This window comes from Panthera tigris, chromosome C1 (genome assembly GCF_018350195.1).
Source record: "Panthera tigris isolate Pti1 chromosome C1, P.tigris_Pti1_mat1.1, whole genome shotgun sequence".
NCBI classification, from domain to species: domain Eukaryota; kingdom Metazoa; phylum Chordata; class Mammalia; order Carnivora; family Felidae; genus Panthera; species Panthera tigris.
Genome location: NC_056667.1, coordinates 157,187,221 through 157,259,309, shown reverse-complemented (window position 1 = coordinate 157,259,309; position 72,089 = coordinate 157,187,221). Strand labels below are relative to the sequence as shown.

Genomic DNA, 72,089 nt, shown 5'->3' with positions numbered 1-72,089 from the left:
TAAATTATACACACTAAAAAGAAAAGAAAACTCAAAGTCAGTCCACATTCTAAATAAGTCTAATGGTGAAAAAAAAAAGTTGTTTTAAAATGTTGATTTTGTAGAGGTAGAGAAGATTCCCTCCTTGAATTTCAAATTCCTTGCTAGCTAAACAGAACCTTAATAGACACTAGTACATTACAGGGTCATAGGAGACATTTCATTTCACAGAATGATTCTGACCTACACCAGTGTTGATGCTACCAGGAGAAAATTTCACTATAAAGGTATTTTACCTTCTACCAAGTGTCCAACATTCCATATTACCTTTGAAAAGCAGAGATTATAGGGTGTTAACCTTACTGATTCAACTGTAAATATACATAGGATTTTTCTTGACCATTAATCACTGTACTAAAGTGAAGAGTGGGGGTTAGGCATGGGAATTTACCCATTATGTGCCCGGACACAATAATAAGTAAGGGACTCCAAACCCTGAATTCTTTTTTTTTTCTCCCACTACACAGTGATTACTTGGTCATTTCTATGGATTCAGTCAGACATTATACACACAAACACACCCATGGGACCGCATAGCACTTGGAAGATTGCCCACTATTTCCCACTTATTAAGATCTGGATCATATTTCTCAATGCTCTGAAGATAAGTTCCTTTTGAGTAGGAATATCCCCCAGTGACATAAATACATCCATTCATGATGACAGCACCACACTCCATCCTCCTTTCCATCATGGGAGCGATTTCTCTCCATTCATTTTGTTCAGGGTCATAGCATTCCGTGATTGTAGTTTGTCCACCAACTAGATAGAGCTTATTTTCAAATGGAACTGAGCACAATCCATACTCTATTAAAAAGAAAAAAGCAAATTTTTATTAGGATAATGAACAAAAGAGATTCCTTAGGGTGATGATATAATGATCCCTTACAAGGCCGCAGACAAAAGTAGAGTAGTCTTGACATTTTGATTCCTCTACCACAACACTGAGCCATGAAATCCATCCCCGATCACCTGATTCAGATTACCTGTCCAGCCATTCTCTCTCAGGTAATCCTTAATCTGACTTTGCAGGATGCCAGGGAAGAGCTCATCCTCAGACCCTTCTGAGAGTTCCCCAGCACAGACACCTTTCATTCTACATCCACGTGTAACAGTTGTAGGGTCTCTCCGACGTTCTGACACAAAGACGCACGAGGTAACTAGTGCAGGTTCCTCTAGGTCTTAGTGGCCATCCCTACCACCATCCCTATCATCTGTAGCCTCTGCAGCCACGGGTACCGCATGGATGACTCTGCTTGCCTCTCTCACAGCGCTCGTCAAGTTAAGGACACCAGGAGTTAGAGAAGCACAACCAGATTAGTGGGGAACTACAGTCTATCATCTTAAGAACCCCGTGAAAGACGCTCAAAGGCAGAGGGCTGCTGTGTGAGGGCTGGATCCTGGGCTGAGAGTCTGCCTCTAGGTGGGCAAGCCTTCTGTGCTGTTTTAATTTTTCCCATTTTATGTGTCTCCCCCTCCACATGCAAACCTGCTGGCTCTTCAAGGCATCAGGCTCTTTTGCAACCTCACGTCCTCTCCCTTCCCAGGACTGTGACTCGGGTGAGGCCAGCGAGGGGCCTAGAGCGCAAAACACAAGGCCGCTCTGCTCTCACTCGCGGAGGGACTCCAGTTCTGTGCCTCAAGCGAGCGTCTCTCCTCCCTCACCCTAGTCACAGGCATGCTGAGTCCCAGGCTTCTTCCACATCCCTATTTCTAGCACCACTACTGGCCTGTGAGTTCATTCTCTGGGAATAGCAACCAGAGGATTACACTTCAATACTTCCAGCTCCTGACGTTAGTCAGGAGCACTAACGTCAGTTTGCTGTCACTGAGCTGTTCCGTACGTCTAGAAACTCTTCTTTTCCCAAGTCTTTGCACAGCTGCCTCCTTCTTGTCATCTAGGTCTCATCTTATGATCATCTCCTTGGAGGGCCCTCCTCTGACCGCCCAACCTGAAGTAGCCAGTCAGGCATTTCCACCACATCACCCTGTTTTAATGCTCTCCACAGCACTTCTCATTATCTGATGTCTCTTCTTTACTGTCCCTCGACCCTCGGTCAGCATAGGACCTGTGTCCTGCCCACTACTCCATCCCAGCTGGAGAATGGCAAGTGTTTGGAACCTTTTAAGGACTCAATAAAAGGTTGTTGGATCAATGAATGAATTGTACTTTGTACCCTCTGTACCCAAATATGCACTCCCATTATACGCTAAAAAAGCTTATGGGGTGCCTGGGGGCTCAGTCGATTAAGTGTCTGACTTCAGCTCAGGTCATGATCTCGAGGTTCATGAGTTCGAGACCCGTGTCGGGCTCTGTGCTGACAGGTCAGAACCTGAAGCCTGCTTCAGATTCTGTGTCTCCCTCTCTCTCTCTGCCCCTTCCCCGCGCACGCTCTCTCTTTCTCTCAAAAATAAATAAAAACATATAAAAAAAATTAAATAAAACAAAAAATAAAAAAGCTTATCAACCCTTCTTTAGAAAGAGAATGTACAATCAAAAATGTGATTTCCCCTTTAAGGATGCAAGTACATTCTTATCAGTAAAGTTTCTGCTATCTAGGTTGTGAAGGCCAAGAAAAATCTCAGAAGATGGACATTTGTGCTTTGTTGTTCTCAAGTATCTGACATCCAGGAAAATAAGAATTCTTCCACCTGTAAAAACCCCATTTGTTACTTTCTAGTTATATACATGCAGAATTTTTTATAGAATTTAGTTGTTTCAGTACTTGTGAAATTAGAGAAATCATTCCATTAAATGGTCATGAAAATTAATGATGACTCAGAAATCTTATCCATTGGTGTTAAGTGATTCAACAATGAGTTCACTAGGCCTTTCTTAAATTTCAAAAAAATCCTCAATTTGTCGTTCTTATGTGAAGAACAGTATCACAAGGGGCCCTTGGCTGGCTCAGTCATTTGGGCGACCGACTCCTGATTTTGGCTCTGGTCATTATCTCACGGTTCATGGGTTTGGGCCCCGCATCAGGCTCTTGAGCTGACAGTGTAAAACCTGCTTGGGATTCTCTCTTCCTCTCTCTTTCTCTCTGCCCCTCCCCTCCTCGTGCTCTCTCTCTCCCTCTCAAAATAAATGAACTTTAATTTTTAAAAAACGTTTATTTATATTTGAAGGAGAGAGAGACAGAGCACGAGCAGGGGAGGGGCAGAGAGAGAGGGAGACACAGAATCTGAAGCAGGCTCTAGGCTCTGAGCTGTCAGCACAGAGCCTGATGTGTGGGGCTCAAACTCACAAGCTGCGAGATCATGACCTGAGCTGAAATCGAACGCCCAACCAACAGAGCCACCTAGGTGCCCCATGAAAATAAATAAACTTAAAAAAATTTTTTTTTAAGTATCTCTATCTTCCTATAGCAGGAAAATGTTTAAGATAAGGTGATTCTTGGGTTTTTTCCCATTACCCAAATACAACATAATGCTCTGTTATTGCTGATGGAAACTTTTTCTTCCTCAGCTGTAACGGCCTTTTTCTCTGTTGGTCACTCTACGAAGCTACTGAGCCTGAGGAACTGTGCCTTGTTTATTGAGCTCCCAGCACTATCCATAACTATACCTAACACTATACACAACATGTGGGAAACACTCAGCAAACCTCTGTTGGACCAATGAACGAGTGAACAATTTCAAACTAAGTATAAGAATGGTACCATCTGTCATGGCTCAAAAAGTTTACACACAACTATTCACTATAAATCCATAGCAGTCTGTATTTAGTATTCCATGAATGATATGAATAAAGCCATGTAGGGGCTCTGAGACAACCACGATATTTTCAGGTATTCAGTATACACTGAAATATTTAGAACTTTTTCCTAAGATTGTTCTCACTGAAAAGACCTGTAAAGCTTATGTAATCTAACCTCTTTATTTTACTAGAAAGTAAAAGTCAAGAGCTTAAGCCACTGCCCAAGAGCAGTCATGTGAATAAATGGCGGAGCCAGAAAGAACTCTCTCCCCACTTGACAAGGCTGTCCATAGGTTTTTTTCTTTATCACATCCTGCTTCTTCCCTGTTCTTCCCACACTCTTCTTTCCCAGCTCATCCCTTAACTAGTGCTGTTTCCCAAGACTCTGTCCTTAGTTGTACTTAGTCCCACCCTTGCAGGGCACCTCAACCATCTCCACACCCACAGTCATCACCTCCAAGCAAATGACACCCAGATCTCTAAAGTCAGCCTCACTCTTCCTCCTGGGCCGCAGACCCACACTTCCCATTGCCTGCTGGACAGCTCTTCTGGGTGATCCAACCAGTCCTTCACAGTTAACTACAAAACTAAGTTCCAACTCAGCTCCTCTCTTCTGTTCCCACCACCTCCTCCTTCCCATGGTGAATCCATAATATTCCTCATATCTACCTGTTTTCACCTCCTAATGCTTCAGGCTTTCAGCATTTCTCACCTGGGTTATTATAACAGTTTCAGCAGACTTCTGGTCTTCTCCTAATCTATTCTGAAAGGCTCTAAAACCTTTGTTAGTTCACCATTTTTCAAATTCTCCTAACTGCCATTCAAAGCCCTCTATGGTACACTCCTCCACTGAACTCTCCCATCCACTCTCTCATTCTACCCTCTCACATCCCATCATATACATCCACTCCCAGGTACTGGAATATACCTGGAACTTGCCCCTCTGCCTCCCATCATTAACTTCCTCCCTCAAAAAATACCTTAATTGTATCCATTCTTTAAGGACTAAATCATAACAGTGAACTCCTGGAAGCCTTCTAAGATTTTCAGATTCCCCTTATTCTCAAGCTCTTTCTACCTTCAATTTTAATGGCACTTATTTCTACAACTGTCTTATATTCCTGTTATATATGTATATTTCCTTCTAAATTCTGAGCTCCTATAGCAGTAGAGACTCACTCTTAACCATCTTTGTGCCTTACATAATAACTTGAATGGTACCTTTCCTGAGGTAAGGTCTCAATAAATGTTATCTTTAATTTAATGGAATTGGAGTCCCCTGTTTTTTAACTAAACAAAACCACCACCCTTGGGGCACCTGGGTGGCACAGTGGGTTAAGCATCTGACTTTGGCTCAGTCATGATCTTGCAGTCCGTTGAGTTCGAGCCCCATGTCAGGCTCTGTGCTGACAGCTCAGAGATTGAAGCCTGCTTCAGATTCTGTCTCCCTCTCTCTCTGCCCCTCCTCCACTTGTTCTCTCTCTCTCTCTCTCTCTCTCTCTCAAAAATAAACATTAGAGAATTAAAAAAAAAATGTCTCCCTCTCTCTCTGCCCCTCCCCTGCTTGCACTCTGTCTCTAAAATAAACAAACGTTAAAAAAAAGGGGGGGGGGGCGCCTGGGTGGCTCAGTTGGTTAAGCATCTGACTTTGGCTCAGGTCATGATCTCACAGTTCGTGGGTTCCAGCCCCACACTGGGCTTTGTGCTGATGGCTCAGAGCCTGGGGCCTGCTTCAGATTCTGTGTCTCCCTCTGTCTCTGCCTCTCCCTGACTTGCGCTCTCTCTCTAAAATAAATAAACATGAGGGGTGCCTGGGTGGCTCAGTCAGTTGGGCATCCAACTTCAGCTCAGGTCATGATCTCACAGTTTGTGAGTTCAAGCCCCTCATCAGGCTCTGTGCTGACAGCTCAGAACCTGGAGCATGCTTTGGATTCTGTATCTCCCTCTCTCTCTCTGACCCTCCCCAGCTCACACTCTGTCTCTTTCTCTATGAAAAATAAATAAATGTTAAAAAAATTTTTAATAAAATAAACATTAAAAAAATAAAGCAAAAAACAACAACAACAAAAAAAAAAACGAAAACCACCGACCTCAAAGGCATTAAGAAAAAAAAAAAGATAACATTTATAGTACCTTTTAAAAATAAGAGTAGTCATGATTTGTTTTGTGGTCTAAGCTACAGATCTGTAAGGCAGACTTGAAACTGACATTTTATGTTCCTCAGGAGGCGCTCTGAAAGTGTGTAAGAGGCACACCTCGCCACAGTTCAGCAGAGGCAGGCCCTATGCCTTCAAGGGCGAAGGAGCTAACAGACCAGTTGAATGAAGCAGGCTGGGAGTAAGAAGAGCAACGGCACGGATGCCAGGTCCATGATGTGATAGGAATGGGAGAGACTGGTGACATGGAGCACAGAAGTGCCATCTATACAAATTTTAGGATTGCTTGTTATAGCTTCTAGAAGAATGCTGGTGCAATTTTGTTTGGGATTGTATTGAATGTGTAGATAAGTTTGGGTAGTATTGACATTTTAACTTTATTCTTCCAATCCATGAGCATGGAATGTTTTTCCATTTCTTTATATCTTCTTCAATTTCCTTCATAAGCTTTCTATAGTTTTCGGCATACAGATCTTTTACATCTTTGGTTAGGTTTATTCCTAGGTATTTTATGCTTCTTGGTGTGATTGTGAATGGGATCAGTTTATTTGTCTTTCTGTTGCTTCACTATTAGTGTATAAGAACGCAACTGATTTCTGTACATTGCTTTTGTATCCTGCAACTTTGCTGAATTCATGTATCAGTTCTAGTAGACTTTTGGTGGAGTCTATCTGGTTTTCCATGTATAATATCATGTCATCTGCAAAGAGTGAAAGCTTGACTTCATCTCTGCCAATTTTGATGCCTTTGATTTCCTTTTGTTGTCTGATTGCAGACGCTAGAACTTCCAACACTATGTTAAACAACAGCAGTGACAGTGGACATCTCTGTCGTGTTTCTGATCTCAGGGGGACAGCTCTCAGTTTTTCCCCATTGAGGATGATATTAGCTGTGGGCTTTTCATAAATGGCTTCTATGATGTTTAAGTATGTTCCTTCTATCCCGACTTTCTTGAGGGTTTTTATTAAGAAAGGATGCTGAATTTTGTCAAATGCTTTTTCTGCATCGATTGACAGGATCATATGGTTCTTATCTTTTCTTTTATTAATGTGATGTATCACATTGATTGATTTGCGAATGGTGAACCAGCCCTGCAGCCCAGGAATGAATCCCACTTGATCATGGTGAATAATTCTTTTTATATGCTGTTGAATTCAATTTGCTAGTATCTTATTGAGAATTTTTGCATCCATATTCATCAGGGATATTGGCCTGTAGTTCTCTTTTTTTGCTGGGTCTCTGTCTGGTTTAAGAATCAAAGTAATGCTGGCTTCATAGAATGAGTCTGGAAGTTTTCCTTCCCTTTCTATTTTTTGGAATGGCTTGAGAAGGATAGGCATTATCTCTGCTTTAAATGTCTGGTAGAATTCCCCAGGGAAGCCATCTGATCCTGGACTCTTACTTGTTGGGAGATTGAATAGCCAAAGTAATCTTGAAGAAGACCAAAACGGGAGGCATCATGATCCCAGACTTTAGCCTCTACTACAAAGCTGTAATCATCAAGACAGCATGGTATTGGCACAAAAACAGACACATAGACCAATGGAATAAAATAGGGACTCCAGAATTGGACCCACAAAAGTATGGCCAACTAATCTTTGACAAAGCAGGAAAGAATATCCAATGGAAAAAAGACAGTCTCTTTAACAAATAGTGCCGGGAGAACTGGACAGCAACATGCAGAAGAATGAAACTAGACCACTTTCTTACACCATTCACAAAAATAAACTCAAAATGGATAAAGGACCTGAATGTGAGACAGGAAACCATCAAAACCCTAGAGGAGAAAGTAGGAAAAAACCTCTCTGACCTCAGCCGCAGCAATTTCTTGATACATCTCCAAAGGCAAGGGAATTAAAAGCAAAAATGAACTATCGGGATTTCACAAAATAAAAATCTTCTGCACTGCAAAGAAAACAGTCAACCAAACTAAAAGGAAACCATGAATAGGAAAAGACATTTGCAAATGACATATCGGACAAAGGGCTAGTATCCAAAATCTATAAAGAGCTCACCAAACTCCACACCTGAAAAACAAATAACCCAGTGAAGAACTGGGCAGAAAACATGAATAGACATTTCTCTAAAGAAGACATCCGGATGGCCAATAGGCACATGAAAAGATGCTCAACGTTGCTCCTCATCAGGGAAATACAAATCAAAACCACACTCAGATATCACCTCACACCAGTCAGAGTGGCTAAAATGAACAAATCGGGAGACTACAGATGCTGGAGAGGATGTGGAGAAACGGGAACCCTCTTGCACTGTTGGTGGGAACGCAAACTGGTGCAGTCACTCTGGAAAACAGTGTGGAGGTTCCTCAAAAAATTAAAAATAGATCTACCTAGGACCCAGCAATAGCACTGCTAGGAATTTACCCAAGGGATACAGGAGTGCTGATGCATAGGGGCACTTGTACCCCAATGTTTATAGCAGCACTTTCAACAATAGCCAAATTATGGAAAGAGCCTAAATGTCCATCAACTGATGAATGGATAAAGAAGCTGTGGTTTATATATACAATGGAATACTACTTGACAATGAGAAAGAATGAAATATGGCTCTTTGTAGCAACGTGGATGGAATGGGAGAGTGTTATGCTAAGTGAAATAAGTCATACAGAGAAAGACAGATACCATATGTTTTCACTCTTATGTGGATCCTGAAAAACTTAACAGAAGACCATGGGGGAGGGGAAGGAAAAAAAAAGTCAGAGAGGGAGAGAGCTAAAGCATAAGAGACTCTTAAAAACTGAGAACGAACTGAGGGCTGATGGGGGTGGGAGGGAGGGAAGGGTGAGTGATGGGTATTGAGGAGGGCACCTGTTGGGATGAGCACTGGGTGTTGTAGGGAAACCAATTTGACAATAAATTTCATATTAAAAAAAAAAAGCATGCAGCACTGAGATAATGAATTAAAAAAAAAAAAAGTGCCATCTAAAAGGGAACAGCCACTACTTGGCTCCAGTGATTGCTGACAGAAAGGAATGTGGTCTGAGGTCATTATAATTTTTCTAAAGGCCAGGAATCATGATTTTTATTTAAGAACTACCGAATTTTAAATATTGGTGGCAAGTCAGTTAAAAATATTTTAAACACTGTACCCCAAAAAGAACATACCAGGCAGCATGTTAATTTGCTACCTTTGTTTCTTACATTGTCACAAAAAAGTCCAATATAAAGCAAAACTTTACAAACAGAATTATATGATCCCATTGATTTGTACTCTAATTTAATATTTATTTCTGACTGATTTTTCAGTTGGCCATGGATTTTCATGCTTTCGCTTACATCTTTTAGACTCCCTTTCAAGCAGTTAACAAGCCATATGCTACTTAAATATGTTATAGGACATTTATTTTTAAAGGAACCCTTTATGAAATCTATATTAAATTTGTAATGTAAACAACTGCCCTCTAATTTGTTAATCTGAGTTTTCATATATTGGATTTTCTTTGTAAAGATGTCAAAGTAATATCTAACTGATAAGGTTAACACGAAGATCAAATGAGATAACAGTGCAGTTGTTAAGAACATGGCCTCCCAGCCAGATTGCCTGGTTTTGAACCTCATCTCTAACAAGCACTAGCTAGCGGACCTTAGGCAATTCATTTACCATGTCTGTGCCTCAGTGGCCTGCAAAATGAGATAATAGTAGTACCTCGCTCACAGGATTGCTGTAAGGTTTAAATAGATTAAGACATAAAAAATTATTAGAATAGTTAGTGCCTGATGCATACTTACTAACTAAAAGTTAGCTATTACTCCATACAAGCCAGTATTACTACTTTCCATTATAACTTCGCTGACCATAACAGAAAGTGGTGGGGAGTCTGCGATAATTACATCTGGGCTGCTAGGAGATAGGCTACCTGTTCCATGTCTTCAGAGCCAGGCCAGCCTATGGCCGAAGTCTCTTCTTATGCAAAGCCCAGGACATATGGATATGCAGCACCAGATTCAGTGCGCTTCACCTCAACTGCCAGATGAAACTGGTCAAAAGCAGGAGAGCCTGGTCCCTTCAGAAGAGACAGACTGCTTCGTGGCTATAGCACAGATTATACAATCAGACTGCTTAAATGAATCCTGGTCTGCCACTTCCAAACTGTGTGACCTTATCCTTTCTAGCCTCCATTTCTAAATACGTAAAATGGGGGTGAACAATACCTACTCGTAAGGTTATAGATAGAATTTAAGGTAATACGACATGTAAGGTGCTTAATCAGTAGCTGACCTACAGAAAGTGTTCAAGAAGGTTAACAACTGCTATCACTCTCAGATGTCAAGCTTGGGAATTTCCAATTATGCTCACCAGTGACTCACATAGAAACCTTATGCTATATGGAAAATCATCCAAAGTAGTATAGTGATACGGTGATATGAATCTTACCTAAGGAAAAATCTTAAACATATATCAAAGAGACACGTCAAAGAACAAAGGCACAGAAGGCAGAAGGCTGGCCATTCCTTGTGGATGGACCACATGTCCCCTTCATGACTGTCAAAGTAAGGCCAGCATGGGGTTCTGTACATCATAGGAGTGAGTGCTTAATAATTACTGGCGCCCAAACAGAACATGCTAAAAAGAAGAAACCATCTCCTGTTGAACTGAATCAATGAGTAATCTTCCCGACCATTTGACAGACTAGTGCTTTTTAACTGTCTATAAAAACTGTGTTTTATATAATGCATATAAATGAAAGAAAGCACACAATAGAGGAATAGGAAACACAACAAAAGAATCTAGAAAATTTGGGGGCACCTGGGTGGCTCAGTCAGTTGAGTATCTGACTTCGGCTCAGGTCATGATCTCACGGTTCATGAGTTTGACCCCACGTCGGGATCTGTGTTGACAGCTCAGAGCCTGGATCCTGCTTTGGATTCTGTGTGTGTGTGTCTCTCTCTCTGCCCCTTCCCACTCACACCATGTCTGTGTTTCTCAAAAATGAATAAACATTAAAAAATTTTTTTAAATAAAAAGAATCTAGAAAATTTTAAAAAGAAACTACCACTTTTAACCACACAGGCTTAAAATGTATTCCGTAAAGACATCGGGGAAAGCATTTGTAGATGTGACCTAATTGGAACTACCTGTGATTATGGCTGGATGGGCATATGAATATTTTGAGCCTTTTAATTACACCCATGTGCAGTCTGCTATAAATCTAGCATTTTCTATTTCCAGGCCATTTTTAGCTGTACAACATGTACTATTTGAAACAGTATTTTATTACCTGGATGTGGGCTGGAGGTGATGAGGCTCCATTCATTGATATCTGAATTGTAGCTCTGGACCTTATCATAGGTGCAACTTCCTCTGTAGCCGCAGTGGCCGCCGATGACGTAGATAACTTCATGTAAGACGCAGGCAGTTGCATTTCCCACGCCTGTGTGTTAATTAAAATCACACTGAATACTGGGCTCAGTTTATTGTTTCTGTTATTACTGATAGTAGATGCAAGGTCCTGTGCTAGGTGCTATGAGGGATAGAAGAATGAACAAGAGAGGCTCCTTGCACTCTTTTAAAAGAGGGTGAGACACTTACACCAATAGTTAGAACACAGGGTACAGAAACACCGTGAACGTTCAGAGCAAGGAGACATTGCTTTGAGGAGGGAAGTCTGATAGCAGGTGGCCGACTCTGACCTGGACCCCGGTAGGTAGGACTGTGGCAGGTAGAGGTGAGAGGAAGCCATCCTAAGCAGAGGGCAAGGCAAGCGCAGAGGCTTAGTGGGCAATGTCTAGAGGCCCGGATTGATGCCAGCACACGGAAGGGCCCGTGGCAAACCTGGGGCTGTCGTGTGGGAATTAAAGCCGACATCATAAGTTGAAGCCACATCACAAAGGATCCTGGCACTCAACTAAGAAATGTAGACTTCATTCAGCAGGATTTTTAAGATTTTTAAGCAGAGGAAGGGAGAAGCAGAAGACAGAGTCAGAAAGATCTAGGTATTGGCCCAGGTACAAAGTACTGAGGGCCTGATTTAGGAGGGGCTTTGGGTATGGAGACAAGACGCACAGATAAGCCTTGATGACTGACTGTGCCAGAAACAAACAAAACTGATTCTGAGGTCCTAAGCTCAGAAAACCAGGACACCCTGATGCCCTAGGAAGATGAGGAGGAAGAAATGAGTTCGGCAGGGAAGGAAGACATCAGATTCGTTGAATACATCAGTTTAGTCTTTCAAACAACTTTTATTTACCACTGGTACATGCTGGGTGCAGTTCAATCTCCTTGTGTATTTCTACTCCAACACAAAAGTGAGTTTAAAAGCAGGGCAGTTACGATAAGAGAGGGAAAAAAAGTCAGGAGCTCCTAAACTTCAGCCAAGTATTTATTTCTTCTCTGTACATCCCTAAACCAAAAAAGGAAATGAATTTGAAATTTGACTCTACCCAATTTACATTCTGATCACCAGGGGAAGCTGCCAGTTCACTTCATGACTACAAAACAAAACAAACTGGGAAAAGTAACGTTACTCTTGCAACTTAGAAAAATGAGAAACTTAAAACTCAAAATCAGCACTGGCCAAAGCTGCTCATGACTGACACAGTGTTACCCTTCCCAGGGACAATTAGTTACAATCAGGAATCAAAACTTCAATGTCAAAGTATAAATAAAACTTTGAAATTTCAAGCCCAGCTGGTTGGGATGGGGGGCTTCCGTGCATGAGGGTCTCCCATTCTACTCAAGGTGAAGGCAAAAAATAGATAATGGCTTTCTTTCACAGTGGACACACCATTGAAGCATTTTCTTTTCAGCAAGCATGTTTCACACATGATTTAACAGGGGTGCCTGGGTGGCTCAGTCAGTTGAGTGTCTGACTATGGCTCAGGCCATGATCTCACAGTAGGTGAGCTTGAGCCCTGCATTGGGCTCTGTGCTGACAGTTCAGAGCCTGGAGCCTGCTTCGAATTCTGTGTCTCCCTCTCTCGCTGCCCCTCTCCCAGGGGCACTGGGGACTCTGTGTGTGTGTGTGTGTGTGTGTGTGTGTGTGTGTGTGTGTACATGTGTGTGTCTCTCTCTCTCAAAAATAAACATCAAAAAAAATTTTTTAACATGATTTAACAAAATTGCAGTAAAGTAATAAACTTTCATCCTCACAGAAATATGCTCTTCACTAGGAAAGCACTGGAACTGTTATCTCATTATCTCATTGGCAGAAACTTTTCCACGTTGACAATAGCTGCTAAAATATTTGAACTTTCTTTGTCTCTTTAGTAGGAAAGGAGTCATGACAACCTTCAGGAACATCCTGGGGAGAAGACCAGGAATCAGCGGTCAAGCTCAGGCAGAGTCCAAAACCACAAAACCAGAGCAGCAACAGTAGTGGGCCTTATTCCCCCTTCTCCCGCTCTATCACCTACTGCGACAGAACCTTCGGGCATGCAGGAGAATGGGCATGATTTAATATGAAAGACACCTTTTTAAAGTTTATTTTTTTATTTTGAGAGAGAGAGAAAGAGAGCGAGCAGGGGAGGGGCAGAGAGAGAGGGAGGGAGACAACCTCAAGCAGGCTTCATGCTGTCAGCGCAGAGCCCAACGCGAGGCTCTACCTCACCAATGGTGAGTGGGACACTTAACCGACTGAGCCACCCAGTCGCCCCTAATATGAAAGATATTTTTGTTCTATCAAAGTTGACATGTTCTTCTATAATGACCTTTATTATGACAATAATGAACAACGAATAATGACAAGAGTACCTAACACTTACTGAGTGTTTACTTTGCTCCAGAGACTGTTCTACACACTTCATGTGCATAAATTCATTTAATCCTCTCAAAACCCTAAGCTATATAATGTTGTCACCCCCACTGTACAGACCATAAAACCGAGGCACAGGGAGATTAAACAATTTGCCTGAGCACACCAGCAAGTAAGTGGAAAGTTGGGATTTGGACCGCAGTTTGGCTTCAGAAGCAACGTGCCTGATCACAAGACCATCCGGCCTCTCAGGCTTCCTGCTTGTCATCCAACGATCACACCAGGTCAGATTCCCAGACCAGGTCAGATTCCCACACCCTCCCTAGTGTTAAAAAAGAAACAGAAAGCCCTGGGAAGGAACATTTGGGATAAAATGACACAAATTTAGTAACAACCTACCAGTTGTTTTTGTGCAACTCTCCAGCACAAATGAATAAATGTAATTAAGATTCCAGCTTAACTTTTCTGCCAGTGGGAGGGAAGGAGAGCAAGGCTAATATAGTACTGGACACAGCAGAAAATACAGTGTTTATCAGACAGACATTGAGACCCAATAGTGCACCTGGCTGTGTGGACCACATGAGGGAGGGTATGGGATCTGCCTTATCTTCTACTCTATGAAACAAGACTTGAATCACAAAAAGAAGGGGCTATCTGTCTCCAGTTTTTGAGAGAATGTAATTTGTTACACTCTACAGGGACCAAACCTTTCAAAGTTTTAATGAAAGACCCTTTAAAAGAGAGATGACCACATAATGAGAGGGAGAAAGCTGAATATTTAAAAGCAGGATTGAAAAGGATTCAATTTCAAGAGTAAGCAAGCAAAAAAAAAAAAAATTAAGTATAAACTAATAAAACTACCCAGCTTTCTCCCTTCATTTAGACTTTGACTTAAATATATATTCTTAAGACCTGAAGCAAGACCTAGGCTTGAAACAGGCTGAAGAGTAAGTAGAATGAGTTATACTGTTTTCTTATATAAATGATTTTTTTCTAGTCTGAGTAGCATATTCTGATCACATAACCTCAAACAAGTTGGGGACTGTTATACCATGCTTTTACTTGGAACATTCTGTCCACAATTACTTGTATAATCTATTATAGTTCCTAGGTAGCATTCCAAAAGTGAAAAGTTCTTTTAAAGTTATTTGCACGATAATTTAGATCACTGGTCTTAACTTCAAGCCCTTAAAAAATATTGGGGCCCCTGGGTGGCTCAGTCGATTAAGCATCCGACTCTTGGTTTCAGCTCAGGTCATGATCTCAGTGTCATGAGTTCAAGCCCCCCATTAGGCTCTGTGCAGACAGTGGAGAGTCTGCTTGGGATTCTCTCTCTCTCCTTCTCTGCCTCTCCCCGACTTGCACTGTCTCTGTCTCTCTCAAAATAAACTTAAAAAAAAAAAAAACACTTAAAAATAGAGAATAAATGTAATCTGTACTTACCTTTAATCATGTTTGCAATAGGAATCCATTTCTCTTTTAATGGGTCATAGAACTCAGCCTCTTCTGCAGGAGCCCCTTTTCTGTAACCACCTAAAGCATAGACACAGCCACCCAAGGTGACTGCACAGTGGTAATACCTGGCATTGAGCATTGGCAAACCTTCTGTCCATTCATCGCTTTCACTGTTATAGATCCACACTGTGTCAAGAGCTTCTATATTATCCGTCCTATAACCCCCAGTTACATAAATGTTGGGTCCCAAACATGTAACACCATAGCTCTCCCTAGTATAGTCTGGTATTTCTGCTCCCTGAATCCAAACATTTGTCAGAGGATCCCATATATGAACCTCTGATAAAGGATGCCAGTAATAGCCTCCAATGATGTACATTGTGGCTGTGGACCTCTGAGAAATCTCTTTATGCAGGGGATTCAAAGCATTATATATTAGAGATCGTATCTTATTTTCGGTTAGGAGGCAGCTTCTTTGAAGACCTAAAGCTGTTTTTAAATACACTGGATCTATATCTATGTTCACATAGCTTAGTAGATTATACAGGCATTCAATTCGATTTTCTACATCATGAGCAGTCCACTTAATAACAGGCTCTATGATAGCTTCTTCTTTCCAAACACTGAGATTCTTTCTGGACAATATAAAGAGAAACTTTTCAAGGCTGATTTCCAAAAATTCTTCTTGTTGCCACACTTCCTTAAACCTTGAACACAGAATTCTTCGAGATTCCTTCTCTAGTTCTGGACACACGTGAAATTCTGCAAAGGAGTGCATTCCAATACAATTATCAATATCCAAGTGCCTTACCAAAAACTGCTCACAAGCTTTCTTTACTGAAAGGAACTGCAGCAGATCGGCTGCTTCAAGCAGGCTTTGAACATTTCTTTTAGTTATTTCAATCTGGGAAGTGTATGCATAATTCACAAGGCCTTCCAAAATATCATGGTGGATGCCAGAGATTTTTATTTTATTTTTAAATTTTTCTTTCATGTCAGCTGTGAACATTGCCTTAAAATAATTGCTGCAAGCAGCTAAAACAGCTCGGTGACAATGGAAGATTATGCCTGAAGGACACTGAAGGGTAATATCAGTAAATAATCCATCCAAGTAAAATGTTCTGAATGCATCCAGAAAATCCACTGGATGTGTGGTATCCTTGAAATGGTAAATATAATCTTCTTGTCCTTTGAGAGCCATGGCTGCAATAAACATGAAATAAATGTGTTTTCAATTTTGCATATTACTGAAAATAATCAATGCTAAATATGCCAATCCTTATGATGATACTCTAAAGCTAGACTAAGTAACAAATGCAAAATGTGGATACACTATTTCGTCATTTATGTGATGGTCAATCTAAATTTGGGGTCACTTTGAGCCTGAAATGAGGCCCCTAGGATTTTCAGTAGTCCTTTAAATAAAAAATATTGATTTGCTACCCCATTCACCCAGTCTCCGAAATCCGACCCTAGTTGGCGGTCGGAGAGAGAGAACCCACGCTTGTCAAACCGAGTGTCCGGGCGGGTCACCCCAATAGAGACCGGACTTTGGCCGTCTTGGCTCGGCCCCAATTCAACCTTTTTCACTAGCTCCGTCTCCCTTGGGAGTCGTCTCGAAATGCCAAAAAGGGGGCGATCGAAATATAACTAGAAATGAAGAAATCTTGGAAAAGGGAAACCTTGTACCTTTCGGCTTAAGAAAGGAGCGAAAAGAAAGCTGCCGGGCTGCTGTCCCTCCATCCCTGCGCCCCCTCCCCCGCGCCTGCCGCAGGGGTTTCCGCGCGCCCCGCGCCTGGGCCCCGGACCCGCGTTCCCGCCCGGAGACCGCCCCGCCCCGGGCCTGGCGCGGGGACTCGACTCGAGGGCGCCGCGCGCCGCCCGCCGGGCCGGTGCCCGCGTCCCCTCCGCCCCGGGACGCAGCACAGGTGTGGGGAGGGCACGCGGGCGGCCCCGCGCTCGGCCCGGCCCGGCGCCCGCGCGGCCATTGTCTCCGCGCCCCTGCCGCGGGCGGGCTCGGGAGGCGGCGCGGCCTCGCTCTCCCGCGCTCGGCCCCGCTCGCTCCCCTCGGGCTGGCCCCGGGCGGCGGCGCCGCAGCGCACCTACCTCCGGCGGCGGCTCCCGGGCACGGTGCGGGCCGACGGGCTAGCGGCGAGCGGGGGCTGGGGCGCCTCCGGACCCTCTGACCATCTTTGGAAGAAGCGCGGCGGAGGGTGCCTGCTAGTGCAGCTCCAGCCCACAAGCGGCTCCTATTTTGGTGCCCTGGCTGCTCCCCGCCTCCAGCCCAACAGCCCCCCGCGCGGCCTGGGCGCGGGGCCACTCGCGGGAACTCCCCGGTGGCGGGGCCGCGCTGCGAGCAGGGGCGGGGCGGCCGGGCACGCGGCTGCAGCCCCTTCCCGGCCGTTCCCCCCTGCAGCAGGTGGGAAGTCAGCTCCGAGGAGACCGCCTGCGCGACTAGCTTTCTGCTCCTTCCTTAGGTCTGAGCCTCACACACAGCACACACCCCCGAGCGTTTTTCTCTAAACACTCTGCAGTCCACATCTGGAGGCTGAGAGAGGGATGCCCTTTCCCCCTCCTTCAGTAGCTCTCACAGGCCAGGCCCTAGAGGGAGAGATGGAGGGGAAAGTGTGCAGCAAACCTTAAAGGTCTGGGGCTGAGGTTGCCTTCAGAATGCCAGAATAAGTGTCGCTTTCCCACCAACATCATCCCGCCCCCAGCGGAGCACTCAACTCAGGAGGGAGCCCCTGGGGCTGATTTGCACACTACAGACTAACCTGGAAGCTTTAAGATAAACTGAGAGCAGCCAGGGTCAAGGATTCAAGTTCACATATTTAGAGCAGAGTAGCTGAAGAAGCAGCCTCCAGTCTTTCTTCCTGATGACAGCAAGTCCAGTCATATAAAGACGTCCATTTGCTACACAGACGGCATCCATCCATTCATTTGCAAGTTTTTATTGAGTGTCTGATAGGGCTAGGCACTGGTAATTAGAGCTCTTAGGGAGCTGACAGTCTAGCCATGTAAGGGAGGAAAGGGACCAGGATGAAATGAACATCAGAGGCCCAGTGTGTTTCTCAAAGTATGGTCTGAGAGACAGAATATACAAGTGGACAATGGCCAAACTATGTATGACAACACAACTCTGAACCACGTAAGAAGCTCAGGAAGCCAAACCATAACCTCTGCATCTGGACCAGAACAGTTAGGACATCCTCAAGGACTGCCAAGTTCCCTCTTTTTGCTGGACTTCCAACTCAGGAGCAACCAGAGAAAGCCAACTGCTCCCCAAACCAATCACATAAAACACCCCTTGCTTCTAGCAGCCTGCCTCTAGCTTTCCCAGGCCAGAAACCTCCAGCCTGAACATACCTTCCCCCTTTTTTTCAGTTTTATAAACCTTTCCCACTCCTCTGCCTGCCTTTGAGCCTCTCCCAAAGGCAAGTAATGGGGGCTTACTCTGTTGCTATAGCAAAATCTGAGTAAGTAGCATCTGCTTGTTCTCGTTTGGGTGGTTTTAGTTTAATTCTGCAGGTCAGTCTCAACTGAATTATGTGGGATCATAGTTATGCAGCATCCCACAAACACCACCAGGTCTCTGGGGTGGAGACCTAGGAATCTGTATTCTAACAAGGGCATCAGGTGATTCTTTTGCAAAGTTAGAAGAATGGATGTTGGGCCCAAAATGGAAGAAAAACAAAAGGTTCACTATTTCAACCTCAGGTAAACAGTTTGGTAGAGAGGAAAAGTATATGAGATTTTTGTTTCAGGCTCAAGTTTCATCTCTGCCACTTTTATAACATATAGCCTTCAGGAAGTACCAAAATTTCTCTGATCCTTAGTTTTCTGATATGTAAGACAGAAAATACCAATATTTTCTCAACATAACATTATTGGAAGGATAAAATAAAATTACAAATGTGAGAGTGCATAGGATGTGGCATAAAAATGTTACATATGAAAGCTATTATAATAAAAGGGTATTTACACTTAATTCTCCATCAAAACCTTAATTTGGAAATTCGTAATTGTAAACATTTCTTCAAAAAATTATGAACTTTATAGTAAATTGTAATTATAGACAGCTTGTCCTTCACAACTGATAGTGATGTTATTCTTGGTGTTATTGTGACTGATTGAAGAGGGGGCATTCCTTCCATATTTGTCCTGAAGTTTGTGGCTATGATGCCAAGTTTGATGCATAGAAAATATTACAGACTCCACCTAAGAGTAGGGGCCTCTACATTTTTTAATGTTTATTTATTTTTGAGAGGGGGGAAGGGGCAGAGTGAGGGAGACACAGCATCTGAAGCAGGCTCCAGGCTCTGAACTGTCAGTACAGCTGCAAGGGGCTCAAACTCATGAATTGCAAGTTCAAAACAGGAGCCAAAGTCTGACACCCAACCGACTGAGCCACCCAGGCAAGGAGTAGGGGCTTCCAGAATCATAATGTCATGTGATAAATGATTCTTGAATAATAGAATTCACTGTATTGTCATTTGTGCAGTTATTCAGATTGCTGTATAGGCCAACTAAACTCTTGCTTCCATTGCCTGATATTTATTGGTTATGAATTACTGCTTAACAGTGTATGTCAGTTACATGTCAATTATATCTCATTTTTAAAAAAGGCCAAACACAGTGTATCTTAGTATATGTTAGACTGCCTCAACTTGCCAAGGGAAGAACAGGTCCTGTAGGGTACTGCCAGAGCAGTTCCTCTTTACCACATGCTTTATCAAAGAGACCACTGCAATGCTAATAGATCTGATGCACTCAGAAACATATAATTAGCATTCATAAATTAAATAAATTAATGACACTGTTCGAGGAAACAAATGTGCCATCTGTGAATTCAAGTCTTAAGGAAATAAAGAGCCACCATGGAGATGAGATATAAATGACTCTTGGCAGATATTGAGCTTGGCATGGAGTTGGATGCCTTTTGACATCACACTTCACTTTCTAAAAGACTCTTGGTTTCTAAAAATAACTATTTTATTTGTTTTTACCATATTAGTACATCTTTCCACTAAATACTGCTATGTCATTAAATGTTTGATATGCTAATTGTGATATCATTATCAATGTGTATAAATGATGGATATATACAGGAAATTTTGCATACTTCATTTACATACTGGATTAAATAAGTTGCTAAGTAAATAGTAGGTATAATTTATAAGGCCACCACATACAGCTGTGAAAGTTGTGCACTGACCGATTCCAGCTCATTCCCCTCAAGTAGAGTGCAATGTGAACAGTGTCCTTAGGAGTTGTACCTACACAATCAACACAGGTGTGTAACTGGCTGCCCAGAAGCTGATAAATCTGGCAAAGCCTTTTTGGTATGCCTCCTGGAAAATAAGAGAGTGAACATTCTAATGACTGGGTAACAACTACTTTTGCAAGTCAGAAGTTTTCAAATTCCTTGTTTTTAGCAAATGTCAAAGAGCATTTTTGACAAATAACTTGGAAAGAATCCACAAAATGAGTGGCACTGCTATAATAAAATTCCTCTCATTTCCATCTGTTTGTCTGTGTGAACACATTTTCTCAGGGATTTTATCTGTAGAAATGAAAAACAAGAATGTCATTGATTCTAAACTCTGTCTCATTCCAACAGTAAGCAATACTTAGCCAATGGTATATGGTCTAATGAAAAGAAAATAGCCCAATTCATCAGACTGAAATAATTTTTGAAATTTTTACTTTTAATTTAAACACATTTATGTTGTTTGATCAATTATAATAATTGTAATGTTAAACAGCCCATAATTTTTTTTCTACTTAAGAATCCAGGACATAAAATAGTTTAAATTTTAATTTATGTACGTTTTTGTTGCAAATTTAAGAGGTGATTAATAAAAAAAATTTTTCAAGTATAAAAATATACAGATAATTCTTTATTTGAATGGACCCAACATGCAGGAATTTCACTTATCATGCTTAAATAACACCAATCCCCTAAACAGGGTTCAAATTTCAATCACTATGGTATATTAACTGTAACTGCACAAAATACAAATTTCGCCCCCAGCTCCTCAATCTACAAATCACTACATGAATAACAGATGAGCATCATTATCAGTGACCAATCATATTTCTTCTTTCAAAGTCGTTGGTGATTGGTCACTGTGCATCTGTTATTCAGTTCAAGCAGCAAAGACACACAGACGGCAAAGCCTGTGGTTGTTTTACCTCGTTATCTGCCAGTGACAAATGTATTATTTTACAAAAATAGATCACTGAAAGAGGACATTGGCTAATAAAAATGAAAACTCAGCAAATAGTTGAAAAGGATAATGCCACACGTGAAATTTGAATAGAACATAATGAAGTACTAGAAGAAACAGCTGACCAAGGGTATGCTAACACTGCCACCATCCGAGAGAGTCTAGATATACAGTCAGTGGAAATTGCTGCAGGCAAACTTAGGGAGTTAAGTGAGGAAAGCGGTTGTTGACAAAAGGAATGAGGATGTCCCAGAAGAAGTGATGTTGGCAAAAAACTTCATATTACAGGAACTCGTGGAGATTCTTCATAATGCTGACAAGGCAAAGGATAAAATGTTGGAAACTGATCCAAACTTAGAAAAAAGTATGACAATTCACTAGGGCATAGAAAGATGGTCTCTCTGTATTCTAAGTTATATGACAAAACAAAGCAAGAACTGTTGAAACTACTCAAGATAATATTTTCTACAAAGAAATACTTTAATTCTCAATATTTCTAATTGCACTGTACTAAGTAAATACTGGTCTTACTATGTTTTTCATTTTCCTATATATTTGTAACTGACAGTAAGACAGTTTTTAATGTTCTTACAAAAGAATATTTTAAGGTCACAATTAAAATTTTTCCCACTAATTATTAATATTACTTTGCCCGGTAATCTGGCACATTGTTAGGTCCTGCACCACTGTGTAAAATGAGGACTGCCTTTATTTTCAGTAGGACAATATTTTTCTGGGGAAAGTGGAACAGAAATATGGCCTCAAGAAGAAAAAAAGAATGAGATTAAAAATTTCCCACTGTTGAATAAAAGGTACAGGGAATACAGTCAATGGTATTGTAATAGGGTTGTGTGGTGACAGATGGTAGCTACATTTGTGGTGAGCATAGCATAATGTATACATTTGTATAAACCTGTCCAATCACTATGTTGTACACCTGAAACTAACGCAACATTGTGTGTCAACTATACTCAGATTTAAAAAGAAAAAGAAAACAAATTTTCACTGTTAAAGAACTTATTTATGTATTTTTAAATTAAAAAAATGTTTTAATGTTTATTTATTTTTGAGAGACAGAGACAGAGCGTGAGTTGGGGAGGGGCAGAGAGAGAGGGAGACACAGAATCCGAGGCAGGCTCCAGGCTCTGAGCTATCAGCACAGAGCCCAATGTGGGACTCAAACCAATGAACCATGAGATCATGACCTGAGCTGAAGTCAGACTCTTAATCGACTTGAGCCTCCCAGGGGCTTCTGTTTATGTATTTTTAAATGAATGATGGTAAATTTCAAATTAGTATAGGCAGTTTTTATTAAATAGATTTAAAAGTTATGTAACCACCTATTAAAAAGTCATTCTTGGGGAGCCTGGCTGGCTTAGTAGGTACAGCATGTGACTTGATCTCGGGGTTGTGGATCTGAGCCCCATGTTGGTTGTAGAGATTACATCAAAATAAAATCTTTTTTTTTTTAAAGTCATTCTTGGGGTGCCTGGGTGGCTCAGTCGGTTAAGCGTCTGACTTCGGCTCAGGTCATGATCTCACGGTCCGTGAGTTCGAGCCCCGCGGCGGGCTCTGTGCTGACAGCTCAGAGCCTGGAGCCTGTTTCAGATTCTGTGTCTCCCTCTCTCTGACCCTCCCCTGTTCATGCTCTGTCTCTCCCTGTCTCAAAAATAAAAAATTAAAAAAAAAAATTAAAAAAAAAAGTCATTCTTTACAATATGTTAGAAATGACAACCTTGGCAAATATTTAAGCTTATGATGAAAACTTTTCAATCTGAAATCAGAATATCAATCTGAAAATGTGGAAGTTTTCAGTTGTTTGGGGGGTACTTGTGCAAAAAACTTATGAAAGACCACTGGTCTCGCTTCAAAACAGGAACTAGTCTACTACTGTGTGGGAGAGGGTCACTTACAAGATAGCAGCTTACTGGGAATATGTTTTTGGGTGCCACAGTTAAAGCTAAATGCCAGATACAATTAAGACAAGACAGAAAAATAAACTAGAAAAATTTTCAATTACAAGCAACAGAAACCCAATTCTTATAACCAAAAAAAAAAAAAAAAAAAAAAAAAAAAGTAAGAGTATTGGCTCAAGTAAACCAAGACAGACTGATACTCTTACGTAAATCAGAGATTAAAGCTCTCCAAAGACTCTCTGTCTCATTTAGTAAAAGCCTAATTACTTATACCGGCCTCCTGGACCCCCATGCCCAGCTGTGCCTTCTGCCTTCACTAGGAACAGCATTGCTTCAGGGCCTCACTAGTAGCTATTTCTTTTGCCTACAACTGATTTTCCCAGTTACCACCATGTGACCTGCTTGCTCACTTCCATCAGGTTTTTACTCAAATATCAACTTCCCAGTGAGGCCTTCTTCTACCAACCTATTTAAAATTGTCTCCCTATTCCACGTGCTATTCCTTATTCCCCTTATCTGCTTTATTTTAATCCATAGTACCTATTACCGTATACTATATATTATTATATTTATTTGCTTATTTATCAGATTATTGTGTGATTTCTCCCACTAGTATATAAGCTCCAGAAAAGCACTGATTTTTGCCTGTTTTGTTCATAGTTATATCTCCAGTTCGTTTCTGTAATCCTAGAACAATGTCTGCATGTAACACGTGCTCAATAAATATTTGTTGCAGAAATGAAAACATGAATGGATTAAAGGGAAGACTTCCAGAATTTTGTTTAAAAACTTGCTCAAGGGCCCATAGTTCTTTAGGAAATTCCATAAATGACTTATTCTGTAGACACTGTCCTCCTGCAGCATGGTCTGAAAGGTTTCACTTTTAAAATTTTTTTTAATGTTTACTTATTTTTGAGAGAGAGAGAGAGCATGAGTGGGGGAAAGGCAGAGAGAGAGAGAGAGAGAGAGGAGACACAGAATTTGAAGCAGGATCCAGGCTCTGAGCTGTCAGCGCAGAGCCAGATGTGGGCTCAAACTCACAAACCAGATCATAAGCTGAGCCAAAGTTGGACGCTTAACTGACTGAGCCACCCGGGTGCCCTCGTTTGATTTTTAAAAAGTAATCTCTATGCCCAACGTGGGGCTCGAACTCATGACCCTGAAGATCAAGAGTCTCATGCTCTACAGATTGAGCCAGCCAGGCGCACCTCCTTTCCATTTTTTAAGGTGTGGACCACGGTACCTCTTTCATAAAGCTTTTCTTACATCAGAATTAGCCAATGAGTGCAAAACAAAGTGATACATGGTCAGTTAGTCCTTCCTTGACCTAAGTACTTTTAGTTTATGCTGACTATTAAGTTGCTTTATGAATCATACTTTGGTATTATGAATTATATATGTATATGTCCCACCTTTTCAATCAAATTGTAAATTTGTGGAAGGGTATCTTATTTTGTAAGAAATTTAACCTATACTTCCACAGGTTTTTGTTTGCACACAGTAAGTGCCAAAATAATTTTTGTTGAATGAAGTAGTTTTAGCCTCCAAAATTGTGTAATAGCATTTTCTGGATTTAAGTGTGAGAGGGCTAAGTTGTTCATGGATATCTGAAAGAATATCTTTCATATTGAACTGAGGATAATAAAATATTGTTTGGACCAGGTTGTGAAATGCATTGTGGTTTTGGTATGTAACACAATCCGGAAAATGACTAGAGTGGTAGAAAAATATGTGAATGAGCAAGTTTTCCATTTTGCACTGATTATAAAAATCTTATGAGGTAAATAATATTTAGTTTAATTATAAATATTATTTACTAGTTTTTTAGATACACAAATGAAGTCTTATTTAAATACATAAGACAAACTAATTTTTTTTACCAAGTAACATTTTCCATAAACATTGGGCATTTCTAAGAATTTCTGTGTTAGGAAATACCTATATTAATATTTTGTTTCTGGGGAGCCTGGATGGCTTAGTTGGTTAAGTGTCCAACTTCAGCTCAGGTCATGATCTCACAGTTCAAGCCCTGTGTCAGGTTCTAGGCTGACAGCTCAGAGCCTGCTTCAGATTCTCTGTCTCCCTTCCCTCTCTCTCTCTCTCTCTCTCTCTCTCTCTGCACCTCCCCTACGCTCTCTCAAAACAAATAAAAATTTTAAAAAATTACAAAAATAAATAAAAGAGTAACAATATTTAGTATGTACAATTGCTATAACCTCACTTGCTCCACAAATAAAAGATACTGCCTTTTAAGCATAAAGTAAGTAGTTCTCTAACAAGAATTATTTAATTCCTCAGGAGATATTTGGCAATGTTTAGAGACATTTTGGGTATCACAAGTTGTTGGGAGAGATGCCACTGGCATCTAGTGAGTATAGTTTGAGTTCCAATCAGATCCAGATAGCACAGGTTTGATACAATGGGGAACAAAAAATCAAAGGGGGAAGAACAGTGTTTATGTTAAAAAGGCAAAATAAAAAAAAAGATGGCTAGATAGAGGGATGGATATGTGATAAAACAAGCCGAGTAAAAGGTTAATGGTAAAATCTAGACAGTAGATACACATGTGTTCTAAAGGGCCAATAACGGAGTATTATGAAATACTGTATGTCCCTAAATTTCACAACTTACATGAAATGGACAAAGTCATTGAGAGACATTATGGTGGTTTTAAAGTATATCGAACATTCTTTAACTCCCCCTTCAAAGGTGGAGTCTGATCCCCCTCCCTTTGAGTGTGCGCTTAACTTAGTGTTTTGTTTTAATACATAGAATAAGGTAGAAGTGATGGTGTTTGATTTTTCAGACTAGGTCAAAAAAGGCATTGTGGTTTCCTCTCTGCCCTCTCTCTTGGGTCACTCACTTGGCAGGAAACCATGTCTTTAGGACACTCAAGCAGCTCTTTGGAAAGGCCCAAGTGGTTGGAAATTGAGGCCTCTTGCCAGCAACCAGTAATAAATTGAGACTTCCTGATAACAAGCAACGAGGAACTGCAGCCTCCTGCCAAAAGCCACCTTGCAAGCAGATCCTACAGCCTTAGTCCAACTTCCCTGACTACACCCTTAGCCAACATCTTGACCCATTAAAGATACTCAACAACCCAGTTGAGTGCTCCTGAATTCCTGACCCAGAGAAACTGAGATAATGCTTATTTTTAAGCTGTTAAATTTTGAGGTAATTTGCTATGAAGCAATAGATACAGTCAACAAACTATCAAAGTTTACTCAAGAAAAACTATATAAGCTGAATAGTCCTCTATCTATTAAAGAAACTGGATTAGTAGTCAAAAAACTGCCAACAAAGAAAACTCCAGGCCTGGATGGCTTCGATTTTGAGTTGTATCAAACATTTAAGAAAGAAATAATGCCAGCTATTAGTTTGTTGCTCCTTTCAATGTCAATTTTTTTCTCTGATCATTTTATGCTTTTTCCATCTTTGATTGTCAGTAGTTTTACAATGTGATTCCATGTGGTTTTTCCTTTTATTTATCCTGTTTGGCATTCATAAATACTTTTTAATTTAATTTGATGTTGGTTATCAACTTTGTAAAGTTCTCCATCATTATCTTTTCAAAAATTTTTTTAAGTTCTCCATCATTATCTCTTAAAATACTGCATATTTCATTTTCTTTCTCCTCTCTTTCAAGGACACCAATTTCCTAGGTTAGACCTTATTTATCTTCCATATCTCTTAACTTCTCTTCTGTATTTTCATTGTTTTGTCTCTCTCTGCACCATTCTGGATATTTTCTTCTAACTTGTGCTTGCTCACTAATTCTCTCTTCAGATATGCCTGTTCTGTTGTCAATTCATCCACCAAGACTCTAACTTCAGTCATAGTAATTTTCAGTTCTAGTATTTCCATATTGTGTAATTTTTAATTCTTTGCCAAAACACTCTATAGTTTGTGTGTGAACATGCTAACATCTAGAGGTCCTGCAGATCGGTTTAAATGGAAGCTTCTGCTGGTGTTCGTTCTTGACTTTTGGTATGGCTACTTTTCATTGTATACCCACAAGGTACTTGCAAAACTATTTACAGATTTATTTTGAGGCCTACTGCGTTAATTTTCTATGACCGCACAACAGTATTACCACAAATTTAACATCTTAAATAAAATATATTTATTATCTCATACGATCTATGGGTCATGAGTCCAAACAGCTTCACAAAATGCTCTGTTCCAGGGTCTCACAAAACCAAATCAAGGTGTTACCCTGAGCTGTGATCTCAGCTGAGGTTCCACTAGGAAAGGATCCACTTCCAAGCTCACATAATTGCATCATGCAGTTCCCTGCAGACTACTGGACCAGGGGCTTACTTCTTGCTCTTGGCTAGAGGCCACCTTCAATTGCTTGCCAGGTGGCCCTCTCTGATGTCCTGTTCACAACATGGCAGCTTGCTTCTTTAAAATCAAAGGGGAGAATTTCTTAACAAGATGGGCATCACAATCTGATATAATACCATCATGCCACATTATCACGCACATTGCATAATTTTTGTGGTATTCCACTGATTAGAAGCAAATCATAGATCACCTCCTCCACAGACAAAGACACACACACACACACACACACACACACACACACACGGACTACTGGGATACAGGGATCATGGGAGGCCACCTTAGAGTCTATGTACCATATTTAGGATATTAATTTCCTTTTGAGGGAATTTAGATTTGCTTCTGCCAAGCCCCTGGGAGCTCTAAATATCCTAGATAATCTCATTTCATTTCTTTACTCAATTACTTACAAGTAAATGTGCTTAGACATAATCTAACTTATTAATTTAAAGCAAAGCAAAGATTTACTTTTTCAACCTAGAAAAAAATAGATGGTGCCAATTTTTCCCATTAAATTATATTGAAAAATCTCTATTTCTGGTGCCCTCCATAATGAAAAGACAATTTTGCTATTATTACATAATGGAAATTTATGCCTAAAACATGTGAGCCTAGAAATCAGCATAGAATTACAAAACTTTCAGTGCAGCTGATGTTTTGCTAATATCCTCATATGAAACAGTCTCATAAATGCTGAGTATTCATACTATTATATACTGTATCACTCAAGTCTGCATTGCTAATCTTGAGAAAGAACAAAGCTGGAAGTATCACAATCCCAGATTTCAAGATCTACCACAAAACTATACTAATCAAATGGTACTGGTACAAAAACAGACATATAGATCAGTGGAACAGAATAGAGTCCAGAAATAAACATAGAATTATGTCCCCAATTAATCTTCAATAAAAGAGCAAAAATTATACAATGGAGAAAACACCATAGTCTCTTTAATAAATGGTGCTAGGAAAATTGGGCAGCTACATGCAAAATAATACACCAGACGACTTTTTTATACCATACACACACAAAAAAAATTCAAAATGGATTAAAGACCTAAATGTGAGACTTGAAACCATAAAACTCCTAGAAGAAAGCTCAGGCAGGAATTGCTTTGACATAGGCCTTCACAACATTTTTCTGGATATATCTCCTCAGGCAAAGGAAACAAAAGCTAAAATAAACTACTAGGACTACACAGAAATAAAAAGCTTTTGCACAGCAAAGAGAACCATCAACAAAACAAAAAGGCAACCTACTGAATGGGAGAAGATACTTGCAAATGATATATCTAATAAGGGGTTAATTTCCAACATATATAAATAACTTACACGATTCAACGCCAAAGAAACAATCTAATTTTTAAAAAATGGGCAGAAAAAAAATGGGTAGAGGACCTGAAGAGACATTTTTCCAAAGAAGACTACAGATGGCTAAGAGACACATGAAAAGATGCTGAACATCACTAATCATCAGGGAAATGCAAATCAAAACTATAAGCAAATACCACCTTACACCTGTCAGAATGGCTAGTAACAGAAAGACATGAAATAATAAGTGTTGGTGAGGATGTGGGGAAAAAGGAACACACATGCACTGCTGGTGGGAATAGAAACTGGCATAGCCACCATGGAAAACAGTATGGAGGTTTATTTTAAAAAGAAAAATATAAATACTATATGATCCAGTAATTCATTCCACTTACTGGGTATTTACCCAAAGAAAACAATAACATTATTTGAAAAGATATATGCACCCCTATGTTTATTGAAGCATTATTTATAATAGCCAAGATACGGAAGCAACCTAAGTATCCACCAACAGATGAATGGACAAAGAAGACATTGGGGCACCTGGGTGGCTCAGTCAGGTAAGTGTCCGACTTCGGCTCAGGTCATGATCTCATGGTTCATGGGTTCAAGCCCCGTGTTGGGCTCTGTGCTGACAGCTCGGAGCCTGGAGCCTGCTTTGGATTCTGTGTCTCCCTCTCTCTCTGCCTCTGCCCTGCTTGCACTCTGTTTCTCTCTCAAAAATAAATAATAAACATTAAAAAAAAAAAGATGTGATGTGTACACATACTGTAATATCACTCAGCCATAAAAAAGAGAATGAGAGCTTACCATTTGCAACAACATGGATGGACCTAGAGGGTATTACGCTAAGTGAAATAAGTCAGATAAAGAAAGACATATACCATATGATTTCACTTACATGTGGAATTTGAAAAATAAAACAAAGCAGAAACAGACCCTTTAATATCCCATAAATATAGAGAACAAACTCATGGTTGCCACAGGGGCATGGTGGGGAAGTGAAAATGGATGAAGAGGAGTGGGAGATACAGGCTTCTAGTTACGGAATGAGTAAGTCACAAGGATGAGTCACAAGGGAATATATATATATTCCCTATACTCAGTATAGGGAATATAGTCAACAGTATTGTAAAGGCCTTGCATGGGGACAGTTGGGAGTTACACTTGTGGTGAGCACAGCCTGATTTATAAATATGTGACATATAGACTTGTCCACTATGTTGTACACTTGAAACTAATGCAACACACTATCAAGTTAACTTCAATAAAAAATAAAAATGACAGGGTGTCTGGGTGGCTCAGTCAGTTAAGCGTCTGACTCTTGATTTCAGCTCAGGTCATGATCTCATAGTCTTGAGATCAAGCCCAGCATCAGGTTCTGCGCTGACAGTGGAGGCTGCTTGGGATTCTCTCTCTCTCTCTCTCTCTCTCTCTCTTTCTCTCTGCCTACTACCCATGCCTCTCTCTACAAAGACTGAATTGCTAAATAGAAATAACATAGTGACCAAACCAGCATACTGGGGTTATAGTCTGTGATGCTGATATAAATTTAAAATATATGAAGAACGTTAATTTATTTCATTTTTTTTTAAATTTTTTTAACGTTTATTTATTTTTGAGACAGAGAGAGACAGAGCGTGAACAGGGGAGGGGCAGAGAGAGAGGGAGACACAGAATCTAAAACAGGCTCCAGGCTCTGAGCTGTCAGCACATAGCCCGACGCGGGGCTCAAACTCACAGACCGTGAGATCATGACCTGAGCCGAAGTCGGACGCTTAACCGACCAAGCCACCCAGGCGCCCCAATTTATTTCATTTCAAAAGAAAATCTGAGATTGATGAAAACTTGGGCAACAGATACTGCATCCCTATCTTTAAAATACTGAATTGGGAGTAAGACATTATATACATTTGGGAGCCTTTTATTATTTTTTTTAACATTTATTTAGTTTTGAAAGAAAGAGACAGAGCATGCGGGGAGAGGGACAGAGGAAGACACAGAGTCCGAAGCAGGCTCCAGGCTCTGAGCTGTCAGCACAGAGCCTAATGCAGGGCTCGAACTCACAAACCGTGAGATCGTGGCCTGAGCTGAAGTCGGACGCTCAACTGACTGAGCCACCCAGGGGCCCCAGGAGCCTTTTATTCTTATAGGAATAAAGTATCAGGCTTATTTTTAAGTTCTGTAACTACTGGACATGCTTTTGAAGTAAGTATCTAATAAAGTAAAATATATGACTACTCCCTCTGGAAATAAATTTAAAAATACAATCTACCTATCAACCATCAGTAGTAGAGACACCAATTACACCTACCTCAATTCTGTACTTCTCTTTTCCCCAATTTTCCCCAGGCACATGGTCATCCGGAATAAAAGTTACATTTGTCATCCTTTCTCGCAGTTAGGCTGGAGCACTGTGACTAAGTTCCGGCCAAAGAAAAGTAAGGGTACAAACTTCTCACTCACTGCCCTCCTTCTTGCTGGCTACAGTGTTGACGCAAGGGACAGAGCTCGAACAGCAATCTTGAAACATGAGATAGGAGCCAAATGCTGAGGTTGGTAGAGCACCACAGCAGCCTTGTGATACTTACCTCTGAAATTTTTTTAAGTGAGAGGGAAAAACAATCTTTTAAAGCCACTGGTATTTGAGGTTTTAGTTTTATGCTCCTGTACCCAACCTTAACTGATACACATTTCAGTTGTTGGCATATTACTCCTTTATTAGAAATTGTAAGTGAGAAATTATTTCAACACCTGAAGACCAAACTACAACAGAAGATTCCATGGGTTCAAGATTTTGAGACATCCTGGAAAGAGTTTTCTGTAAAGTATATCCTTTCCGTGGCATGGCAACATCACTCTTCTTTAAAAAAGTTACTGGACAGACATCATTTCCACCATCACCTATATAAACAATTCGTGTATAATTCACTCCCTGCTGTGACTGTTTATCTATAAATTCTACCAAAACTACGTTTTTGCAAAGATTTTTTGGGCACCTACTGCAAGAATGAGCATGGTAATTTTCCACAGTGAGATGACCATTGCTATCAAAAGCTGCTGGATTTGTAAACACTTTATCAAATACATCATGAAAACTGGTAGCTTCTAAAACCCAATCTATGAAGACTGAATTTGAATCTGAAATAATGATGCAGTCAAATTTATCCTTGTTCTTCCTTATAAAGTTCAAAAGTTCCACCATCCCCAGAGTGAACGGCATTGATGTCACTGCTCTTTTCATTTCATCTTCTCTTACACCTTCATCTCCCAAATACTTAAAGACTCTGCCCATAAATTCTGTCCAAAATCCTTTTTCATAAGAATCTTGTAGTTCAATAGGAAGCTTTTTCTCTGGAGCACACTGTACAATCCAGGTGTCACTATTATCATCTATGATTGTATTGTCAAAGTCAAAAACGAGCAAAATTTTCATGGTTCCAAAAGCAAATTTGGGTTATCCTGAAAAAGAAGAAATATTATTTCCTAAACATACTATTTACATATTTAGCTATTAACAAACATTACTGTTAATCTGCTAACACACAGGTTCTAACAAACAAGTTAAAATGATTACGCATTTTGAGACCATCATTTAAGCACTTTTCCCTAAGAAGTAAAGTTCATATGTATTTTAGGTAAATGGAAACAGATTATCTAAAAGGATACTCACAGTATTATTGTGTTTCTGTGGGGATGCTTCTCTGAGCACTCAGAATTAAACTACAGAGTAAGCCAATGAGAGGAATAATGAAATAATTACTCTCTTACAGTCTAATTTAGAAAAATTTTAAGACAGAAAATAAGCAGGCTAATCACTCTTATTGTCTTTAAATTATCAATCACAAATTAGTTTGAAATATTTACAGTAATCCTCATGTTAACACGTCATGTATAATATAAATTCTCTGTATACTGACAAAAGTTCTGACCAAATTTAACTTACTATGAAATCTTGCAAAAATGTGAATAATTTTCCTAAAAACCGTATTTAGCTTGAAGTCATCAATGCCAGTGTTATAACTAAATGGTTGCTTGATGCTGTACTTGAATTATAAACAAATTACTTAAACTTGGGAGTCAATTCCATTCTTCCAGACTAGAAGTAACTTTTGTTAACAATTTTCACATTTATTTATATTGTCTTTAGATAGTTTAGTTCCAGAGTACCAAATAATCTGGGTATATGTGAAAAATCACATTGCTTATGATATGACAATTACTTAATTCTCTGTTTTCATTAAATGACACTGAAGGTCATTAATTATAAATCTCAAGAGAAAAGGAAAAACTAAACTGGTCAACAGACAGTATGTATAAAAATTATGTAAAAAAGACAGTTATAAAGAATACCCAAGAGAAGCTACAATTAGTGTAAACAACAACAACAAATTTTTCAGTGTAACTAATATTTTTAAAGATACCACAATACACCAGGCCCTGGACTAAGAACTTCACAATTTCATCCTCTCACTTAATTTCATCACCCTATTAAGTAGAAATTAACCTCATCTTAGAGACATATAAACTGAAGCTTAAGTGTTAGTTAAGTTGGTTAAGTATTAGTTAAGTGGAAGAGCTAGAATTCGGACTCAGGTCTGCTTGACACTCTAGTTCATGCTCAAAGTACCATACTCTAATGTAAAAATAATCAGTTTATTTTTACAAATTTTAAATATTTTTTAAAGAATTTTTTTAATGTTGCGGCACATGGGTGGCTCAGTCGGTTGGGTGACTTTGGCTTGGGTCATGATCTCACAGGTCATGAGTTCGAGCCCCACAGGGGGCTCTGTGCTGACAGCTCAGAGCCTGGAGCCTGCTTCAGATTTGGTGTCTCCCTCTCTCTCTGCCTGTCTCTCTCTGCCCCTCTCCTGCTTACACTCTGTCTCTCTCTCTCTCTCTCTCTCTCAAAAATTAATAAACATTAAAAAAATTCTTTTTAAAAAAATTTTTTTTAATGTTCATTTATTTTTGAGAGAGAAAGAGACAGAGTGTGAGTGGGGGACTCGAAATCACTGACTGTAAGATCATGACCTGAGCAAAAGTCAGACACTTAACCGACTGAGCCACCCAGGCCCCACTGTTTTTTAATTTTTCAAATTTAATTTTTCAGATTATTTTTTTGTAATCTCTACATCCAACATGGGGCTCAACCTCATGACCCCAAAATCAAGAGTCACATGCTCCTCTGATGGAGCCAGCCAGGGACCCCTCTTATCAATCAGTTTAAAAATAAATACTAGATAGATCATTTTGACAAAAAGATGCTTAATTACATGAAAACATTCATTAGTCTCAAAGTACACACTAACCCTAATACCACATCTGTGACCATTCTGAGGTTTTAACAAGAAATCCTAAAAAGAGGGGCACCTGGGTGGCTCAGTCGGTTAAGCGTCTGACTTCGGCTCAGGTCACGATCTCAAGGTTTGTGAGTTCGAGCCCCGTGTCGGGCTCTGTGCTGACAGCTCGGAGCCTGGAGCCTGCTTCAGATTCTGTGTCTCCCTCTCTCTCTGACCCTCCCCTGTTCTGTCTCTCTGTCTCAAAAATAAGTAAAAGTTTAAAAAATTAAAAAAAAAAAAAATCCTAAAAAGAAAAGTGAAAAACCCCAGCAATAAGAAAAAGAAGAGATAAATTAAAAACGGAAAACATGCGGGCACCTGAGTGGCTCGGTCAGTTAAGTGCCCAATTCTTGATTTAGGCTCAGGTCATGATCTTATGGTTGGTGAGTTTGAGCCCCGCCATCAGGCTCTGTGCTGGCAGTGTGGAGCCTGCTTGGGATTGTCTCTCTCCCTTTCCTCTCTGCCCCTACCCTGCTTGCTCTCTCTCTCTCAAAATAAATAAAAACTTAAAAAAAATCTTTTTTTAATGGAAAACATGGCATTTAACCACATATATTCTCTGGCTTATAACAATAGATATCTAGTAGGTAAAATTGAGAATAGAGCTTGTTGGCTCAAACAGGAGTAAGTATTCTGTCTCTCAATTTAGGATATCTGGAGAACAACTAACCTAGAAGGGTATCTCCTGTTGTGTTTAAATTTAGACAGTATATAATATTCTGATACTCTGGATCCTTGTATCTCTAAATATCTAATCCAGGTATCTCTGATTGGCTGCCAGGGATTTAAGTGCAGAATTCACTCTCTCACAGAAACAACATAATAAACAGCAATAAGGCAGAGTGGACAAACACATTAGTACTACACTCCAGGCACACTTTAAATTAAACATGCTTTTCAAGCATTCTGAGTTTATAATTTTTAAAAATATTCAAATGTAACTCATTGGTTGAAAACTGTCTCAACCCTAGATTTAATCAGCCACAAGTAACCTAAATTCCTGAACTATTAACCTCAAAGTAATAAGATATATCATAAACTTGAAGTTAAGATAGTTCTGCTGTTGACTATTAATTTCTACCTGAAGGTGTACTTTTCTTAATTTCAGATCTTTTTCTATTAGTTTTTTTTTTTAAGTTTATTTATTTATTCTGAGAGAAAGAGAAAGCACAAATCAGAGAGGGGCAGAGAGAGGGAGAGACAGAATCCTAAGCAGGCTTTGCACTGTCAGTGCAGGGCCTGACACAGGGCTTGAACCCACGAACTGTGAGATCATGACCTGAGCTAAAGTCAGACACTTAACTGACTGAGCCATCCAGGAGCCCCTCTATTAGTTTCTTGTCACCACTCAACATAAACTTTTATTAAAAATACTTACTTGACTTAGTATTTCCAAGACAATTAATTTTAGTTCAGAATAGAGCTTAGGTTAAATAGTCATGACAATCTTCAGTTTTAAACACCAGCCAGTTTCTAACCAACAGTACCCCTACTCTATATGCAGGGAACAAAGTCTTCTGGTTTGGAGCAAAAAACAGAGACTTCTTAACTCCTAAAATTAATAAAAGTATTTAAGGTATTTTTAAATTTATGTTTTCTTTTTTTTTAATTTTTTTTTAACGTTTTTATTTATTTTTGAGACAGAGAGAGACAGAGCATGAACGGGGGAGGGTCACAGAGAGAGGAAGACACAGAACCTGAAACAGGCTCCAGGCTCTGAGCCATCAGCACAGAGCCTGATGCGGGGCTCGAACTCACGAACCGCGAGATCATGACCTGAGCTGAAGTCGGACGCTTAACCGACTGAGCCACCCAGGCGCCCCTAAATTTATGTTTTCTAACTATGCTGTTTTCTCTTATACCAGAAAGTCACCTATTAGAAATAGGAGAAACAAAATTTTGATTAAACAAAAACCTTAAATATAAAACAGGAAATGTTATGTGAATATAGATTTTTATCCAGTGGATATAAACACAATTGTTAGGCTGATTATGCTGAGATTTCCAGATTTCATCATTTCTTTTTACTTGTTAAATAATAGACAAGTACCACATTCTGTTGTCAATAAACTTTCAAAGATTAGTTCTATACTTTAATAGAAATGTCTCCAAAACTTAAGGATGTGCACCAAAATTTAGTTTTAAGAATGTGAATCTATTTTGGGGCTCCTGGGTGGTTCAGTCAGTTAAGCATCTGACTTCGTTCAGGTCATGATCTCAAGGTTCGTGGATTCGAGCCCTGGAGCCTGCTTCAGATTCTGTGTCTCCCTCTCTCTCTGCCCCTCCCCACTTGTGTTCTGTCTGTCTCTCAAAAATAATAAACACTAAAAAATTAAAAAAAAAAAAGAATATGAATCTATTTTGAATACAATTTGTTAAAATTCCAAAGGCAGTTATTGATTATTCTCTCCAAAAGCATGAACAGGATATATTTGGTATATCTGCAATGTTTCCAGTGATTAACAATAGCCTATGTGTCTTTAACAATAATGAAAACTGGAAACTACATAGATATCTGAGAATTGGGGACTGTTTAAATAAGATATGATAGCCAGATAATGGAGTATTTATTTAGCCAGTAAAAGCTAAGATGTTCAGTTCAAATTAAACAAGTCACTAAACAGTGTATACAGTAGTATAGTCCCATTTTTGTTTAAAAAAGTTAAAAAAGCCTATGTGTACAATGGTAAGATCATGGGTGCCTCAACTTCAGTGCATTCTTTTTCTACACTGGTTTTGTAATAATTTTTTCCCCAGAATAATTTAAACTGTTTCAGATCAGAGTGCAAATAATACCTTAATTTCATAACAACAACAACAAAAGAGTGGAGGTCAGCAGATAAGTAACTAACTCTAGTTAGACTTAGCTGTAAATATCCATGAGTTAGTTGAACCAGGTGTAGGAAGTCAAATGATATCAGACTATCATGTCAAACAGGCAAATTACTGACACTAAATTTTATATGATTCAATACTTTCTATAACTTATTGAGTTAAAATTCGAGAGAATTTTTGTTGGGAGGCAATCCTCTATGGGTCTCTACTGTTTCTAGATGCCTTACAAGCAAGGCATTCAGCACTCTATGCTCTGGGCTGTGCTGTCAAAAATGTATATATACTGAACAGCCTTGAAAGGCATGCTTAATGTTCACTATAATAAACATTATGGTTCCCTAAGCTCAGGGTTCTAGTCCTGTAATGCAACACACTCCAAGTGCAGGCGACTTCTGCCTCTTTGCATCACCCTGTGGCAAGTGGGGCAACAGTGCTAATATTCTGGCTACTGCCACCGCTGTAAGTAATTCATTTGCTCTAGGGGTCTATGTCTTCTACAAAACTGTGGCAGGCTAAGTTGTTAGCGCGCAAGTAGGATAAAATCTCTGACTCTTCCGAGTTCTTGACATTTTTACAACTATGCTTCCAAAAAAACCACCAACGCCACCAACGCTGTATGTGCAAAAGCCAGTTTCTGTCAACAAATATTTTATTAATCTTTTCATACTTACCAGCATTATGGTGGTACCTCTGATAGAAAACCTGAAGAAAAACAGTACAACTATGTGTTAGAACCTTGATGATTAAAAATCTTACCTCCTTTCACTTTGAGTGACTCTAGTTTGGTGCCTAATGTGTAGGTGTCCTAGCCAACTAGCTTATAATGAGATCATTTGTACCTCGATGTGTCAGAAAAGGATCTTCTGAAAACAAGCCTGCATCCACTCTTAACAGATTTTTGTGCCCTTAGTGGTCTGGCTGGTCCCACAAATGCATTCAATTTACTATACTGTATTTACTAAGCAATTTGAAGGATCTTAAAGATCCTAATATCAATGTTCCGGCACAACATCCAAGTTTTAACATTCCTTTTTTTTTTTTTTTAATTTTTTTAAATATAAGCTTCATCTAGCTCGGATCATGGCTTAGAAGCCAAAGTCTTTACAAACAGATTTTCTGTCAATTAATCTCTGGGTTTTTCTGGAAGGGAGGCCTTTGCCCTCCACCTTCCACCCGCGAGGAGATCGGTGGGCCGCACACACCAAGCATAGGCCTCGCTCTCCCACACACCTGCCGGCTCGCCCCGAACGTAGGTGCAGGCACCTCGTTGGGGGTCATCTCCTGTGAGGATCGCGTTGGATGAGGCTGGGAGCACCCGGCCGGGCCGGGTCCCCAGGGCTCCTCGCCAACCCAGACGTCGGCAGCCGTCCTGGCCTCCGAGCCGCTTCCGCGGACTCTGCCCTCCGACCTTGTTCCTGTGCCTGCCCGCGAGGGGCACCCCACCCGCACGCTGAGCCTCGACTTCCTGCGCAGGCGCATCCGGGGTTCGCTAGCCCCAAGGCGGACTGCAGTGCGTTCACCGTTCCTCGGTGGCGCCCCCGTCACTTCCGGCGGCGTTGCTAAGCAACCGCGCAGTTTGGCTAACACTAGACCAGCAGGACTCCTACACTCCCCGCCTCGGAGTAGCTTGGAAAGCCAGATAGCGCCGAGGGCACGTCGTCAGAGATGCTGGTGCGGTTCGGAAGGCGCTCTGGACAGGCGAAGGAAAACACAGGTGAGCTAAACTCGCCTCTCCAGGCACAGGGATTGCTCTGGCCTCCAGGCACACGGTAAGAGGCAAGGGTGCCAAATCAGAGTTTAGGTTACTTTTTGAAATGGGCTCCACCAAATCCAAAGCATCCCCATGGGTATCGTTGGGCTCTGGGTAAATGAACAGTTTTGTCTTCATATGATTGGGTAGGTGAGAAAAGTTTACAAACAGGAGCGGAGGAAAGAGAAGTTAGAGACTCCCACTTGACCAGCTGGTCTGAGCTGTGAGCTGTGTAGTTGCAGTTCCAAGTGTCTGGTATTTGCTGAATTCCCTTAAACTTTTGTTATTCATTGAGTGAATTGGAATATCTTTTGGATGTATCAATGACCTCATTAGAATCTTGACCCTGCTGTGAACCTACTGAGTGCTGTTAGGAAAGTCTTTAATGGAAATGTCTCAATTTCCTCATCTCTAAAGTGAAGGAGTGTAAAAAATAATGCTACTTAGGTATTATAATCTAGGTGACTTGTTATAAAAGTTTGATTTTTGAATACAAGTAGCCTAGGGGGACATCTAAAGAACTCTTTAACAATTCGAATGATTCTGCTTTCTTAAGTATGTAAATTCCCAATTAATGTTGCAATGATGACCACCAGAACCTTGGGAGTTTGGACTGAGTTCATGTCATCACCTGAGCTTTTGTAGCAGTAGAGCCTCGTTCTGCCAGATGCAGAGTGAGAGCCAGCCATTATCCCTCCAGTGGACACTACAGGGTATTTATGCAGTGAAGGACTTATGAAGTCCTGACATGTAGGAGAGAGACAGTAACTATGTGACATATAGTGAAAAAACAACAACAACAACAACAACTATTACTCTCACATACTTTCTTACATACACAGTACTATAAAAGACTTAGATTTATGTGATAGGTTTTAAAAAATGTTTTGTGTCACTTGGTCCACAAGTTGGCATCTGAGCCTCACTGCTAAATTATAATTTACATTTAGAAGTGTGTGAAGTAGGAGAGGGGTTCAGATATGTAGACAACTATCTGTAAAACAAATAATTATCTAAAGATTTAATGGAATGACATCAGCCAGAATGGTGGAATAAGGATCTCCAAAAATCCTCTTCTCTATTAAATCGAAAAGAACCCCGGGGCACCTGGTTGGCTCAGTCAGAAGAGCATATGACTAGATCTTGGGGTAGTGAGTTCAAGCCCCATGTTGGGTGTAAAGCCCACTTTAAAAAATTTTATTTTTAAAAACAACACTGACAAAAATCGTCAAAACCAAAATTTTTTTTCTTTAGAACTCAGGAGATTAACCAAAGGCTTGTAACAATTGAAGAGTGTTTTATCAGGAAAAATAGCTGAATCTTGGTAACAACAGTAAGTTTTTTGGCATTTTAACTTGCTCTTGTCCCATACTTTTTTCCTAGCCCCATGGAAGTCTAGAAAACCATTGCAACCACAGTGAATGCCAGTGGCTTGGTAACCTGTGGAGGGGGAAGGAAAGGATTGGATTCTCTCCACAGCCTTTTTTTAGATAACTATTATTTTACCTGTCTCACAGTTCCCTGGAAAATCCTACTGAAAATGCTTAATTTTATTTTACCTGACTCAGAGCTCACTGGGAATGTTTGTTAAAACAATCATTGACAATTTTTTAAACATCACAACTGCCTGAAGTAGTGATCACTGTTGGTTGCAAACAAGCTGACCAAAAACTTAAAAAGAACACCTGGGAAATGAGGTGTCCATAAAGGGCTTTGAGAAGCTCCCTACATATTCCTGGGAGTCCAGAAGGACAAATGCATGCATAGTGCTATACACATGCCCAGGAAACACCTGAGAATTTAGCTTTCACCTCTAGCTAAATTTGAGGCTCAATGCAAGAAAAAAGTAAAGGCTAAGACAGAGTTGTAAACTACCTGCCTGAGCATTGAAGTCATGCTCCAGCACTCACAGAGAGTTTCTTGGCAAAGGCTGGGAGATTTATTTAAGGAAATTAAATTTAATTTAAGGAAACTTCTGGGGCACCTGGGTGGCTCAGTTGGTTAAGCATCCAACTTCAGCTCAGGTCATGATCTCACAGTTTGTGGGTTCCATCCCTGCATTGGGCTCTGTGCTAACGGCTTGGAGCCTGGAGCCTACTGTGGATTCTGTGTCTCCCTCTCTCTCTGCCCCTAACCCACTCGCATTCTGTCTCTGTCTCTCTTAAAAATAAAAAAAAACATTTTAAAAAAAGCTTAATTTAAGGAAACTCTGTCCAATTATTAGCTGACATTTAAGCTAACCAAGCTGAGATTCCAAAAACCACATACAGCAAAGAATACAGACTTTACAGATTTAGTTCAGGAAAATCACTAAACAAACCACAACAGCAATAAAAACAAACTTTGGGTGTGTGGGGAATCTGATATCTAGAGTTGCCACATGTTATTTAAAATTTACAACTTTCGACAAAAATGACAAAGCATGCTAAAAAATAAGAAAAAAGTTTGAATAGAAACTGTTCCTGAGGAAGCCCACATGTTAGACTTACTAAACAGTTTCTTTTGTAAATTTACAGTTACTGTGAATGTGTTCAAAGAACTAAATGTCAAAGGAACTAGAGGAAAGTATTAAGAATGTTGTCTCACAATATAGAGCATATAAATAAAGAGATAGAAATTATAAAGAGAAACCAAATAGAAACTTTGGAGTTGAAAAGCACAATAGTTTCAATGAAAAATTCACTAGCAGGGCTCAAAAGCAGATTTGAGCTTGCAAAAGAAAAAACTCAAAGAACTTGATCCTATATTGATTGAGATTGTCCAGTCTAAGGAATAGAAAGAAAAAAAGAATGAATAGAAATGAGCAGATCCTCAGAGAAATATAGGACACCAACAAGTATACCAAGATGTATATAATTTGAGTCTCAGAAGGAGAGGAGGAGAGAAAGGGGTAGAAGAAGTAATGGCTGTAAACTTCACAAATTTGATGAAAAACATTAATCTATACATTCAAGAGCTCATTGATCCTCTAAAATGGATAAACTCAAACAGATCCAGAACCAGACACATCATGATCAAACTGTCAAAAGACAAAGGGAAAGACAATCTTGAAAGCAGCAAGAGAGAACAAATGCAACACATAAAAGTCGGCCTCAATAAGATTACTAGCTGATTTCTGCTAAGAAACTATGGAAGCCGGAAGACAGACGGTTGACATATTCAAGGTATTAACTGAAGAAGACTTAAAGATTTTTTATCCATGAAAACTGTTAAAATATTTCCATGTAGGGGAGCCTGGGTGGCTCAGTCAGTTAAGCATCAGGCTTTGTCTCAGGTCATGATCTCACAGTTTGTGGGTTTGAGCCCCACATCGAGCTCTGCTCTGACAGTGCAGAACCTGCTTGGGATTCTCTCTCTCTCTCTCTCCCTCTCTCTCTGTCCCTCCCCAACTTGTGCTTTCTCTCTCTCTCTCAAAAACAAGTAAACTTTTAAAAATATATATATATATTTCCAGGTAAACAAAAATATCAAATTCATTGCTAGCAGACCTACCCTACACATAGCTGACCTACACATAGACCTACATATAGCTGAATTTAGATATAACTTGATCCAGGACACTATTCTATCTATCAGCTTTGCTTAGCTTTATTCTCTAGGTGGGGACTTGGTATGTGGTAGGCAAGATGGTACCTGTGGTTCTAAATTCACACTTTACTTCAGCAACCAATTTCTCAATCCCATCAACTTTAATTCAAACCCCAAGAAGACTCTAATTGATCCTGGCAGCTTTTCTCTCAGTATCTTCATCTCTTTCTGGAGCTATGTGATTTCTTGCTTTTGCTTTTCTCTGTACTTTTGTTTCATTTCACCTTCTAATAATAATAGTAAACATATTAATAGCTAATGCTTATCGAGAACATTTTGTGTGCCACACATTATTCTAAATTATTTGCACACACAAGTTCATTTAATTCTCACATCATTCATATACCATAGGTCCTATTAATATCTCCATTTTGCAATTAAGGAATTAGAGAGTTAAATACTTTTGTCTACAGGGACACCTTGGTGGCTCACTCGGTAGAGTGACTGAATTTGGCTCAGGTCTTGATCTCATGGCTCGTGAGTTCAAGCCCTGCTTTGGGCTTGCTGCTATCAGTGTGGAGCCTGCTTTGGATCATCTGTCTCCCTCGCTCTCTCTGTCCCTCCCTTGCTCGCACTCTTTCTCAACAATAAATAAACATTAAAAAAAGTAATTTTGTCTAGATTTACATAGTTCATACGTGGTATGTTCATTTAGGATGCTTTTTAATTCATATATAGAATACCCAACTCAATCATGTTTAAAACTAAGGACATTTATTTGCTCATATAACAGGAACTCCAGGCTTCAGGTCTAATTGATCTAACATCATAATGAGATCCTCATTGCCCCCTTTTCCCCCTTTGTTTTTTCTTTGTGGTTTACAGTAACAGCTTTATCATAAGGCTACTTCCTTTTGTGGTCATAGGATGCTGCTTATCTGGTCTTCATGCTTCCTTGTTCATATCTAGCTGGAGAGTCACTCTCAGATGTCTCTCCCAGAAGAACAGGAAGAACTTTTCTAAAAGTCTCAAATAGCGGGGCCTGGGTGGCTCAGTCGGTTAAGTGTCTGACTTCAGCTCAGGTCATGATCTCACAGTCCGTGGGTTCAAGCCCCGCGTCGGGCTCTGTACTGACAGCTCAGAGCCTGGAGCCTGCTTCAGATTCTGTATCTCCTTCTCTCTCTGCCCCTCCCCTGCTCATGCTCTGTCTCTCTCTGTCTCAAAAATAAATAAAAACATTTAAATTAAAAAAATAATAATAAAAAAAATAAAAGTCTCAAATAAATCTCTTTTCCTTTTGTTTGCTTATTACAGAAATAACTGTTGCCAAGGGAGATACAAGTATTTTTTAACTAGTGAGGCCCACCCTGAGACTGTATTCAGTTCTCCAAATTACATTGCCACTACTCAATTAGGAAGGGGTTGAATAGAGTCAATCACAATGTCTACAACTCCAAAAGATTTTCTTCCAAATTATCCCCCAAATTATCCATTTATAGACTGCTGCTTGGTCATTTTTTTAAAAAAAGCTTTAATAACAACCTGTTGGGGTAGGTATTATTGATCTCAACTTTTAAAGATTTGATACTAAGGCTCCAAGAATTTAAATGACTTGCCTAAGTTTACAGACTAAGGAAATGACCAAGCAAATACTCAAATCTGTCTTCTGATTTCAAGTTCTTCTATACTTTCCACTTAATCCCAGCTTTCCTTGAAATAATAAGAATAAAATTATTATTTAAAAGAATTTCCAGTATCATGACAATATAGAAAGACATGTCTGAGAAAAAAATATTTAAACTCTTGAAAGTCTTTAATGTTTATTTTTTAAAATTTATTAGAAATAAAGAACTCTGAAGAAGATCAATTCCTCTATCCACCTCTTCTACCTAGCAACGTCGATCTCCGGCAGGTTACCATAATTCCACACAATGAGTGGAAAAGGATTCGAGATAGCCTTGACAGTTTGACAAGAGAAGCAGCATGCCTTCGTGCAGAAAGAAAGGCAAAGAAAGAAATGCATTTCCGATCCCAAGAAGTGGTAAAACATTGGACTAATGCATACGCAGTAAGTATTAATCACCCAGGAATAAATACATATGTACTGACGACTCACTCTTGTTTCTTTGTACATTTTATACATATTTTTTATGTGTAAAATATTATAAAAAATGCTAGGCACCTGGGTGGCTCAGTCAGTTGAGTGTCCAACTTTGGCTCAGGTGATGATCTCACAGTTCATGACTTCAAGCCCTGCATCGAGCTCTCTGCTGTCAGGGCGGAGCCTGCTTGGGATCCTCTATCCCCACTTTCTCTCTGACCCTCCCCCACTCGTGCGTATGCACTTGCACTCTCTCTCTTTGTCTCCCTCTCTCAAAAATAAACATTTAAAAAAAAAATCACAAAAATGCTTTGAAGCACATTTTCAACATCTTTATTTAGAAGTGACAAACAATAAAATAGACATATTTAAAGTTGTACAATTTGCTAAGTTTTGACATATTTACACACCCCTGAAACCATCATTATAATTAAGATAATGAACATACTCATCACCAAAACAAGTTTCCCCATACTTGATTTACACCTTCTCACTCCTTCCTGCCCCTGTCTCCAGGCAGCTGATCTGCTTTCTTTCTTTTTTTCGAGATTTTATTTTTAAGTAATCTGTACCCAGCGTGGGTCTTGCACTCCAACCCTGAGATCAAGAGTTGCATGCTCCACTGACTGACCAGCCAGGTGCCCCTGCACTATTTTCTATTTTAAATTTTGCTCAGCATAATTTTTTGAAATCCTTTCAGAATTCTTTCATGTTGTTGTGTGTACCAATTGTTCATTTTTATTGCTGAGTAGTAGTATTCTATTATATGAATGGACCACAATTTATTTATCTATTCAATTGTCGATGGTTTGACATCAACCAAATGTTGGCATTTGAGCTGTTTCCAGTTTTTGGCTATTATAAATAAAGCTGTATATGAACATTCATGTGTAAATCTATTTGTGGACATATACTTTCACTTCTCTTGGGTAAATATCTTGGTAGAATGGCTGAATAATATGATGGCTGCATATTTAAGTTTGTAAGAAATGTCCAAACTGTTTTTTTTTATTTTTTTTTTTTAACGTTTATTTATTTTTGAGACAGAGAGAGACAGAGCATGAACAGGGGAGGGTCAGAGAGAGGGAGACACAGAATCTGAAACAGGCTCCAGGCTCTGAGCTGTCAGCACAGAGCCCGACGCGGGGCTCGAACTCCCTGACCGTGAGATCATGACCTGAGCCGAAGTCGGACGCTTAACCGACCGAGCCACCCAGGCGCCCCTCCAAACTGTTTTTGAAAGTAGTTATAATTTTACACTCCCGTAAGAAGTGTGTAAGTGTTCTATTTTCTCCACATTCTTGGCAACTTGCTGTGGTCAGTCTTTTTAATTATAGACATTCTAATAGGTGTGAAGTAGTATCTTACTATAGTTTTAATTTGAATTTCTCTAATTACAATGATGTTGAACATCTTTTTATGAACTTATTTTCATATTTTCTTTGGAGAAGTGTTTATTCAAATCTTTTGCCCGTGTTTAAACTGGGTTTGTTTTCTTATTATTATTTTGTTTAGGTAATTTTTAAAATATATTCTGAATACAAGTCCTTTATTAGGTATTTGATTCAAAAATATTTTCTCCCAACTGTGGGAAGGGGCACAAAAAGCTTTTGGTACCTTGCTTTAGAAACAAGATTCATAATTTAGTCTCTTTTTTCTTGAAGAGGGAAGAATTAAATCACGACTGATATCACGTATTACATATATTACATTCTGAAAAAGGCAAATCTGTAGGGAAAGAAAACAGATCAGTGGTTGCCAGCAGGTGCAGACATGGGTAGTGGTTGCTATAACAGGGCGTGAGGATATTTTTGGGGAGGACGATGGCACTGTTCTATAAGTGACGATGCATTTGTAAAACTGTATACTAAAAGAGGGTGTGTAAATTATACTCTAAAAACCTTGATTTTGAAGAAGTCTCTGGAGTGGAATATGCCATATAATACTTTACATCTCTACAGATGTTAAAGAATAAGAAGAAATATAGTAAATGTGGTAGAAATGTAGTAGTAAAAGCTGGTTTTTTTTTTTTTTGTAGGCACAGAGATTGATAAAATAATAGATCAGAAGAGAGAGCCTAGAAACAGTCACATGTTATATATGGGAACTTGACATGTGACAGAAATGTCATTCAAATCAGAAGGGAAAGGATTGGGAATTCAATAACTGATACTGAGATAATTGGCATATGAAAAAATGGGATTATATCCTTACCATATAGAATATACAAAAATGAATTTCAGCTGGATTAAAGACCTAAATGTGAAAAGTAAAACAGTAAAACTTTTGAAATAAATCATAGAATATCTTCAGGATTTTAGGGTAAATAAGGTTTCCTTAAGGTTATCAAAAGTATGACTCATAAAGAAGAAGAAAGACCTCATCTGACATGATGCATTGGATAGAAGTAATTATCTAAAGGAATAAAAATGTTATATATATATAGTAAATATATATAGTAAATATATATATATATATAGTAAATATATATATATATATATATATATTTTTTTAGTAAATATAGAAAGAAACTTTGGAGGTACCTGGGTGGGTCCATTGGTTAAGTGTCCAACTCTTGGTTTTGGCTCAGGTCATGATCTTGAGGTTTCCTGAATTTGAGCCCTGTGTCAGGCTCTGCACTGACAGTGCGGAGCCTGCTTGGGATTCTCTTTCTCTCCGCCCCCCTCTCTACCCCTCCCTCACTGGCACTGTCTCTGTCTCTCTCAAAATAAACTTAAAAAAAAAAAGAAACTTTGGAAGCAAACTAAGAAACCAATAGTGATTGTCTTAGAGATTGCTGATGGAAGTTAGGATTGGAGGGAGAGCTTCACTGTATACCTTTGTAATATTTGGGGGTTTGGGGACACCTGGATGGCTCAGTCAGTTAAGCGTCTGACTCTTGGTTTTGATCTTGCGATTTTGCAGGTTTGAGTCCTGCACTGGGCTCTGTGCTAGGAATGTGGAGTCTGCTTGGGATTCTCTTTCTCCCTCTCTCTCTGCCCCTCACCAACTCCCACTGTCTCTGCCTCTCTCAAAATAAATAGATGAACTTTAAAAAATTTTTTACAAAAATGTTTTGGTGTTTTGAACCATGTAAACGTGTTAGCTACCGAAAAGCTTAATTAAAATATTAGCTTCTAAGTGTAACATATTTTTTTATTAATGATATATGCAAATGTAACAAAGACTCATAATGAAAGACTCATATTTCATTATATGCAATGTGAAATTTTGTAAAATTAAATTGAAAAATGAAGACAGAAGACTGTTTTTTTCTTATTACAGGGGATGAAAGAACAGAAACTTGAAGCCAAAAAGAAGCGTGATGAAGAAATAGAGGCAGAAAGACAAAATCTTGATGTGGAGGAAGCAATATACAAACAAGGAGAAAGGAAAAAGGCTATTGAATATGCAAAGCAATACCAATTTTACCAGACAGAAAGAGTGAAAAAGTTTCATGTACTACTTGGGTTTTCTTGCATTTCTCTATATATTTAACATATCTCTTTACATAAATAATTAGACTTTATTTCCTTAAAATGCCACAATTTTTTTTTTTTTTTTGTAGTCAGGACTTCTTCTTAGTAGAGTTATGAAAGAACGTGATGCACAGATTGAATCCCAAAAGAATAAAATAAAATCAGATAAAAAATGGGAAGAACAATTAAAACTCAACATTGAAAAAGCTTTTAAAGAAGAACAAGAAAAAGCAGAAAAACGACGCAGAGATAGAGTGGCTCTTGCCAATGATCATTTAAAACAGTATGTATATAGAAATTACCTTTTTTGTATCTTATTTTTCTCATAAAAACTTTTTTTTCTGATTATAAAAGTATAATGCTGTAATACTTAGTAAGTAGAAAAACTACAAAGAAAGTTAAAAAATCACTATTACTCTCTTACCCAGAGATAATATGTTACTATTGTCACAATGATGCTGCATAACAAACAACCACACAATCTAGTGGCATTCAACAGTAAACATTTCTTTCTCACGCATCCATAGGTTGGTTGAGCTTGGCTGCACAGCTTTTCTTCAAACTACAGGACTGTCTGGGCTTGCTTGTTGCTATGACTATAGCTCTGATCTGTTCCATGTGTATTCATTTTTGAGGTACAGGGAAACTTTTCTCATGGTATTGACAGGGATGTAAAGGAATGAGCCCGAGCTTGCAAGTACATGGCTAAACTCAAAGGCAAAAGTCAAGGAAATACACTTAGTCTCCTGTAAGTCTAAAGCAAATCACATGGCCAAGCCAAACAACCATGGAACAGAGAAATAGACTCCTATGGAAGTGGGAAGTGAGAGAGTGAATCTTTTTGAGCGGTAATCTAATCTACCACAATAATCTGTTATCGTTTTGGTATATTGGTATATAGCCATACAGACATTTTTTGGTGGTAGTGGTAGAGGGAGTCAGATTCATTTAACTATAATTTACATTTACTAATAAAATTCACCTTTTAGAAAGCAGATAGCTGTATAACCAACCCTAAATCAAGATACAGAATACTTCCATCATCCCAAAATTTCCCTAATGCCCCTTTGAACTAAGTTCTTTTCCTTGCCCTCAGCCCCTGACAATCGAGTGACTGATACAGACTTTTTTTTCTGAGAATATATACTCTTATTTTATAAAATGGAATTGGATCAACAGTATCATTGTATATTTTTTTAGTTACCAGTATCATGAGCTCTTGCTATGTCAGTAAATAGAAATCAAACCTGAACTTTTTTTTTTTTTTATGTTTATTTTGAGAGAGAGCATGCATGTGTGCATGACAGAGGGGGGACGGAGAGACAGGGAGAGAGAATCCTAAGCAGGCTTCATAACTGTCAGCACAGAGCCCAATGCAGGGCTCAGTCTCATTTACCGTGAGATCATGACCTGAGCCAAAATCAAGAGTCGGACACTTACCTGACTGAGCCACCCAGGTGCCCCAAACCTGAACTTTTTAAAGAAGTAGCTACTATATATATATATATATATATATATATATATATATATATATATATATATATCAGGAGAGGGGATTGTATTTGTGCATAATTTTATTTACTTTTCAAATACTTGATACATGCAAATAGGAAATACTTATTTACTTTTCAAATACTTGATACATGCAAATAGGAAAAGAAGTAGCTACTATATATATATATATATATATATATATATATATATATATATATCAGGAGAGGGGATTGTATTTGTGCATAATTTTATTTACTTTTCAAATACTTGATACATGCAAATAGGAAAAGGCACGAAGGGGATTCAGTGAATAGTCTGTTCCTTGTCTATCAGCCACCTTGTTTTGCCGGTGTAAGGCTTACCAGTTTCTTTATAGTTTAAATGTGCATAAATATATCAAAAAATTTAAACAATATTCTACTTCTAAAGAAAAAATAATTTTTGTATTTAACCATATCATTAATATATGATCAAACACAATGAAAATTAAAATCACTAGAAACTCTGTAATCCAGAGTAGGTACTGTTAACATTTGGGCATATATTTGCTACTCTTCAAAGTTATTTTTTTTTAATTTTGCAAATAAGAAATGAATATATACCTGTTTAAAATTCAAAACAGCAAAATTTGGAGTAAAATTAAAAAGCCTATCTTCATATACACCCTATTCAATGTCTCTTTAAGCCCCATTTGCCTCTTCACAAATAGCCATTATTTAAAGTTTTGTGACTATCCCTTCAGAATGTTTTATTATAGTTACTAATATTTATATGCATGACATATTTAAGTATGTTTATATATTTTTTACCATGGATATTATACACTGTATTTTTCTGTGTCTTCATTTTTTCACTCAACAATATACCTTGAATATCTTTTTTGCCATAATATAAGGATCTGTCACATCTTTTCAAATAATCAAATTGTACACAAAGAATGTACCATTATTTATTTAACTATATTGTTATCAGGGAAATTTGGATTTCCCCTCCTCCATTTCTAACAATGCTATGGTAAATAAACATCCCTGACCATATTTATTTTGTAATGTTTGTGCAAAGATGTATTTATGTAGGATAGATTTCTTGAACTGAGCTTGGATTTTACATGTGGGGAGATACTGCCAAATTGCCCTCTGAAAAGGATTTTAAGTGTGTAATCATCAATGATATCTGATACCCTTTTCTCTATGTTATAATCAATTCTGGACAGTACTTTTTAAAGAATTTAATGGACCAAATAATAGTATCTTTTAATTTATATTTGTTTTTATTTCTAGTGAGGCAGGTTATTGTTTCATGTGTAAATATTCATCTGTTTTCGTTTTTGTTACCATAAATTGTTTACTCCATTGTTCTCTCGTGTAGGTTCATATTTAGAATATACTTACTTTGATGTGATCTGTCTCTTTTTGTTATTATGGTTTTGGGTTTTGTGTGTGTGTGTGTGTGTATACGTAAATATACATGTATACATATATGTACATATATATGTATGTATATGCATGTATATATATACATATATATATATATTCTTATAGGCCTATATATATTTATTTCTTATAGTCTGAGTGACATAGATATCAATTCTCAGGATATATGTGTTGCCAAAGTGTGTATTCTTCAGTTCTTTGAGCCCCTAGTAAAAAGAGAAGGGAAAGCTTTGGACTTATTGTAATGTTTTTCTTTGTCAGTGTAGAGATCCAAGGGTTTATGCAAGTTAGAGACAGAGCCATTGGCAGAAGGAGGCAAATATTTGATCAGTGAGTCACCTTTGAAAAATATCTCTTATGTTGGCTGTTGCAGGTAGCAGACTGATCTCCAGGAATCTACCTGGCAAGTACTAACACTTCACAGGCCATCCACCTATAGCCTTTGCATGTAGACTGTGTTGAGGCCACAGGATCTCCTTTCCATGTGGTCTTTGGCAATAGATTAGAAGTTCCAGCAGGTTTAATGCTTGTTTGGGTTGTTTCTTTGGTTTATCTTCAGTGCAGTCTAGGAGATGTTGACCAGGTTCTGAGGTCAGCATAAATTCCTTTCCTTTTCGTGGTACACTCTGTCTTTGTGGATGATGGCCAAGTATTACTTATCCTCATTGCATTCTCAAGTGCCCTGTTTTTTTGTTGAAATCTCTTGGAAACTCAAGCATATAGCTAAGACTTGGCTTTATTCAGTTTCTTGTAGTGGTGTAGAATTTCTTCTGTTCTGCTGATTGCTTTGTGGGGAGTTAGGAGGGAAAGATATATGACACGTGGGCTTGGGTTCCCAATTTGGTTCCAGAAGTCTTATGTCTTAAATTTATTAAGAAACATTCAATTCTGTAATTGAAAACAACAAAGGAAAATGCAAATCTATTTATTATAAATGGTTTTTTAAGTATACGAATTCACAAAATTATCACCAGTGATATTCTGTTGAATGTTGATTCATGTATCAGTTTTATACAACTCAGAATGCATGGCACTTAAAATACTGTTAGGAATGGTAATCAGCCCATAAAAAGCCTGTTTAAGCTAACAATAGAACTGGAATACTAACACTGGTATTGATCTGAGTGGATACAGAGGACCATGTGGTAGAAAAAGAGAAAAGAAGGAAAGTTTTCTTCCTGCTTTCTTGAATGATAAGAGTCTATTCAGGGGAAAATTGTTTTTAAGATAGGCTACTCATTTATTAGTAAATTCATTTATCCAGTCATCCATTCATTTTTATAAACATTTATCGGACAATCTCCACTTGCCAGCCACTATTCTAGTAACTGAGACTGTGAAGATGAATGCAATTGTCTTTTTTCTTAAAAAGTTCACAATCTGGGGAGGAGGTATAAACATGGAAAAAATAATTACGGCATGATAGTAGATATCTTGATGAATATATGTACAGGATGTGTGGAAGCATATAAAATGGACATCTCAGTTCATACTGAATTATGAAAACTGAGTAGGAATAAGTCATGCAAATAGGAAATGGAGAAGTATTTTAAGGAGAGGAAATAACATGGGTGAAGGGCCAGAAGTTAGTTAGAGTATGGTGTATTTGGGTAACTACAAGTAGTCAAGATGACTATAGTAAGAGGGCAAAGAGGGCAATGTTAAAGATGAGATTGGAAAGAGGCAAGGGCCAGGTCATGGTGTGCCTTGTAGGCCAAAATTTGTAATGACTTTCCACTTTGAACAAAGACCATATTTTAACACACCCAAAAAAAGGAAATTGGAGGATATCAAGAGGCAAGACTCTTTTGAATGCCCTATTAATTGTATTACCAAGTGCTATTCAGGTATTACCTGGTGGTGGTTTAAAATATGTACACACATTCTTTGATACTCCTCTCTTCAGAGGATGGAGTCTAATTCCTTCCTCACTCGAGTGCAGGCTATACAGAGTAACTCATTTCCATTGAAGAGAATGAGTAGAAATGATGATGTGTGACATTCTGAGAGAGATTAGCATATAAAAGGCATTGTGGCTTCCTCCTTCCTATCTTGGATCACTCATTCCTGAGGATGCCATGATGTAAGGACACTCAAGCAGCTCTATGGAGAGGTCTATGTAGCAAGGAGCTGAGGCCTCATGTCAAGAGATATGTAAAAATGGGTTCTCCAGCCTGAGTCAAGCCTTTAAATGACTATTGCTCCAACTAACATCTTGACTGCAACCTCTGGAGAACTACCTAGCTAAGCCACTCCCAGATTCCTGAATCTCAGAAATGGTATGAGATAGTAAACATTTATTGTTTTAGTCCACTAAGTTTGGGGGTAATTACTTAGTAATGGTTAACCAAAACACACTGTACAGCTGCTGCCCTGTGCCTGAAAGTGAGATTTTTCACACATTTTTAGAGCAATCTCTAGGCTGTAAACCTAGTCATTCTATTCCATTTTTGGGCTTTGAGCAGTGTAAGAATCTGCCTGTGGCTCACAGCCCAGTGGGCATAATGAGGATGGGGCAAATGAGGGACTCTAGTGACACCAAAATCCCCAGATGGAGGGATTTTGACCAAGAACCTTAAACATAATTATTGAAAAGAAATTCAACAGTATCTGTAGATACTGCATATAATTCTATTTCCTTCTAGGTAAGCCTTTCTCTAGGAAGGGGCCCGTAGAACTTGCTTAAGAACAACTCAGTTCCTATTAATCTCATCAACTTCCCAGAAGAAGGGAAAATCATTACAGGATAGTTTGCTTGACTTTCCCCTGGATAAGATCATCTAGGGAAAAAGCAAAAAGAAAGGAGGGCTTAAGTGATCACATCCTACTGATTAAAATTCCTATGGATTAAAACACACCCTAAATCTAAGAACTTACAAATTTATAACTCCAGTCCAGACCACTCCTTTGGGTCCCAGCTTCACATACAACTGCCTTTTAAGACATCCTCCATTTTGATGTCTCATAGATATCTCAAATTTAAAATGTCTAGCAGGAAAGTATTTATTCACCACCCCCACAGTGGACATTCTAGTGACACCCTTATCTAACCCTCAGTTGTCCAAATGAGAAACCTAGAAATACACCTTGATTCTTCATGTTCCTTTATTTCCCACATCAAATCTATCAGCAATTCATGTTGAAATTTTTCTCCAAAATGAATCTTAAAGTTACTGCTGTCATCTTAGTCCTCATGTCCCATGAATTATTGTGTCAACCTCTTAACTGGCCTACTATTCTCTCTTCCTAACCCCTTCTTTCATCATCCAGAGAGATTTTATTAAAAATTGATCATATTGTGGCAGCTGGGGCTCAGTTGGTTAAGTGTCCAACTCTTGATTTTAACTCAGGTCATGATCTCACAGTTTGTGAGTTTGAGTCCCACATCTGGCTCTGTGCTGGCAGCATGGAGCCTGCTTGGGATTCTTTCTTCTTCTCTCTTGGCTCCCCGACCCTCTCAAAATAAATAAATAAACTTAAAAAAAAATGATCATATTGTTCTCCTACCTAAAACTTTTCAATAGCTTTCCATTCATTTAAAATAAAATGGAGGGATGCCTCAGTGGCTCAGTAGGTTAAGCATCAGACTTCAGCTCAGGTCATGATCTCACAGGTGGTGAGCTCCTGCTTTTGGGTAAGCTCAAGTCCCCCTTTTGGGTGAGCTCTAGCTCCACTCCAGGATCCACACTCTCCATCCCTTCCTGCATCTGGTGGGATTCTCTCTCTCCCCTCTCTCTGCGCCTCGTTCACTCATGCTCTCTCTCAAAAATATAAACAAACAAATAAAATGGAAACTTGACCATCTCCTGCTAAGCCTCGTGTGATGTAGCTGCATCTTCTAAACCTCCTTTCCTACCACTCCGTCCCCTTAGTTACTGTGTTTCTGTCATACTGATCTTCCAGGCCTTGAGCACCTGTCAAACTTTTGCTTGCCTCAGGGCCTTCCCACATATCTTTCCTTCTGTATGGAATTTTGTTCCACCATTCTTCACCTGTAGACTTCTCACCAGCTCAAAGAATCTTCTTTGCTTCTAAGAATTCTAACGAACTAAACAATAAAACATTTTTGAAAATTAATATTTTTAGGGCAATCGTAAACCTGGTTTAGCTGTAGACAACAATGACTTTTTTCTTAGCTCCTCCTCAGGAAAATGATTGTGGCTCCAAAGCTGCTTACTCTGTACAGATGAATCAACTGGGAATCTCCTGTCCTCCATTGGCTTAATAATACCAAAGTGAACTTACCATCTTATTTAACTGTGTAGTCCTCCGCGGCACGGGGAACAGAATTTTCCCTTCTGAAGATGAGTGATAAGATTCCAAGAAAATATTCTTTTGGATCAGGTGCATTTGAAAGGTTTACTCCTTAATATTTTTGTCTAAGTGTATTATTGATCTTCCCTGTGCCTACCTTTCAGGAAGAAAAAAAAAAATAGAGACAGCAGATAAAGAATGGTGGTAGAGTAGCCTGCACACTTGATTGACTGACAAGAATGCATGAGCAAGTAGACTAGACATCTTAGGCTGAACAGCCTTGTCAGTATGCAGAGGATTAATTGCCAGATGGGGGCACTCAGAGTCTGCAATAAAGTACTGATTGTGGTAGGGCTGGGAAGGTGGGTTAAAGAGGTAGAGCTAGAGCTAAATCTCACAGATCACAGCCTCGCAGTAAGGAAGCTGTTCCAGGATCTCTGCAGAACTCACACATAAGCCCTGTGTGGCTTACCACTCAGAAGGCACTATAGCTAGTGGATGTGGACTAGAGAAAGAATGATCAGCAAAGTGGCTAGTTGGGTAAGGAAACCCATTTCCTGAGAGGCTAGACCCATAGGTTAGGTACCATTGTCTAGTGCTGACTAGTGAGAAACACTAGGGATTAAGGACTTTTCTGTAACATAATGTCACTATTCCACTATAGTGTCATTCAATTAACTGGTTCTTTCTTTTTTTTTTTTTTCTCTGAAAACTGTGGTGTTTTATTTATTTATTTTTTTTCAATGTTTTTTATTTATTTTTGGGACAGAGAGAGACAGAGCATGAACGGGGGAGGGGCAGAGAGAGAGGGAGACACAGAATCGGAAACAGGCTCCAGGCTCCGAGCCATCAGCCCAGAGCCTGACGCGGGGCTCGAACTCACGGACCGCGAGATCGTGACCTGGCTGAAGTCGGACGCTTAACCGACTGCGCCACCCAGGCGCCCCTAACTGGTTCTTTCTAAAGGAACATTTGAATCTATGTAGGACTTAATTTTGGTCAGCAATGAAACAGATTTCAGAGAAAGGAAAATATTGGCAATCTTAGCAAGATTGGATTTGGCTTTCATCACTGCTCTTTATATATTCCCTTCTTGTCCTCAAAGAAATTCACTAGTTTCCCCACAGCTTCACATCATCCCAGGGTAGAATCTCACTCATGTATTCAAAATATAACCTATTTTTCTGCTTTGCTGTCAATTATAGTTATTCTTTTGCTTTAGAATAAAGGAACATGAAGAAGAAGAAGAAAGAAGGAGAAAACATGAAGAAAAGGATGCAGAGGAAATAAGGCGACAGAATTCATTACATGAAATAGAAATGAGGAAAAAACTAGAAAAGAGAAAAGAAGAGATAAATGAAAGCAGAAGGCTGTTTTTTGTAAGTTGAAAATATATATCTCTTCAAAAAAATGTATAATGTCCAATGCCTAACTTTTAACGTATTTTTTATAAATAATAGGGTTGAAAACAAGTTGCTATTGAATTGGGTTTTTAAGTATATTTTTGGGGCGGCTACATTTGCTATGAAATTATGTGGATGTGCTCTCATGAATGAACAAGAAAGAGAAAAGAGAATGAGACTTTCTTTCAAGTGAATGCATTTTCTCATCCTCAAAATGAGAGTTGTGAGGAATGAGTGGAGCGGTATGTGTCTGGTGTCTGCGGCACTGCTAAGAATTAGTGCTTGATAAATGTAATAGTTATTTTGTTCCTATTGCAACTCACTTTATTTTGTAATTTTTTACATTCTTTTCTTTAAAATTAGTTTTTATTCTTACTACATTCACAGAATTAAAACATCAAACACTACCAAAAGGCTTAAAAGAAGAGTAGCCGTTCTTTGCTTTACCCCTTCTGCTTCTTGTTAATAACCACTTCCAGGTTCTTTTAGCTGTTTGTTCTGATATGAAATTATATTCCAAATAATCTGTATATTTTAGTAATGGAATACTACTCAGTAATCAAAAAGAAAGAAATCTTGCCATTTGCAACAGCATGGATGTAACTGGAGGGTATTATGCTAAGCAAAATAAGTCAGTTGGGGAAAGACAAATATCATGATTTCAGTCACATGTGGAATTTGAGAAACGTAACAGATGATCTTTGGGAAGGGAAGGAAAAATAAGATAAAAACAGAGAGGGAGGCAAACCATAAGAGACTCTTAAATACAGAGAACAAACTGAGGGTTGATGGGGGTGGGGGATGAGGGGGGTGGGAGAGGTGGATGATGGGCATTAAGGAGGGCACTTGTTGGGATGAGCACTGGGTGTCCTATATAAGTGATGAATCCCTGGGTTCTACCCCTGAAGCCAAGACTACACTGTATTTTAACCAACATGAGAATAAAAAATAATAATCTGTGTATTTTAAAAATATATACCAAGTTCTTTTTTTTTTTTTTAATGTTGATTTATTATTGAGAGACAGAGAGAGACAGGGAAGGGGCAGAGAGAGAGGGAGACACAGAGTCTGAAGCAGGCTCCAGGCTCTGAGCCATCAGCACAGAGCCTGATGCGGGGCTTGAACCCACGAACCATGAGATCACGACCTGAGCCGAAGTCGGACGACTAACCAACTGAGCCACCCAGGCGCCCCCTCCCTCTTTTTTTAAAATATATATCAACTTCTAAAGATATAGATCTTGGGGTGCCTGTGTGGCTCAGTCGGTTGAGTGTCTGACTTCGTCTCGGGTCATGATCTCCCGGTTCATGAGTTCAAGCCCTGCGTCGGGCTCTGTGCTGACAGCTCAGAGCCTGGAGCCTGCTTCGGATTCTTTGTCTCCTTCTCTCTCTGCCCCTTCCCCGCTCATGCTCTGTCTCTCTCTGTCTCTCAAAAATGAATAATGGCTAAAAAAAAAATTAAAGAAAAAGATATAGATCTTGATTTATCAATTTTAGACATTTTCTGTCTCTCTGCCCTGGTAGTTAAGGACTGAGTTCTTTTCTAACACTGTTCTCTTCCCATTCTCTCCTTCCTCTAAAATAATTGTGTTACGGGGCGCCTGGGTGGCTCAGTCAGTTAAGCGGCCGACTTTGGCTCAGGTCACGATCTCATGGTCTGTGAGTTCGAGCCCCGTGTCGGGCTCTGTGCTGACAGCTCAGAGCCTGGAGCCTGTGTCTCCCTCTCTCTGACCCTCCCCCGTTCATGCTCTGTCTCTCTGTCTCAAAAATAAATAAACGTTAAAAAAAAAATTAAAAAAAAAATTGTGTTACAATTAATAGCTAAATCATTATCATTATTATATAAATATTGTTCTCTGAAGAGCCAAACAGTATATACTATGATTATATTTCTTTGCTTGCATAAATGTTTTTCTGTGATTAAAATAATTGTGTATTTATTTGCTTTGATGGCTGTACACCATGTTTTTTCCCACATGTTCCATAAGTTCCGTCAAATGTATATTGATGTTAGTTTTCAAATAGTCATCTAAATAATATCAAATTATCTACATTATTGTTTTTTTTTTTTTTTTTAGAGCTCCCCCATCCAGAGTTCTCCATCCTTCTCCTTCTGGGCTGCTTGCCTTCTAGGCCTCCTGCCCAGAAGTCATTCTGGCGCTTCCTTGGGTTACTTTCTTGGGCTGAGGCTCCCATATCCTGAATCACATGCCTTCCTCTTTCTTGGTTTACTTCTCCATCTTGCTGAAATATATCTTCAAGTAACCTCCTAACAAAGGGTATACAGGTCAATTTAAAAAATTCTTATCTGAAAAGGTTATCATTTAAAATCACATTTGCTTTATAGTTTGACTAGATATAGAATTCTGGTTCAGAATTCAGAATTTTATATTCATAGTTTCATAATCATCTGGCTTCCAGTATTGCTATTGAGAAGTATGATGTCATTTAGAGTCTTCAGCCTATTTATGTGATCCATTGTGTTTTACTTTTTTCTCTCTCTCTTTCTGAAAGATTTCTGGGTCTTTATGTCTGCAGCTCTAAAATTTCACAGTAACATACTTTGGTACAGTTCTTTTTCACTAGTTTCACAGTGATCGAGTCTGGCAGGGGAATTAGGAATACAGGCAAATAGACAGTGGATGGGGAAGGAAGAACACTTTACACTTGTATCTTGGGGTTTGTTTTGTTTTTTTGTTTGTTATTTTAGAGAGAGTACGAGTGGGGGAGAGGGCCAGAGGGAGGGAGAGAGAGAGAGAGAGAGAGAGAGAGAGAGAGAGAGAGAGAGAGAGAATCTTAAGCCAGCTCCTCGCTCAGCACGGAGGTCCACATGGGGCTTGATTCCACGACCCTGGATCATGACCTGAGCCGAAATCAAGAGTTGGTCACTCAACCGACTGAGTCACCCAGGTGCCCCTGCATTGTGTATCTTTTAAATATTTTTATTTTGTGTACCATATGATTGTATTAACTATTTAAACATTAAATGAAAATTGTATATATTTAATGTATTTTTTCTGATTATAAAATTATTTTTAATTACATATTTTAAGGAAATATTTGAAAGGAAATACAGAAAAGCATTAAGATGAAAAGTAACCTATATAATCTCATACCACAGAGATAACTATTAACATTTGATTCATTTCTTCCAGTTATATATACGTTACAAACTTACATCTGTATATGTGTATAAAACTGAAATTGCTATGTAGTATTTTATATTCTCCTTTCCCCCCACTTGCCCATTATATTGTTTGTATCTTCCCATGTCATTGAGAGTGTAATTTACTTACCCATTTCTTCATTATTAAAGATTGAGATTGTTTACAATTTTTCACTCTTATAAGTAACTTTGAGATAAAGCACATGGTACATAAAACTTAATGCACATCTCTGATTATTTCTTTGGGATAAGTTCCTGAGAGAGAAATAACTGAGTCAGAAACTGTGGCCATTTGACAAGTTTTTGTTAGATATTCATATGTTGAAACATATTTCTGTGATAGGATAATACACAATTTTTTCCCTCAAGGAACATGTGAATGATAAAAATATCATCAAGGCTGTGGAACGGCAGCAGCAAGAGGAGGAGGATGAAAAGATCAGAAAATTTATCAAAGCAAAAAAGCGTCTTATGCAAATAGGGAAAGAAAAAGAAGCTGAAACACACAGGTAAGCTTTTAAAAATAACTTATGTAATTAAGTAGTATCTGAAATTATTATAAATCAGAAGTTGGAATATGAGAGTAATTTTTAAGAATAAGTCTTATTATTTTATATATGAGTAGGGCATTCAGTGACATGATGATATCAATTGCAGCATGTGAGTTAGGGTTCCCTTGGAATATCAAGGAAATCAATCTGGTAGATGGTTGAAAATAGTGGAAATCTCTGCTGTGGGAGAGGGATTTGAGCTGGAGATGGCTTTGTGAGCCACTGATATAGAAGTGTTAGTTAGAACTGTGGATACAGATGAGCTTACTTATGGTGAGTAGGTAAAAAATGAAGGTCCCTAGAGAAGTCCATATTTAAGGGTCAAATGGAGAAAGAAGATAATGTGGAGACCAAAGAATAGTTTTCAGAGATTGGAAGAAAACCAGAGAAACAAGAAAGGAAAGTTTCAATAAGAAGACAGCAGTCATTGGTGTTAGATCAATAGAGGGATTAAATGAGATTTTAAAAATGAAATGTTCATCAGATAGGGAGACCACTGCTCACCTTAGAAGTTTGAGATGAGGTGAGGGAGAGCAGGAGGCCAGTTGCAGTACATCCTGTTTCTGTCTAGATCTACTTTTCCCTTGTGCAAACTGTTCTGATGGCTTTACATCACATGTATTTATTAAGGCCCATGAGGCTCTCCTAATTCCCAGCTGCCTCAGCCTCATCACTCAGACTTCATCTCATACTGTCCTCTCCTTTGTTGCCTCTTAATCACTCACACTGAACTCCTGTACCCTCTCTAAGGAATGCTCACCTTAGATCATTATTCTGATCATTATTCTGATCATTATTCAGATCATTATTCTGAAATATAGGGCCTTCATATAAGGCCTTCTTATTGAGGCCTTCCATGACTACCTAAGTTAAAATTACAGCTCCACTCTCCACATTGCTTACCTGTTTAGGTAACCTGTTTAGGTTGCTTTCTTTTTCCTCATTGTGTGATATGGCACTATTTTAACTACTTACTTGGTTTACTCTCCGTCTACCCCAGCTATAATGAAAGTTCTATGAGAGCAGAGATTTTTAAGTTTTTTTTTTACTATTATGTCCCCAGCACCTGGAATAGAGTCTGGAGTATAGTAGGCAATCAATAAAAGTGTTTAGAATATTGTTTTTGAAAGCCTAGATGAAGTGTCACTTTTTCCACGAAACCTTTTTTTCTCATCTGCCTATATCACTTTCTAGCTCTCTCATGGCACGTATCACCCTTTGCCTTGTATAGTTATTTGCATAAATGTCTTTTCTCCACTTTAGATTATAATTTCCTTGGGATATGCACTGTGTTCTTTCTTACCATTTCTCCCACATTTCTTTGCAAACTCACGCAATTATTTAGTAAATCTGTCATATCTAAATTTAAAAGTATTTTTCACCCAATCTTATATGAAAATACCCCTATTCCTTTAACAAATACCTAGTTATTGTTGAATGTGTCAGGCACCATGCTTGGCTCTGAATTAGAAGACTTACCTCGTCTCTGACCTCAGGAATCTCCTAGTATGAAAGGAGAGTTGTTTATCTTCATATGAATAGATGAAGTCAATAAGGTGCTATGAATAAATTGTAAACAGGATATAGTAATAGGATGGATTTCTTCAAGAGTTTGATAATTCTTACTAGTTATTTTTGAGATTTCATTTAAAGAAATGTTGGGGTGCCTGGGTGGCTCGGTCGGTTGGGTGTCCAACTTAGGCTCAGGTCATGATCTCACAGTCCATGAGTTCGAGCCCCGCGTCGGGCTCTGTGCTATCAGTTCAGAGCCTGGATACTGCTTCAGATTCTGTATCTCCCTCTCTCCCTGCCCCTCCTCCACTCACACTCTGTCTTTCTCTATCAAAAAATGAATAAACGTTAAAAAATTTAAAAAAAAATAAAGAAATGCCTTTGATTTATTTTATAACCTAAGCCTCCAGTGTTCAAGTAAGAAGGGTGTCTGATACTTTTGAAAAAATTTTCATTGTGAGAATTTTAACACTTTATTTCCTGGACACACACACACATGCACACACACAAGATATTACATACATTCCTTCCTTTGGATTTTTAAAATATCTTTTCTAAAATACTTTTATTCTTAAAAAAATAATAAAATAAACTTTATTCTAAAAATAAAGTATTAAAATTAGTTTCCACTTAAGATAATTAGTACATATAAAGAGCAATGGGGCTCCATTTAGTCTTGTAAAAGACTATAAAATATATGATTTCTAATAAAATTATATTGGCTTCAAAACAAATCTATTCATGAAGATTTAACAAGTACTGGTTATTTTGTTATAGGCTAATGGAAGAAAGGAGAGAAAGAATAAATAACTTCCTGAGTGAACTAATGAAAAAGAAACTTGACAATGAAGATTTGATTATTGCTAGAGATACTGCAGAAGCTGAGGCTGAACGGGAAAAAAGAGAAAGAGGAAAATATGAAAAAAACAAGGCAGAATTAAAAGCAATTGAAGAATATAGAGCTGTTGTGGTAAGCAATTAAATTATAACAAATGAAAATAAAAAACAACAACAAATGTAAGCCCTTTCCATTGTAGTTTCCACTCCCTCTGCCTCTCTGACAAAAAAAAACTAGCAAAGATTTGGAAAACAATGTATGAATTACCTGCCTATATTCTTGAAATCAAACTATGTTTACTTGCTAGCAGAATATCACGATAATCAATTACAAATAAGATCTTGATAGATACAAAGATAGATGCTTCTGTTTCAGAACCATCTGAAATGCAAAAATTGTTATTCACTTAATATACATTTGAATGTTTTTAGGACAAACCAAGTAAAAATCACTCTATTGCATTTCTGTATTTGATCTTTCAGATAATCCTTATCTCCCACAAAATTGACTGTCATAACATTTCATTTGGATAGTTTATAGACATTGTAGCAATTAATTTTTTACCTACAAATATTCCTTTACCTTGAGAAGCTCTTGCCATCTGTTTCTGTATTTTATTTTTTTAAACCACCAATGTTACTCAAGTTTTCGGTGTTTCCTGTTATTGGAGAAATAGAGGAAAACTGACCTTGTGGGAACCAGTCCAGGTGCATGTAAATTTTCCACTCTTGCGTTGCTCCTGGCTGGCTTTCTGCTTGGAGCTTTCTAACTCTGTGCTTTATTAGAGAGAACTGGTTGATAAAAACTTTTTTTTCCCCTTTACCTTTTAACATCTAGATGAAAAATAAAGAGGAAGAAGAAAGGCAGAGAAAACTAGAGGCTAAAAAACAATTGCTGGCTATCATGAAAGCAGATCAGATTTTCCAGGAGCATGAAAAGGAGAAAAAACGCAAAGCTGATAAGGAACATCAAAAAGTTCGAGATGCTCATATTCAGCAAATGGTAATTATTCTTAAATGTTTATACTTATCTTAGCAGTAAATATGTAATGTAGAGTTCATGCTAGTTTTCTGTTTCCCAGGTGGTTTATTTTATCAAATAAGATCAGGTGATCATTATGATTATGACACAATAAAATATATAAAAAATGTGAAGAGTTAGTTTCTGTTTTTATCTGTACTGAAGTTCCCATACTAAGTTTATGTCTTTTGCACAAATATTTTTCTTCAGTGTCTATTGTGCTTTAGTAAATATTAAAGAAAATGCAAATGCATATGGCAGGTCATAATGCTTATCTTCTTTTAGTTTTTCCCCTCTTTATAACTGTAACCCAGAGATTATGTTGACTGAGATCTCATAGATTTCAGAGTTGGGGTGAATAGGGGTACCAGAGATTTTAGAATATGTGTAGAGGACCTGGCATCCAATCATTTATGACTTAACTGTTTTCCAAAATGGCTATACCATTTTGCATTCCTACCAGCAACATATGCGAGGATAAGTTGTTCCACATCCTCATCAACACTTAGTATCATTATCCTTTAATTTTAACTACTTATAGTGTAGTGATATCTCATGGTTTTGTTTTGCATTTCCCTAGTGACTAAGATTTTGAAGGTCTTTATACATCCTTCATAGCCATTTGTGTGCCTTCTTTTGTGAAGTGTCTATTAAAATCTTTTGTGTGTTATTCAATTGGGTTTTCTTTAAAGTTTACTTATTTTTGAGAGAGAGTGAGAGCCCAAGCAAGGGAGGGGCAGAGAGAGGGAGAGGGAATCCTAAGCAGACCCAGCACTGTCAGTACAGAGCCTGATGTGGGGCTCAAACTCACAAACTGTGAGATCATGACCCGAGTCAAAACCAAGAGTCAGACGTTTAACCGACTGAGCCACCCCGGTGCCCCTGGATTGTTTGTTTTCTTATCATTGGGTTTTAACATTTTTTAAATATGGTAGAATATACATAAAATTTGCTATTTTATCCATTTTTCAGTGTATAGTTCAGGGCCATCAAGTGCATTTACTATCATCATTATCCATCTCCATAACTTTTTCATCATTCTGTGCTGAAACTCTATACCATTAAACAGTAACTTTTCATTCCCCCTTCCTCCCAGTCCCTGGTAACCACTATTCTACTTTCTGTCTCTATGAGTTTGAATATTCCAGGTACCTCATATTAGTGGAATCATGCAATATTTGCCCTTTTGTATCTGTATTATTTTACTTAGCATAATGCCCTCAAGATTCATCCATGGATAATATTCCATTGTATGTACATTTTCTTTATACATACATCCATCAGTGGACATTTGGGTTGTATCCATCTTTTGGCTATTGTGTATAATGCTTCTGTGGTATACAAATACCTGTTGAGTCCTGCTTTTAATTATTTTGTCTATATACACAGAAATAGAATTCCTGGATCATATGATAATTCTAGGTTTAACTTTTTAAAGAACCACCATTCTGTTTTCTTAAAGCTGAACCATTTAACAATTCCCACCATCAATATTCAAGGGTTCTAATTTCTCCAATTCTCAACATTTGTTGTGTTCTGGGTTTGTTGGTTTTGTTGTTGTTTATAATAGCCATTGAAATAGGTTTGAAGTGGTATTTCACTTGTGGTTCTCATTTGCATTTCCCTAATGATTAATGATGTTGAGCATCTTTTCATGTTTATTGGCCAGTTCTATTCAGCATAGATGGGTTAGCAATAAACCATTTCAGTTTATGTATTTATGGAAATAACTTTGTTTTCATTTCATTGGGTATAAAATTACTGGATATCATTTTTCCCCAGCCCTTTGAATATATGATTCCAATGTCTTCTGGCCTTCATTGTTTATAATTAGAAATCTACCATTAATCATATTGTTGGTCCCCTAAATGTGATATATCATTTTTCTCTTGCTGGTTTCAAAATTTTCTCTTTATTTTTGGCTTTCAGCAGATTGACAGTTTGATAGTCAACCAATAATGTGGGTGGAGTTCAGTTCAGTTACGTTAAGCCAGTAATGCTGTTACTCCTGCTATATAAGTTGTTTATGGGTTGAGGATGTTATTTCTAAGAACAGCAAATTCACAGTTTCCCCTGGCTTTTAATCTTTGCTAAGCTCACTGGGGTCTCCTGTGTGAATGTGTAGTTTACCAATTAGTCAAGGATGTTCATAGAGTTTATTATTTCAGTCCTTCTCTACCCATCTCACTTCCAGAAACTCATCCTTAAATTTCTAGCTGCTTTGCTACTCAACCCAAATGAAATCTGCCATCATTGTCCAGCAAACCTGCAAGTTTTCACCACCTGAGCTGAAGAGATAGCAATGGCCCCCAGACAAGAATGCCATAAACTTGCAATTTTTACCTGATTTAGTAGCAGTTTTTCATGAAAACACATTTGTCAAGTAGTTGCCTATACATTGTCACTTAACAGTGCTCGGAAATGGGGATTTTAATAATTTTTAATAATAAGTTTGTTTTTTGTGGAGGCGAAATGGCTAACTTCCTCATGTAGCCATTGCCAGAAGTAGGATCTGCCCAATTATTTTGAAGCAAATCCCAGATATCATTTCATCAACATATATTTCAGTATGTATCTCTAAAACTCAGGGACTCTATAAATTTACACAATCATAATTTCATTATCATGTCTAACTCAATTAATATTCAGTGTTTAAATTTCCTTCAAATTGTCTCATATTTTTTAGTTTGTTGGTTTTGTTTAATTTTTTTTTAAGTATGCTCCACACCCCACGTGAGGTTTAAATTCACAACCCTGAAATCAAGAGTCGCATGCTCTACCAACTGAGCCAGCCAGGCGCCCCTTGGTTTGTTGTTTTAATCAGGATCAAATAAGGTCTGTATATTCTATGTGGTTGATATGTCTTTTAAATCTCTTTTATCGAACACTCCTCCTCCACCCCTATCCTCTCTTTTTTGTCTTAAGTTCTGCCTTTTTGTCTTTATTGTGTTTGTCTTGCAATTTATTAGTTGGGGGGTTTTACTAGTTGACAGAGTTTCTTGTCTTTTGGAATTACTACAGTCTGGATTTTTATGGTTGAATCCCAGTGATGTAGTTTATTATGTTCCCTGCATTTCAGATACAATTTAGTTTGGGTCAGATTCAGGTTCAAATCTTTTGGTGAAAATTCTTAGGTGGTGTTAATTCCATCAGAAGGCACTTAATGACTGTTGTCATTTTCTGTGACATGAACAGCCTTTGATGATCATTGCTTGATCTCTTAGTTCATGAGGTGGCAAGACACTGATATTCTCTCATTTCTTCTTACTCATATGCTCAAGTCATCAAAGAACTTTTCAGGATCAACAATTTGGCATCCCTCAGGTACATTTTTTAAAGACAGGATAAATGCTTGATAATTTCCCTTTATTTTCCAGTATTCAAAATAATTAGTTCTCTAGCATCCTCTAAATATGCTTATTACTTTAGCCCCATCTGTTATAATTTTTAGGATTGTAAAACAATATTTTTGAAGTTTCTTTATAAATCTATTTATGCTTAATGCATACCAAAATTGAGGCATCAATCTTATGATCCATTATGGCAATCCTTCACTTCCATTGTCACTTCCTTTCTGTACTTCCTTAATGTCTTTATACAAATTGCTGCCAAACGAACATATCCTAATTTCCCTGCAAGTTCCCAAATTATAGCATTTTACCTTTTATGAGAGTGTTTTTGTGCTTTTTTTCTTAATCTTTTTGAACATCATTTTCTACCTTTTCAAACTTTTGATATTGTATATTGTATCACCAATTCAACAAATAGCACATAAAGCCTTTTTTTTTAAACATAGAAGACTTAATTTTGAATTGTAGGACTAATAAAAATTTGGTATTTCATATTGTCATGGTTGCTCTATTTCCTTATAAATTTCAATTTATGAAACTGAGGGTTGATGGGGGGTGGGAGGGAGGGCAGGGTGGGTGATGGGTATTGAGGAGGGCACCTTTTGGGATGAGCACTGGGTGTTGTATGGAAACCAATTTGACAGTAAATTTCATATATTAAAAAAATAAAAAAATAATTTCAATTTATGGTGGATATCACATTTGGGCTACTATTTTATACTGAAGTGTTGGTTACTGATTTAGAAAAATATTTTCATGAACATTAAATATATTTATAAGTAGACAAAAATCACAAAACGTTTGACAAACTCAGCATTTCTTAAAATGCTAGGACAAAAAGTTTTCAGACTTCATTAAAATATAAACAGTGAGGGGCGCCTGGGTGGCTCAGTCGGTTAAGCGTCCGACTTCAGCTCAGGTCATGATCTCGCGGTACATGGGTTCGAGCCCGGCGTCGGGCTCTGGGCTGATGGCTCAGAGCCTGGAGCCTGCTTCTGATTCTGTGTCTTCCTCTCTCTCTGCCCCTCCCCTGTTCATGCTCTGTCTCTCTCTGTCTCAAAAATAAATAAATGTTAAAAAAAATTTTTTTTAAATATAAACAGTGAAAAGAACAATGCTTTTGCAAATATAAGAGTTGAAAGAAAAAAAATTGAGATGTTGATAAATTTGACTTCTGGTAAATTGCTGAGAGTACTTACTCCACCCAGTTCCAGATCAATCAACCTACATTGATAAATGCCACTCATTCCAGCTTCAAATTCCTGGGAAAAGAAAATGTAATTGTTTTAATTTAGTTCAGATATTCACTGCTGATTTAATCTTATGTGGCTGGATTACATGGTATATCGGACTGATTTAGGACAGTGGGTTTGAGGGAGTTCCTTCAGAATAGTGGATGGGGGGGGGTGAGGGAGGAGGAGTGGCTGGCTGGCTCTGTTGGAAGAACATGTGACTCGATCTCAGGGTTGTAAGTTTGAGCCCTATGTTGCGTGTAGAGATTATTAAAAAAAAAAAAAAATAGTTGATAGGTCAGGGACAGTGATTGGTACGTCTTCTACACCTGCCAAAGTACATTTTCTAAACGGTAGAAACAGCATTCTAACCTCAGTTGATTTTTACCTAAAGCTCATGCTTTTAACTATTTTGCTATATTATTTGCTTAAAGATATGGTATTGCATAAGGCTATTTTCACTGAGCCACTGCTTTGAGCATACTACTGTGAGAAGCATGGGAGTTTCTGAAATAAATTAGAGTATATACCAGTGCCCCCTGAACACAGGTTTGTACTGTGGGGGTCCACTTATACATGGATTTTTTTTAGTAAATACATGATTTTTTTTTTTTTTGAGATTTGCTACCATTTGAAAAAACTTGCAGATGAACCACATAGAAATTTTTTTAAAAATTAAGAAAAAGGAAAAAAAAATTAAAATATAAAAAATAAATAAAAATTAAGAAAAAAGTATTAAGAATGCAGCATTGAATACATATATGCATATGACATGTTGACTTTATATTATCAGTTAGGCTTCTGATCAACAGTAAGTTATTAGTAAAATTTTGGGGGAGTCAAATTTATACATGAATTCTTCACTGTGCCAGGAGTTGGTGTCCCTAACCCCCATGTTGTTCAAAGTCAGGTGTAGTTGTGAAGTCAGAACTTGTCATGTATCAATGAATTTAGAAAAAAGTATATATACAACTTCAAATGCTATATTTAGAAAATTGCACCAATATGAAATTGCATTTTCTTTCTTTATAGGCCAAAAATAAATTTAATGCAAAACAAGAAAAACAAGCAGAATTAGAGTATTGCAGACTTACTGAAGCTCTTATGGCTGAAAAGGAGAAGGAATTTCAGGATTATGCCAGAGAAGTAATTGAACTTGAGTCTGAATCAACAAATAAATATATTTATCCTCTTGTAAAAGCTGTACGGGAAGGACATGGAGGTGGCCATGGACCTGTTTTTGTGGACAGAGGTGGAATAAGACCCAGTTATCAGGCAAATGATGTCACTGGAGTCCAGCTCCCTTTTTGTAACTCTCAGGGACCAAAATATAATTTTCAAAAGTCTAAGGGAAGGCTAGGTTTTACATGGTAGAAAAAGGTTTATTTTTGATTGAGAATATTAAGGTGTAATTAATATTATGAGCTACAAATAAATGAATTTTATGCTTATGATTTGTTAATAAAGCTGCTCATCTAAGTGCAATTATGTCTAATTGATTAACTACCAAAGTTTAATCCAAATCCCTTTGATAATACACATAACAACATGTGTAATTTTAGCCTTTAAAAAATATGTACTCAGTGGCATTAAGTATATTCATAATATTGTGTAATCATTACCATTATCTAGTTCCAGGACAATTATTTCATTGCTCCAACTGCAAAATCTATCCATAAGCAGTCACTTCCCATTCCCTCTCCTTCTCCCTAGCTTCTGACAACCACTGATCTGGTTGGTCTCTATGGATTTGCCTATTTTGGGGTATTTTATATAAATGGAATCACATTGTGGCCTTTTGTGTCCAGCCTATTTCATTTAGCTATTTTCAGGTTTTGTCCATGTTGTACCATTATCAGTACTTTGTTCCTTTTTTATAATTGAATATTCCATTGGAAGTATTTTTCTCTTCAGCAGAAATTTATGTATTTATGCTTCAGTACATAATTTTTAGTTTCAAAAAACACTACTGTTATTACTAACACCATGATTATGGAGTTTGATTTCTTTGTGGTTTATAGAGTATCTTGCTAGACATGTGCAAATTACTGTTTTCAAGTTACCTGACATAATTCTTCTGTAAGTAGTATTAACTACTTATGAGCAGTATTAACATATTATGAGCAACTTGATACACAGGTGACTGTGAGGATGATGGCATCCAATCTGACTGGAAGTCTTGAATTGTAGAGTAAGTTTCACACATCCCATCGGTAACTGTGCTTGAGTGAAATGCAAATGATTTTCCTTTTTCACATGGATACTAAATTAGTATTTCTTTTGGCCTAGGGTTGCCACCACGTTAAAATTACCCAGATGCTAAGGCCCAATGAACTAATAGTCTGGAAACCTCTGCCATGTATCTTTTTCTTTAAATTCCGTATTAGAGAGTACTGTACATTATTTAGGGGTGATTATTAGTTTTGGATGAAACTCTCTTCACATTATAAAACAGAGAACATGTTTCTGCAAAATGGTTAATTTCATAAGTGTTTTATAATCAACTTAGTTGAGTGAAGAACACAGAACACCAAAGACATTACTAGTTTTTTTCCTTACATATACAGTTTGATTGTTTTACTTTCAATCGGGCTGGGCTTTCTACTAGAGTTAAGTACATTAAAAACAAAAGCGCTATGCAAACTTTTAAAATTAATCACAAAACAACTAAGTGAAAATAATTGAGTTATAAAGCACTCCAAGCAGTGGAAACACAACTGTTGTAACCTGCCAATTTGATAAATCCATAGCTAGGGGAGCCTGGGTGGCTCAATTAAGCATCCAACTCTTGATTTCCGCTCAGGTCATGATCTCATGGTTTGTGGGATTGAGCCCTGCATTGGTCTTTGCACTGACAGCATGGAGCCTGCTTGGGATTCTTTCTCACCCTCTCTCTCTGCCCCTCCCACACTCATATTCTCTCTCTCTCAAAATAAATAAACTTAAAAAAAAAAAGAAAGAAAAAGAAATCCATAGCTAAAACGTGGGGCTAAGAAATTTGGGTATGGGGTAGGAGGTATAAAAACTATGAATCAGTGCTTAAAAATAAAAAGGAAATACAGTATTAGGTTGGGAAATATGTTTAAGAAGGAAACCTAGAGAGCAATGAAAATAGGAAAAGCAAATTGATACTAAAAGTATTTTAATACACAATTAATTTACACAGTCCATATGAAGCACTCACATTTTTACATATTCTCCTGGCTAAATAAAGCATTTAAAAACACTCCAGAATTTGAGAATTTAATATCACCTGTTAACACATACAAACCACTGAATGGTCAGAACATTTTTATCTAACCATATATATTTTCAGTGACTTTCAAGTTGGTGCATTTTCCCTAAATATATCTAATTTAAATAAAAATGAAACTAAACAAGAAACCAAAAACTAGACAATTTGTTTTACGAGTCAATTAACATCTATATGGCTTTACAATGTTAAGTGTTATATTAAAACTGGCAGGCACAGGATATAATACAGTGTTCCCAATGCTGAGAAATTTGGAGGAATTAAAAAGCAAATGGTAGCATTCCAGTAGATAGTAATACAAATTTCAAATCTAACCTTAAGTTTGCTGAGGCAAAAGACACATTGCAATCTGAAGCATTATGATTGAACATTTACACTAGAATTTATCTCCAAACCTTCTGGAAGTCATCACTGCTGATTAAATTCTTAAAGAAGTTCAGTATTGTTAAACTCTTTGCTCAGTTTTTCCTAATACAAATTCTATATCCCCATGGGTAAAATAAAAGTATTTTTTAGTTGATTTATCTTCATTATTTACTTTTAATAAAAATAAAGGTTGAATAACTAATACAACAGTAATTTTAAAAATACAAAACAAACTGTTATAGTTTATTTAATACAATGTTTAACTATAAAAGTTGATAGTTTCAGAGTTTAAATTCTGTAAAATGCAGTTTGCAGAAAACAGTT

General features: G+C 38.3%; 3 protein-coding genes across 6 annotated transcripts in view; 1 reads left to right on the top strand and 2 right to left on the bottom strand.

The window, feature by feature from the left end:
* Positions 1 to 20,316, bottom strand: part of KLHL23 (kelch like family member 23) — a 21,592-nt gene extending 1,276 nt beyond the window's left edge. The window contains exons 1-4 of one of the 2 annotated variants that reach the window (XM_042994652.1): positions 20,274 to 20,316; positions 15,047 to 16,261; positions 11,132 to 11,284; positions 1 to 846 (exon numbers count right to left, since the gene is read on the bottom strand). The exon at positions 1 to 846 is cut by the window's left edge and continues 1,276 nt beyond it. In XM_042994652.1, the coding sequence (XP_042850586.1) occupies positions 536 to 846; positions 11,132 to 11,284; positions 15,047 to 16,259 (1,677 nt within the window). In that variant the 5' untranslated portion in view covers positions 16,260 to 16,261; positions 20,274 to 20,316 and the 3' untranslated portion in view covers positions 1 to 535. Of the gene's footprint in view, positions 847 to 11,131; positions 11,285 to 15,046; positions 16,262 to 17,164; positions 17,305 to 20,273 lie in introns of those variants that run through there. The other variant, XM_042994651.1, reaches the window with a different exon arrangement.
* Positions 20,317 to 31,558: 11,242 nt separating this feature from the next.
* Positions 31,559 to 38,481, bottom strand: PHOSPHO2 (phosphatase, orphan 2). 3 transcript variants are annotated; one of them, XM_042994650.1, is made up of 4 exons: positions 38,267 to 38,481; positions 37,708 to 37,738; positions 32,533 to 32,582; positions 31,559 to 32,321 (listed from the first exon to the last, which is right to left on the bottom strand). In XM_042994650.1, exon 4 carries the CDS (start codon positions 32,293 to 32,295, stop codon positions 31,570 to 31,572), a length of 726 nt encoding a protein of 241 aa, XP_042850584.1. In that variant the 5' UTR covers positions 32,296 to 32,321; positions 32,533 to 32,582; positions 37,708 to 37,738; positions 38,267 to 38,481; the 3' UTR covers positions 31,559 to 31,569. The 3 variants fall into 3 exon arrangements, with proteins under 3 accessions (XP_042850584.1, XP_007074657.1, XP_015396935.1); XM_007074595.3 differs by lacking the exon at positions 32,533 to 32,582; XM_015541449.2 differs by lacking the exons at positions 32,533 to 32,582; positions 37,708 to 37,738; positions 38,267 to 38,481 and adding an exon at positions 37,793 to 38,246.
* Positions 38,482 to 38,603: 122 nt separating this feature from the next.
* On the top strand, positions 38,604 to 69,631 carry CCDC173 (coiled-coil domain containing 173). The gene is made up of 9 exons (XM_042994649.1): positions 38,604 to 38,750; positions 44,156 to 44,382; positions 47,701 to 47,874; positions 47,984 to 48,177; positions 56,298 to 56,454; positions 60,013 to 60,152; positions 62,484 to 62,676; positions 63,382 to 63,546; positions 69,179 to 69,631. The coding sequence occupies exons 1-9, from the start codon at positions 38,702 to 38,704 to the stop codon at positions 69,518 to 69,520; spliced, it is 1,641 nt and encodes a 546-aa protein (XP_042850583.1). The 5' UTR covers positions 38,604 to 38,701; the 3' UTR covers positions 69,521 to 69,631.
* Positions 69,632 to 72,089: the final 2,458 nt, after the last annotated feature.

Excerpts from the sequence above, each read along its gene's own strand:
- PHOSPHO2 (XM_042994650.1), bottom strand. The coding sequence starts at position 32,295 with ATGAAAATTTTGCTCGTTTTTGACTTTGACAATACAATCATAGATGAT.
- CCDC173 (XM_042994649.1), top strand. The coding sequence starts at position 38,702 with ATGCTGGTGCGGTTCGGAAGGCGCTCTGGACAGGCGAAGGAAAACACA. Across the intron at positions 47,875-47,983 it reads AAAGAGTGAAAAAGTTTCAT|TCAGGACTTCTTCTTAGTAG; the intron begins GTACTACTTGGG and ends TTTTTTTTGTAG. Across the intron at positions 56,455-60,012 it reads AAAGCAGAAGGCTGTTTTTT|GAACATGTGAATGATAAAAA; the intron begins GTAAGTTGAAAA and ends TTTTCCCTCAAG.